Here is a 60,948-nt window from a genome sequence, read left to right as displayed (position 1 = left end):
ATTGCCTCTGGACTTTAAGCCAGCAAAGCCATCTTGGCCTGGGAAAAATGACCCGGTAGTGACCAATCAGTGTCCAAGGCCGAGGGCACACAGCCAGTCACAGACTGGGTATTTTTCAGACTCTGGATATTAGAGAAATTGAGAAACAGTGGTCAATGCCTGGATATAAAGCTGGGTGCTCCAGTTCCTTAGCCCCTGCCTGGAGGACTAGGGAGGGTGGTGACTGAAGGCCATGAGTCCTTGGGCTAAATCAGTAGCATGTATGTACAGCCAATGGGCCTTGGACTGCAGGGATGGGTATTAAGGGATGCCTTTCAATCAGCTGTTGGGGGTGGTGCTGAGTGTATGGCTTGGAGATCTCATATGGCTTTGGAGGACTTAAGAAGGGTAAAGATGAAAGCTATTATAATATTGCTCTCCCTCTACAGAACTAGAGTCCAGAACAAAATAGACAGTGACTTTCTCATGTCTCCCAAGAGGTTGAATACCTTGGGGCTCTTGAGAGGTGAGTGAATAAGGTACATAACCAGGTGTGCAACTTTGTAAAGAAGTAGTTTATTAAAACAAAAAGCCATAAAATATAGAGAAGGACTGCTGCTTAGAAAGTAAGTGATAGACTAACTAATGAACACTAAAAGAAATCAACATTTTCCCCCTCCATTCCATTTCAGGAAAGCAGAACATTTCTTAGTGATTTCTGCCACGTTCACACTCACGGGGAAAGAAAAGCAAAGGTCAGAACACACCTTTATGGCATAGTTGTTGGCCAGATATAAATTTGGGGTATCCAGAAGGCAGTGTTATGAACTGAATTCTTCCCCCGGAAGTCATAGGTTAAAGCCCTAATCCCCCAGTATTTGGATGTAGGGCTTATAAGGAGGTAATTAAGATTAAATGGTGTAATCAACAACAATAAAAAAGGATTAAATGGTAGCATAAAGCTGGGGCCCTAATCCAATAGGGCTGGTGGCCTTGTAAGAGTAACAGCCACCAGAGCTCACTCCCTCTCTCCAGCACATGTACAGAAGAAAGCCTATGTGAGGATGCAGCAAGAAGGCAGCCATCTGCAAGCCAAGAAGAGAGACTTCAATAGAAAATAACCCTGCTGACACCTTGATGTTGGACTTCCAGCTTCCAGAACTGAGAAAATAAATTTCTGTTGCTTAAGCCATCCAGCTTCTGGTTTTGTTATGGCAGCGTTAGCAAAAGAATAGTTTTGGTACTGAAAGTTATATCTAAGAATATGGAATGGCTTTGGAAATGGGTGACAGAGGCTGGAAGAGGTCTGAGGCACTTGTTATAAAAAGCCTGGATTGCCCTGAACAGACTGTTGGTAGGAATACAGACATTACACGTGATTATGGTGCAGTCTCAGATAGAAATGAGGAACATAATACTGGAAAGTGGAGGAAAGACAGTCCTTGTTATAAAGTGGTAAAGAACCTGGCTTGTGTTCCAGTATTTTGTGGAAAGTAGAAATTGTGACATGAGTGACAAATATTTAGCTGAGGAAATTTCTAAGCAAGGTGTTAAAGGTGCAACCTGGTTTCTCCTTCCTCCTTGTAGTAAAATGTGGGAGTACAGAGATAAATTGAAGGAAATGTTAAGCAAAATTTTGAGAACCAGAATTTAAGAGATTTGGAAAGTTCTCAGCCTATCCATGTTGTAAAAAATGAGAAAGCATGTTCTGGAAAGAATACTATGGTGTGGCTAGACAATGTTTAGGGGACTTCCTTGGTGGCACAGTGGTTAAGAATCTGCCTGCCAATGCACGGGTTCGAGCCCTGGTCCGGAAAGATCCCACATGCTGTGCAGCAACTAAGCCTGTGTGCCACAACTACTGAGCTTGCACTCTAGAGCCTGTGAGCCACAACTACTGAGCCCTCGTGGCACAACTACTGAAGCCCACATGCCACAACTACTGAAGCCCACATGCCTAGAGACCATGCTCCACAACAAGAGAAGCCACCTCAATGAGAAGCACGCACAACACAACGAAGAGTAGCCCCAGCTTGAGAAAGTGCGCACGCAGCAAAGAAGACTCAACACAGCCAAAAATAAATAAATAAATAAATAAAATAAATGAAGACAGAGAGCTAAGTTTGGAACCAATCAACCATCTCAGTAGAACTAAAGGTTACCTAGATGGGACAAAATGAAGGCAGGCTGTCAGATTTCTGGGATTCTACAAGAAGGGAGAATAGAGCTAACTATCTGACTACAAATACATTATCCATCAAGAAGAGGAAAGAATGACCCCAAAGGTGAAACAGAGACCAGCAGGTCTGCCATTTCCAAAACAGGCCGAGAGAATAAAAGTCTGAGGAGCCGTATGGTTCTTCCATGGTTTCAGTGGGCCATGTATCACCGCTGCCATCCCAGTGAGACCAGAAGGGTGGGGCTGTCACCCCAGTGGGACCAGAGGGCAGAGGACAGAGCCAAAGATTATTCTCAAGCCTTAAAAACTAACATAATTTGCCTTGCAAGGTTTTAAACTTGCTTGGGACCCAGGAATCCTTCTTTCCACTTTTAGAATGGAAATGTGAATTCTCTGCCTATCCCATCATTGTATTTTGGAAGAGAATAACTTGTCTGGTTCACACATTCACAGCTGGAAAGGAATTGTGCCAAAGGATGAAACGTACCTCTAGTCTCATCCACACTCAATTTAGAAGAGATTTAGGTGAGATTTTGAATTTAGAGTTGTTACTGGAATGGGTTAAGATGTTTGCAGCTGTTAAGATGGGGTGAATGTATTTTGTATGTGAAGAATGTGAATCTGGGGGGTCCCGAGGCCTGAGTTGTTAAGACTGAATTGTTCTCCCAAATTCATACATTGAAGCCATAACCTACAATGTGACTTTTAAAGGTAAATATTATGAGGTCATAGGGTGGAGCCCTAACCCAGTATGGCTGGTGTCCTCAAAAGAAGAGAGATACCAGGGAAGCACGCACACAGAAAAAAGGCCATTCAGGACTCAGCAAGAATGCAACCATCTGCAAGCCAAGGGGAGAGACTTCAGTAAAAACCAAACTGCCTACACATTGATCTTGGACTTCCAGTCTCAAGAACTTTGAAAAAACAAACTTCTTTAATCCACCACGTCTGTGGTATTTTGTTATGGCAGCCCTAGCAAATTAAAACACATTGCTAGCGCAAGAAGTAAACCATAAATCAACTGTCTTAAGATCACTGAAAGAATGCAACATTTTTTTCGACTGAATTTAAGGAAAGTAGAACATTTCCTAGTGATTTCTGCCATCTACACACTCATGGGGAAAAGAAAGGAAACGTCAAGAGAACAGCTCTTGTGGCAGGAGGTGATGGCCAGACTTGGTCCTCTTATGTCTGTGGAGGTGAGACTTCTGGCTAAAGCCACGACCGCACTCCCTGCACACATATGGCTTCTCTCCTGAATGGGTCCGCTGGTGTCTGATGAGGGCTGACTTGAAGCCAAAGCCACGTCCACACTCATCACACACACACGGCTTTTCTCCTGAGTATGTCCTCTGGTCAGAGATGAGGTGGGTCTTCCGACCAAGTCTTTGCTCACATACTCCGTACACATCAGCCTCCTCCCCTGAATGTGTCCTCTGGTGTCTGGTGAGGAGTGACTTGAAGCCAAAGGTACGTCCACACTCAGAGCACAGATAAGGCTTCTCCCCAGTATGCGTCCTCTGGTGTCTGATGAGGGTGACCTTCTGACCAAAACCACGCCCACACTCAGGGCACACATAAGGCTTCTCCCCTGTGTGTGTCCTCTGGTGGCCCATGAGGGAGACTTTCTGGCTAAAGCCACGCCCACACTCAGAGCACATGTAAGGCTTCTCCCCTGTGTGTGTCCTCTGGTGTCTGATGAGAGTGACCTTTTGGCGAAAGCTGTGCCCACACTCGGCACAAACATAAGGCTTCTCCCCTGAGTGTGTGACCTGATGACTGAGGAGCAGCGACTGCTGCCTGAAGCCACGCCCACACTCAAGGCACAAGAAGGGCCTCTCAGCTGAATGTGAGCTACGGTGTTGGAGGAGTGATGCCTTCTGGCAAAAGCCTCTTCCACACTCTGGACACACAAAAGGCTTCTCCTCCAAGTGTGTCCTCTGGTGCAGGATGAGGGCAATCTTCTGGCGAAAGCCTCGCCCGCACTCCTGACATACAAAGGGTCTCTCCCCAGAGTGTATCCTCTTATGGTTAGTTAGGGAGGATGTATACCTGAAGTGTCGCCCACACTCCCTACACATGTAGGGCTTCTCCCCTGAGTGTTTCCTCTGGTGTATGGTGAGGGAGGACTTCCGGCCAAAGCCTCGCCCACACTCCCTACAACTATAGGGCTTCTCCCCTGTGTGTGTCCTCTGGTGCTTGATGAGGTCTGACCGCTGGTAGAAGCTTCTGCCACATTCAGGGCACACATGAAGCTTCTGGAGGCTAAAGAGGCTTGACTTTGTGCTAAGTCCTAGTCTGTATTTTTCACACATGACTGCTCCAGATTCTGAGATGTCTGCCCCTGTCAACACTGCATCTGCCTCCTCAGGGATTATCCCCTGATCTATTCCTCCACCGCTGTTGCCTTCCCGGTCTACTGGCTGACCTTGAGATGGGCTGAAGAATGCCCTTGAAGTCCCGCTCAGCCGCAGACTCCCAAACACAGTGCAAGAGCCTTCTCTCTCTCCATCTTCTGCTTTATCACTCGAGCAGCTTGGAGCTTCTAGTAGGAAGTGGCTTCCTGCAGATGAACCTGGGAAGATCTGAGGGGGGTGACTGCAGAGCACATATTGATGGAGGAAATGTGGACTGGAAAAACTCACCGGGCAGGAGAGATGGGGCTGGAATTCTGTTCTTGGTTCTGCTGGAGAGAAAGTGTCGGTCAGAATCACCACAGGTACCTTGTGGATGGTAAAACTTGTCCAGCAGTCATTCCTCAGATGTTCCCACAACAAAGATTTCCTTCACAGACCTACCTTTCATCCCAGGATGACACATTAATGTATATCCTTTTACAACACATAAAACCCACACAATGAGCCAGCTCTAAATATCAGCCCAGCTTAAATAGTTTTAAGAAAGCATCACAGGCAGCTCTAGCCCTATAAATCGCTGCCATTAGAATTATACATCTGCCCCCAATACAATTATCTTACAAGCCACAGTCATTAACACTGATGTAAACAATATCTACAAATATATGCTTTTACTGAGAGTTAAACTGCATAACTTATTACAAATTTCTTTAGGGACATTTCCTACAAGAAAGGATGGAGTCAAAAAAGGGAGTCACTCCACCTAGAGGCCCCATGGTGGAGGCAACAGAGAGGACAGTTCAGAGACCTATGTGGGAAATGAACTGGAAGGTGTTTCCTCCATCCTAAACAAGTATTTCCTAGAGCATTATGCAGTGCATTCTCTATCTGGGAGTGTGAATTCAGCAGTAAACACAAAAACATAGTCTAGGCCTGCATCCCCTTAAAGGATTTTGACTCCTCCAAGACCTGCTTTTCTGCTTTTCACAGTGGTTTTTTTTAAACTGTTGTAAATGGAAAAATTTCCACCTAAAATAGCTCTAACAGATATCAAATTTGTATACCTTGCTCCACTACCTTGCTTCTATCCACCAGAAGCTGATGAAAAATACCATGAACCTTAAATAAACTCAGTATACCTGGCCTTTCCAGACCTACCTCTTTCTTCATCAATCAAAAAGTGAGATGTATTTTATGAACCGTCTGTAACACGGTGCAAACTACAGCCAACCATGTGTTCTGTAAATAAAGGTCTATTAGACCACAGCCACACTCTGTCTTCATGTTGTGTCTATGGCATCTTTCACATACAACAACAAAGGTGAGTAGTTGCAACACAGAACATAAAGGCTACAAAGACTAAAATATTTACTACCTGACCCTTTTACAGAAAACTACTCATTCCATCTGGTCTAAGAGGCTAGCTTTCAATACTAACAAGAAGAGCTACCATGAAACCCCTTCCTAACACTTAAAAACCCCTCAGCAAACTATTCACTAAATTTAGTTTGTTCTGTGTGTGTGTGTGCGTGTGTGCATGTGTGTGTGTTGCTAGACCTAGAAGCTCCTGTGAAATGGCCTTGATAATCACTCACAAGTGCTGACCCTGCTGGACTTTCACTGTGAAAGTCCCTTTCAGTCAGGGGTCCCACCATGGTTGGTCTCTAGTTCAGCTCACTGAACTATCAGTCAGTTTATTTTGTTAAGTTAGGCTGTCCACATTTTCAAAACTCGTGGCAGGTATGTACATTTCTGGCCTGCAGTTTCCAAGAAATACTTTGTTGTAATTCTAAAGTTCTGACAGCTGAGCTTTCAGTATTGCACTACTGTTTCCTTGTCTGTGATGGGGAGAGAAAAGCAGTCACTGCCTTCTCCTTGGCCTGTTTATACTCCCGCCTAGGCATAAAGTCTAAGGCCAGTGGTAAACAACACATCATTACAGGTGTGCTGTTCAGTGTCTTCTGTATAAAATATGGTGACTGATTTAAATAGTTAACGCTGCCCTTATGGGAACCATAGCCTCTAATATGACTACTCATTCATCATTTTTGTGCCTATCTAGTAATGTGGCAAAATTTAGCTAAAAGTGATTAAGAATTACAAAGTTGACTTTGGTTTAAACGTCCAGAAGTTCCTCAATAGAAGGAGAAATAAAAAATAAAATGTTACCAAGGTAATGCTTTTCAGTTAATCACAAAAATTTCCACAATGTAGAAAAAGTTAATCATTTTATAAATTCTTTTATAATCTACAGCTGCTCTCATGCCAATTGATTTTTCAGACAAGTACTTCAATAATTGTACATGAACTTAAACGTTCCAAAGGAAAAAGAAAATCCACGTCTAATGGCTCCTTAAAGAAATTTTGCCTTCTGCAGCTGCAGTTGTGAGGAAGGAAAGTATAGCAGTGAGTTAAACAAATGACCGTAGACAGTGGATTACAGCAGAAGAAAGAATGCTGTGCATTCACTGCTTTTAAACAATTTAAAGAATTTTAAGACTTGGTCCACAAATGTAGAAAGGGAATATTTTCAATATTAACCAGAATTAATCCCTGGAAATTAGACAACTTTCATAATATGCCATCTCCATGATTTTAAGAAAATATAAAAGAAATATTAGCATATGTGATGGTTAATTTTATGTATTAACTCCCCTGGTCACAGGTTGCCCAAACATTTAGTTAAACATTATTCTGGGTGTTTCTGTGAGGGTGTTTTTGGAAGACTTTAACATTTAAATGGAAAGACTGAGTAAAGCAGACAGACTGCCCTCCCTAATGTGGGTGGCCCTCATCCAATCAGTCAAAGGCCTGAATAGAGCAAAGGACTGATCCTCTCCCAAATAAGAGGGAATTCTTCCAGTCTAACTGCCTTCAAACTGGGACATGGGAGGGTGGGTGGTGGAGAGGAGATGGATGGGATTGGTTTTGTTTTTCCTGCTATCACACTTGAACTGAAACAGTAGTTCTTCCTGGATGTTGAGCCTGATAACCTCTGGACTGGAACTACACCATGGGCTCTCTTACGTCTTCATCTTGCTGACTGCAGATCTTGGGACTTCTCAGCCTCCACAGTTGCATGAGCCAATTCTTTATAATCTCATGTGTGTGTGTGTGTGTGTGTGTATGTGTGTGTGTGTGTGTGTACATACGTCCTATTGGTTCTGTTACTCAATAACCATAATACTGATTTTGTTACCAAGAAGTGGGTGCTGCTGTAACAAATACCTAAAATTGTGTAAGTGGCTTTGGAATGAGGTGATAGGTAGAGGCTGGAAGAGTTTGATGTACATACAAGAAAAAGCCTAGATTGACAAGAAGGGACTGTTGGTGGAAACATGGATGTTATATGTGATTTTGGTGAAGATTTAGAAAGAAAGGAAGAGAGCTAGAGAGAAAGCTTCCATCTTATTAGAGGATATATAAATATGAATAAATATTCTATAGTATGGATTTTCTAATGCTGTGCTTTTCATATGTAGAATAAATTCCACTTGGACATGGTATGTAATTCTTTTCAAACGTGGTTGGATTCAGTTTGGAATGTTTTTATCACTTGTGTAGGTTCATGGATCCACCACCAACTTAATTACTTTAATAAATGTACTATACTCAGATTTTGTCCCACCCTGTGTCAGTAGTATTTTTCAAGAATTCATTCATTTCATATAAGGGTTAAACTTGTTAGTATCAACTTGTTCATAATATCCCCTTAGTATCCTTTTAAAGTTTGAAGGATATGTAGTAATTTCCCTTTCATTCTTGAATTATTCATGTCTTCTTTTTCTTTTGATTAGTCTACATAGCAAAATATAATTTTGTTAATCTTTTCAGACGTTCAACATTTGGCTTAGCAAAATTTTCTGTTGTTAATAAAGTGTTATATTTCACAGATTTCTGCTCTTATTTTCATTATTCCCTTCCTTTCCCTCACTTTGCTCTTCTTTTTCTAGCTTCTTATTAAGTCACTGATCACAGACCTTTTCTAAAATAAGCACTTAAGGCTATAAATTTCCTTTAAACTCTGCTTTAGCTGCATCTCACAAATTTTTATTTTGCTGAGATGAATTTGAAAAGATCTTGGTAGTGGCTTGTAAGATTTGATACTGGTAAGATGTAATTTCTACCCCAAATTATCTATAGATACACTAAAATCTCAAACACTACCCAGGTTTTCTTTTTTTCTGTCTTTTTTTTTTTTTTTTTTTTTTTGCGGTACGCGGGCCTCACACTGTAGTCGCCTCTCCCTTTGCGGAGCACAGGCTCCGGACACGCAGGCTCAGCGGCCATGGCTCACGGGCACAGACTCTCCGCGGCATGTGGGATCTTCCCGGACCGGGGCACGAACCCATGTCCCCTGCATTGGCAAGCAGATTCTCAACCACTGCGCCACCAGGGAAGCCCCTTTCTGTCTTTTTTTTAATGAGAAACTGATCCTAAAATTTAAGTGGAAATGCAGAGGACCTAGACTATCCAAAGCAATCCTGAAAAAGAAAAACAAAAGGAGAAGGCTTATACTACCTGACTTCAAGACTTCCAGTGACCCTACAGTAATACAGACAGTGTGATTTGGTTTAATGATAGACACATTAATTGAAGGAATAGAACAGAGAGAGCATAAAAATAGAACCACACTTAGCCAGTGATTGGATTTTCAACAAAGCAATCCAATAAGGGAAAGACAAGACTTTTCAACAAATGATGCTAGAGCCACTGTGTATCCATATGAAAAAGAAAAATAAACCTTGATTCCTGCCTCATGCCATACACAAAAGTTAATTCAAGATGAACTGTAGACCTAAATATAAAAGCTAAAACTATACAGCAGTTAAAAGAAAATATAGATTATCTTCCTGACAGAGGAAAATTAGACTTCATCAATATTAACTGCTCATCAAAAGTTATTGTTAAGAAAATGAACAGAAAAGTTTCAGACTGAGAGGATGTTTGCAAAATGTACAAATGACAATGGACTGGTATCCAGGATTAATAAAGAACTCATAGAACTCAATTATAAAAAGAAAACAATGCAGAAAAATTGGAAAAAGATTTGAATGTATACCTCATAAAGTAAGGTATATGATACATATTAATGGTCAAAAAGCATACAGAAGGGCACTGTCATTAACTGTCAGCAAAATGGAAACCCCCATGAGACTCTACACATCCACCACCAGAGATAAAATGAAAACTGTCGGGGAAGATGTGAAGTGACAGGAACTCTCATGTGTTTGTTGTTCATGGAAGTGAGAAATTGTACAACCACTCTGGAAAAGTTCTAGTCGTTTCTTATAAAACTACACATACAGTAACCCTATGACTCAGTGTACTGAGTTGAATATTATCCCACCAAAATTAATATCAACCTGGAACATGTGAATGTGGCCTTATTTTGAAATAGTCTTTGCAGATGTAATCAAGTTAAGATGAGGTTATACTGGATTAGAATGAGCTTTAATTCAATGACTGGAATCCTTACAAGGGGAGGGTGATTTGGATACAGAGACATATAGAAGGAAGAAGCCTATGTATCCACAGAGGCAGAGATTAGAGCGATACAGCTACAAGCCAAGGAATACTAGGGATTGCCAGCAACCACCAGAAGCTAAGAGAGACAAAGAACAGACTCCATTTTAAAACCTCCAGAAGGAACCAGCCCCTCCAGTATGTTGATGTTGAACTGTGAAAGAATAAATTTCTTTGTTTTAAGCTTCTAAGTTTGTGGTAATTTATTACAGCAACCCTAGAAAACTAATATAACCCTAGGTATTTATCCAAAGGAAATGAAAACAAAGGTTTACCAAAAACAAACAAAAAATTCTTAGCACAGAATGTTAATAGCAACTTTTTAAAAATGATTAAAAACTGGAAGCCATCAAGGTGTCTATTAAGGAGAATGGATAAACAGTCATATATTCATATAATGGAATGCTATTTGATGTTAAAAACAGAACAGACTACTGATGTATGCAACAACATGGATGAAGTTTAAAAACTATACTGAGTGAAAGAAGCCTTACAGAAAAAAGGACATATTAAATGATTCCATTTATGCAAAATTGTACGGTGGGCCAAACTAATCTATGGTGGAATAAAATCAGAACAGTTGTACCTCTGAGGGGTAGGAGCAGGGGTTTACTGGGATGGGCCACAAGGGAACTATGTGGATAACAGTAATGATCTGTATTTTGATAAAGTTTGGGTTTTGGAGGTATATGCATTGTTTGAACTCACAGACTAGTATAGTTAAGATTTCGCATTTCCTTTTAAGTTAATTCCACCTTAAACAAATAAACAACTCTAGGTAATGATATGCATGCTACCCATTACTCCTGGGGCCAACCACCTTTCATGGGGCCCACTAAGCTGAGATGAGCTGCCAGAAGTTGGCCCTTTTAAAACTGCAGTGTCTGGAGATGCTCAAGTGGACACCCTGGACCTGAGTCCATGGGTCCCTTCCTGCCAACCACTCACATGAGCTAACCCAGGAGGAGACTCTGCCTTTCCTCTCAGCACTTGTTAGATCGTCTTTGCCAGAACCATTTGCTGGTCAGATCAGATCTTAAGACACACTCATATCTGCCAGCCACTTGGGGATAAAGATCGTCTGAGCAGAATGAGTAGATGCTAAGAACATGCCATGAAGACCTCACAAAATGACAGCAATAGCCACCCATGAACAGGGACTCATAAGCTTTTTACCTACCCATGGGGAGAACACAAGTCTCTTTCTAAGAAGAGTAAATCCTTGATACAGTGCACTTAACTCAGATATGCTCGGCTACTCAGTTCTTCCCAGAGAGGAACTGCTTGCACTAAACTACTTACTCTTACCAACTAAGGAGATACTGCTAGAAATTTATCAGAATGGCTAAAATAAAAAATAGTGCTGGGATTTCCCTGGTAGCGCAGAGGTTAAGGCTCCGCGCTCCCAATGCAAGGGGCCCAGGTTCGACCCCTGCTCAGGAAACCAGATCCCACATGCATGCCACAATTAAGAGTTTGCATGCTGCAACTAAGGAGCCCGTGAGCCGCAACTAAGGAGCCCACCTGCTGCAACTAAGACCCAGTGCAACCAAATAAATAAATGTTTTTTAAAAAATAGCGTTAACACCAAATCCTGGCAAGAATGCAGACAAACTGGACCACTCAAACACTGCTGGTGGGAATGTAAAATGGTTTAGCCATTCTGGAAATGAGTACGGTACTTTATTATAAAACTAAACATATTGATATATTTATATAAGCCAGAAACTTGCACTTAGGGGCATTTATGCCAGAAATGAAAACCTTACTTTCACACACAAACCTATACACAAATGTCCATAGCAGCTTTATTCATAATAGCCAAAAACTATACAGAACCCAGATGTCCTTCAATGGATGCATGGTTTAACAAACTGTGGTACATTCATACATTGGACTACTACTCAGCAATAAAAGGAATGGAATACTGATACATGCAACAATTTGGATGGATCTCAAAAGAAAATTATGCTGAATGAAAAAAAGTAATCCCCAAAGGTAACATATGATATGACTTCTTTCATATAACATTCTTGAAATGACAAAGTTATAGAGACAAAGAACAGATTAGTGGTTGCCAGAAGAAGAGAAGGGGAGGAGTGAGGGAGTTGGCTGTGACTATAAAAGGGTAGCAGAAGGGATCTTTGTGATGGAACTGTCCTGTATCTTTGAATATAGTGGTAGTTACATGAATGTACATGTATAAAATTTCATAGAACTAAATAAACATACACATACACAAAAGTGAAGGTCAAACTGGTAAAATCTGAATAAGGTCAGTGCATTGCATTACAGAAATACAAGGTTGGTTTAACAAGAAAAAAAAAACTGTAATTTACCAAATTAAAAGACTAAAAAAGAAAAACACACATGATCATCTCTAAAGATGCCCCCCAAAATTGGACAAAATCCAGCATCCATTCCCAATAAAAACTCATCAAACAAGGAACAGAAGGGAAGTTTGTCAAGCTGCTGAAAGGCAGCTATAAAACGTCCACTTAGGAGGAAAGCATTCCCCATAAGATCAGGAACAAGGAAAGGATATCTACTCTCACCACTTAAATTCATCATTGCACTGATTTTCTCGCTGTGCAGTGAGGCAAGAAAAAGAAATTAAAGACATAAAGAATGGAAAAAAGTCAACTATACCTTACTTACAAATAATTTAATCATCTATTTAGAAAATCCTATACAATCTACAAAACCTGCTAGGACTGAGAAGTAAGTTTTGCAAATTTACCAGATACAAGATCATTATACATAAATTAATTGTATTTCTATATACTATCAACAAACAACTGAAAACTGAAATTTTCAAGTACCTTAAATAGCATCAAAAATATGAAACACAGAGGGATAAATCTGACAAGATGCATAAGACCTGTGTACGAAAAACTACAAAACAATGCTGACAAAAATTAAGAAGTCCCATAAAAATAGAGAGATTGTGTTCACATACTGGATGACAGAGTATTATTTACATGTAAATTCTCCTCAAATTGATGTACAGTCAACTCAATCCCAATCAAAATCCCAGCAGGCTTTTTTTGTGAAAATCGCCAAGCTGATTCTAAAATTCATGTGGAAATGCAAAGAATCTAGCATAACTTGAAAAAAGAAAAAATGTTAGAGGATTTATACTAAGTTCCAGACTTATTATAAAGCTGCAGTAATCAAGACTACATAGTATTGGTACTTCCCTGGTGGCACAGTGGTTAAGAATCTGCCTACCAATGCAGGGGAGATGGGTGTAAGCCCCGGTCCAGGAAGATCCTGCATGCCACAGAGCAACTAAGCCTGTGCACCACAACTACTGAGCCTGCTCTCTAGAGAACGCAAGCCACAACTACTGAACCCACATGCTGCAACTACTGAAGCCTGCATGCCTAGAGCCTGTGCTCCACAACAAGAGAAGCCACTGCAATGAGAAGCCCACACACTGCCCCTACTTGCCGCAACTAGAGAAAGCCCGCACGCAGCAACAGAGACCCAATGCAGCCAAAAAATAAATAAAATAAATGAATAGGGCTTCCCTGGTGGCACAGTGGTTAAGAATCTGCCTGCCAATGCAGGGTACATGGGCTCAAGTCCTGGTCTGGGAAGATCTCACATACTGCGAAGCAACTAAGCCCATGCACCACAACTACTGAGCCTGTGCTCTACAGCCCATGAGCCACAACTACGGAAGCCCGTGTGCCCTAGAGCCCATGCTCTGCAACAAGAGAAGCCACCATAATGAGAAGCCTGCACACCACAATGAAGAGTAGCCCCCGCTCCCTGCAACTAGAGAAAGCCCACACGCTGCAACTAGAGAAAGCCCACACACAGCAACAAAGACCCAATGTGGCCAAAAAATAAATAATAAAATAAAATAAATTAATTAGAACAAATTAATTAATTAATTTTTAAAAAAGACTATGTGGTATTGACATCAAGATAGATAAAGAAAGGAGTGAAAAAGAGTGTGGACATAGACCCATACACAACTGATTTACCACTAAGCTGCACAGGAAATTCAGTAAAGAAAGGGTTGTCTTTTCAATAAATGGTGCTGGAAAATTGAATATTTGTATACAAAAAAAAAAAAAAGAAAGAAAATTTGTACTTAAATCCAGACCTGTTACCAAGTATAAAAATTTATTCAAGATATAGAAATAAATGTAAAGTAAAAATTATAAAACTTTTGGAAGAAAAAATATATGAAACTCTTTTTGGCCTTCATTTTGGGAAAGATTTCTTAAATATGTCACCAAAAGTGAAATTCATGAAAGAAAAAACTGAAACTTGGGCTTCACCAAAATTAAGAAATTCTCATCGAAAGACTCTATTAAGAGAATAGAAAGCAAGTCACAGAGAAAATACTTGTAAATCAAATATCTGATACTGGAGTTCTATACAGAATATATGAAGAACTTGCTGCAACATTCAATAATAAAAACATAAGAAACCAACTTTTCAAATGGCCCAAAGATTTGAGAAGACATTTCACCAAAGAAGATATACAGATAGCAAATAAGCACTTGAAAAGATTCTCAACATCACCAGTCATTAGAAAAATGTCAAGTAAAACCACATAAGATGCCACTACATAGCTATGAAAATGCTTAAAATTAAAATCATAATCCTAAGTGTTGACAAATATGTAGAGCATCCAGAATCCTCATATACTGCTGGTGGAAACGTGAAATAGTGCAGCCACCTTGTGAGTTTCATTAAAAGTTAAACATATCCTGTATCATCCAACCCAGCCACTCCAGTCCCAGGTATTTATGCAAAAGAAATAAAAGCGTATGTTCGGAGAAACAGAGAAGATGGCAGAAGAGTAAGATGCAGAGATCACCTTCCTCCTCACAGATACATCAGAAATACATCTACACGTGGAACTGCTCCTACAGAACACCCACTGAACGCTGGCAGAAGACCTCAGACCTCCCCAAAGGCAAGAAACTCCCCCACGTACCTGGGTAGGGCAAAAGAAAAAAGAATAAACAGAGACAAAAGAATAGGGACGGGACCTGCACCAGTGGGAGGGAGCTGTGAAGGAGGAAAGGTTTCCACACACTAGAAGCCCCTTCACAGGTGGAGACTGCAGGTGGCAGATGTGGAAGCTTGGAGCCATGGAGGAGAGCGCAGCAACAGGGTGCAGAGGGAAAAGCAGAGAGATTCCCACAGAGGATAGGTGCCGACAGGCACTCACCAGCCCGAGAGGCTTGTCTGCTCACCCGCCGGGACGGGTGGGGGCTGGGAGCTGAGGCTCGGGCTTCGGTTGGAAGCCGGGAGAGGACTGGGGTTGGCTACGTGAACACAGCCTGAAGGGGTTAGTGCATCACGGCTAGCCTGGAGGGAGTCCGGGAGAAGTCTGCAGCACTGCTTAAAGGAGCTCCAGAGATGGGCATGGAGCTGCCGAAGAGACAAGAGACTTTTTCTTGCCTCTTTGTTTCCTGGTGCGTGAGGAGAGGGCGCGCCGCTTAAAGGAGCTCCAGAAACGGGCGCCAGCCACGACTATCAGCGCGGACACCAGAGATGGGTATGAGACGCTAAGGCTGCTGATGCCGCCACTAAGAAGCCTGTGTGTGAGCACAGGCTACTCTCCACACCTCCCCTCCCGGGAGCCTGTGCAGCCCGCCACTGCCAGGATCCCGGGATCCAGGGACAACTTCCCCAGGAGAACGCACGGCGCGCCTCAGGCTGGTGCAACGTCACGCCAGCCTCTGCCGCCACAGGCTTGCCCCGCATCCATACTCCTCCCTCCCCCCGGCCTGAGTGAGCCAGAGACTCCGAATCAGCAGCTCCTTTAACCCCATCCTGTCTGAGCGAAGAGCAGATGCCCTCGGGCGACCTACGCGCAGAGGTGGGGTCAAGTCTAAAGCTGAACCCCAGCAGCTGTGCGAACAAAGAGGAGAGGGGGAGGTCTCTCCCAGCAGCCTCAGAAGCAGCAGAGTAAAGCTCCACAATCAACTTGAAGTGCCCTGCATCTGTGGAATACCTGAATAGACAGCAAATCATCCCAAGTTGAGGAGGTGGACTTTGTGAGTAAGATATATTATTTTTCCCCCTTTTCTCTTTTTGTGAGTGTGTATGTGTGTGCTTTTGTGTAAGATTTTGTCTGTATAGCTTTGCTTTCACCATTTATCCTAGGGTTCTGACCGTCCCGTTTTTCTTTCTTTTTTTTTTTTTTAATTTAAAAAATTTTTCTTCTTAATAATTATTTTTTATTTCAATAACCTTATTTGATCCTACTTTATCTTCCTTCCTTCTTTCTTTCCTTCCTTCCTTCCTTCTTTCTTTCTTTCTTCCTTCCTTCCTTTCTTTCTTTCCTTTCTATTTTTTTCCCCTTTTATTCTGAGCTGTGAGGATTAAAGGCTCTTGCTGCTCCAGCCAGGCGTCACGGCTGTGTCTCTGAGGTGGGAGAATCAACTTCAAGATACTGCTCCACAAGAGACCTCCCAGCTCCACATAATATCAAACAGCGAAAATCTCCCAGAGATCTCCATCTCAACACCAACACCCAGCTTCACTCAAGGATCAGCAACGAACAGTGATGGACACCCTATGCCCAACAAAGAGCAAGACAGGTCTACAGCCCCATCCATTAGCAGAGAGGCTGCCTAAAATCATAATAAGGCTACCAATATCCCCATACACACCACCAGATGTGGACCTGCCCACCAGAAAGACAAGATCCAGCCTCATCCACCAGAACACAGACACTAGTCCCCTCCACCAGGAAGCCTACTCAACCCACTGAACCAACCTTAGCCACTGGGGACAGACACCAAAAACAACAGGAACTACGAACCTGCAGCCTGCAAAAAGGAGACCCCAAACACAGTAAGATAAGCAAAATGAAAAGACAGAAAAACACACAACAGATGAAGGACAAGGTAAAAACCCATCAGACCTAACAAATGAAGAGGAAATAGGCAGTCTACCTGAAAAAGAATTCAGAATAATGATAGTAAAGATGATCCAAAATCTTAGAAATAGAATAGACAAAAGGCAAGAAACAGTTAACAAGGACCTAGAAGAACTAAAGAGGAAGCAACCAATGATGAACAACACAATAAATATAATCAAAAACACTCTAGATGGGATCAATAGCAGAATAACTGAGGTTGAAGAATGGATAAGTGACCTGGAAGATAAAATAGTGGAAATAACTACTGCAGAGCAGAATAAAGAAAACAGAATGAAAAGAACTGAGGACAGTTTCAGACACCTCTGGGACAACATTAAACGCACCAACATTCGAATTAAAGGGATCCCAGAGAGAAGAAGAGAAAAAGAAAGGGACTGAGAAAATATTGGAAGAGATTATAGTTGAAAACTTCCCTAATATGGGAAAGGAAATAGTTAATCAAGTCCAGGAAGCACAGAGAGTCCCATACAGGATAAATCCAAGGAGAAACACGCCAAGACACATATTAATCAAACTATCAAAAATTAAATACAAAGAAAACATATTAAAGGCAGCAAGGGAAAAACAACAAATAACACACAAGGGAATCCCCATAAGGTTAACAGCTGATCTTTCAGCAGAAACTGTGCAAGCCAGAAGGGAGTGGCAGGACATATTTAAAGTGATGAAGGGGGCTTCCCTGGTGGTGCAGTGGTTGGGAGTCCGCCTGCCGATGCAGGGGACGCGGGTTCGTGCCCCGGTCCGGGAGGATCCCACGTGCCGCGGAGCGGCTGGGCCCATGAGCCATGGCCGCTGAGCCTGTGCGTTCGGAGCCTGCGCTCCGCAATGGGAGAGGCTGCAACGGTGAGAGGCCCGCGTACCACAAAAAAAAAATAAAATAAAATAAAGTGATGAAGGAGAGAAACCTACAACCGAGATTACCCTATGCAGCAAAGATCTCATTCAGATTTGATGGAGAAATTAAAACCTTTACAGACACGCAAAAGCTGAGAGAGTTCAGCACCACCAAACCAGCTTTACAACAGATGCTAAAGGAACTTCTCTAGGCAAGAAACACAAGAGAAGGAAAAGACCTACAAGAACAAACCCCAAACAATTAAGTAAATGGTAAAAGGAACATACATATAGATAATTCCCTTAAATGTAAATGGATTAAATGCTCCCACCAAAAGACACAGACTGGCAGAATGGATACAAAAACAGGACCCATATATATGCTGTCTACAAGAGACCCACTTCATACCTAGGGACACATACAGACTGAAAGTGAGGGGAGGGAAAAAGATATTCCATGCAAATAGAAATCAGAAGAAAGCTGGAGTAGCAATTCTCATATCAGACAAAATAGACTTTAAAATAAAAACTATTACAAGAGACAAAGAAGGACACTACATAATGATCAAGGGATTGATTCATGAAGAAGATATAACAATTGTAAATATTTATGCACCCAACATAGGAGCACCTCAATACAAAAGGCAAATACTAACAGCCATAAAAGAGGAAATTGACAGTAACACAGTCATAGTAGGGGACTTTAACATCCCATTTTCACCAATGGACAGATCATCCAAAATGAAAATAAATAAGGAAACACAAGTTTTAAATGATACATTAAACAAGATGGACTTACTTGATATTTATAGGACATTCCATCCAAAAACAACAAGTACTCATGGAACATTCCCCAGGATAGATCATACCTTAAGTCACAAATCTAGCCTTGGTAAATTTAAGAAAATTGAAATCATATCAAGTATCTTTTCCTACCACAACGCTATGAGACTAGATATCAATTATAGGAAAAGATCTGTAAAAAATACAAACACATGGAGGCTAAACAATACACTACTCAATAAGTGGTGCTGGGAAAACTGGACAGGTACATGTAAAAGTATGAAATTAGAACAATCCCTAACACCATACACAAAAATAAACTCAAAATGGGTTAAAGACCTACATGTAAGGCCAGACACTATCAAACTCTTAGAGGAAAACATAGGCAGAACACTCTATGACATAAATCACAGCAAGATCCTTTTTGACCCACCTCCTAGAGAAATGGAAATAAAAACAAAAATAAACAAATGGGACCTAATGAAACTTCAATGCTTTTGCACAGTAAAGGATACCATAAACAAGACCTAAAGGCAACCCTCAGAATGGGAGAAAATATTTGCAAATGAAGCAACTGACAAAGGATTAATATCCAAAATTTACAAGCAACTCATGCAGCTCAATAACAAAAAAACAAACACCCCAATCCAAAATTGGGCAGAAGAACTAAATAGACATTTCTCCAAAGAAGATAGACAGATTGCCAACAAACACATGAAAGAATGCTCAACATCATTAATCATTAGAGAAATGCAAATCAAAACTACAATGAGATATCATCTCACACCGGTCAGAATGGCCATCATCAAAAAATCTAGAAACAATAAATGCTGGAGAGGGTGTGGAGAAAAGGGAACACTCTTGCACTGTTGATGGGAATGTAAATTGATACAGCCACTATGGAGAACGGTATGGAGGTTCCTTAAAAAACTACAAATAGAACTACCATATGACCCAGCAATCCCACTACTGGGCATATACCCTAAGAAAACCATAACTCAAAAAGAGTCATGTACTAAAATGTTCATTGCAGCTCTATTTACAATAGCCAGGACATGGAAGCAACCTAAGTGTTCATCAACAGATGAATGGATAAAGAAGATGTGGCACATATATACAATGGAATATTACTCAGCCATAAAAAGAAATGAAACTGAGTTATTTGTAGTGAGGTGGATGGACCTGCAGTCTGTCATACAGAGTGAAGTAAGTCAGAAGGAGAAAAACAAATACTGTATGCTAATACATATATATGGAATCTAAGAGAAAAAAATGTCATGAAGAGACTAGTGGTAGGACGGGAATAAAACAGACCTACTAGAGCATGGACTTGAGGATATGGGGAGGGGGAAGGGTAAGCTATGACAAAGTGAGAGAGTGGCACGTACATATATAAACTACAAAACGTAGGGTGGATAGCTAGTGGGAAGCAGCCGCATGGCACAGTGAGATCAGGTAGGTGGGATATCCCACCTAGAGAGGTGGGATAGGGAGGGTGGGAGGGAGGGAGATGCAAGAGGGAAGAGATATGGGAACATATGTATATGTATAGCTGATTCACTTTGTTGTAAGGCAGAAACTGGCACACCATTGTAAAGCAATTGTACTCCAATAAAAATGTTTAAAAAAAAAAAGCTTATGTTTACACAAAGACTTCATGAATGTTCATACAGGTTTTATTTGTATTCATCAAAACTGGAGACTACTCAAATTTCTTTTAACAGGTGAGTGGCTAAATAATTGTGATATCTATATTACTACTCAGCAATAAAAAGTAATGAGCTATTGATACACGCAACATTGTGGATGAAATTCAAAATAATTATGTTAAGTGAAAGAATCCGGTATGTATTCTATATGACTCAATTTATATGAATTCTAAAAATGCAAACAAATCTATGATGGAAAGCAGATCAGTGGCTGCCTGGGTATGGGAGGAAGGGGAGGACTGGGAGAGGCAGGAGATAGAGATTACAGTGAGGCACAAGGAAACTTTGGGGTGAAAGGTATGCTCAGGAAATGAATTATGGCAATGGTTTCATGGCCGTGTAGATGTCAAAACTTACCAAATTCTACACTTTAAATATATGTAGTTTATTATACTTTGATAATATACCTTATAATTATCCCTTAACTATTATACCATAATAATGTTTTTCTATTATACTATAATTATAGTTTATATAATAGTTTTTTTTAAAAACAAAAGCACTTAGTTTGCTGTAAAGTACAAGTAACAGATACATGGTTGTATTTAGAAGCAAATAAATAAATAAGTAACAAAACAAAAATAAAATGCCAGGAAGGTTGAAAATAAAAGAATGAAAAAAAAAAATCAGGCAGAAATTTATCCTTACCTCCCAACATTCACATAAAATTAATTCCACTTGGATTAAAGACATAAATGTTCCCAGAATGTGTATCGAATTTCTACAAGTCAGTGACAGAAATGGCCCAAATCAAAAGTAGAGAAATACCCTGAACAATCAAATCACAGAAAAGGAAACACCAATGGCCAATCAATACAGGAAGAGATGCTCATGCTTCCTGGAAAGCAAAACCCATATGAGATTTCACCACAAACCTAAAAGATGGGTGAAAAATGTGAGGATGTGGAACAAGAACTCACCACTGCTGCTGGGAGTATAAAATGGTGTTGAACAGCTTCAGAACACAATGCGGCAAAATCTAATCAGGTTGAGGCTACCCATGCCCATGAACCAGCCACTGTGCTCCTAGGTATGCATCTTGAGGGAAACTCTTGCATGTGTTTCCAAGGAGGTAGCAAGAATGTACAGCAACATTATTTCATAGCCAAAAACTGGAAGTAACTCAAATATCCAAAAGAAGGGACAAGATAATTCATCTGCATTAAAATATTCATATAACGGAATCATATATAACCGTTTTTAAAAGTATAAACTAAACATACACATTTTAATATGAATCTCACATAAAACTGGTGAAAAGACATGTTCCAGAAGGAGGTATACAATATGATACTATGTGCAGAGAAGTTTACAGACATGCAAAACAACTCTATATGGCTGAAAGACCTGGTGAATGGTTAAAAGGCTAAAGGCAATCATGGGCATGCTAATGCAGAAGTCAGATTCTCAGGGGTGGGAGGAGTGGGACACAACCAGGGGGTTGTCACCTAGTCTTATAATGGTCTATTTCTTAGGCTGCAGGGAAGGCAGATTGGCACTCATATAATTCTTCACACCCTGTTGTAATCTTAAATAACCCATCATCGAAGAAACACAGTAATGGGAACTTACGGGGTAGAACCGATGCACAAAAATGCTACCAGGTTACTGGACAGAATCTAGCAGGGTAGATGACTTAGTCTCAGAGGATAAGTGCTACGTTAAAGGTCAGGCCAACCAACAAAAGTTCAAGAATGGGGAGATCCTAGAAGTGCTGGACAAGGGACATCAAATGAGCGGAGTGTGGCTCTATGGGGGAGGAAAGAGGGGGCTGCCAGGGAAGCCCTCTCTGGGCTGAGTGGAATAGCATAGAAGGGAGGCCTGCAGAAGAGCTTTCTCCCCAGAAGCTCACAGATGCTCCTCTTTCCTCACCTGCTGAGCGCCTCACTGCCTTGTCTCCTTGTCTGCCTGGTGTTTCCCACTTACCTGGACAAAGGTCCAGAAGACTTTCACTCTCCTCTCTCCAGGGCTCGTCCCCTTGCTCCAGTTGTGTGATGAGTTTTGGTTTAGGAAAGGCAATTCCTACTCACAGGGGAAAAAAACCAAGGTGATCTTGGGGTAGTGACTTAAGAGGCTATCACAGAACTTGGACTCAGCCAGGGAATGCAATGACTAAGAGGGTAGGGAACCATGGCAGGGCGGGTGGAGGGGACAAAGTTTCTCTGAATGCTGAGAAAAGATGACTAAGGGGAGGGAGGAATCCTGGATCTAAAGGCAATATATGATTCTCCTCTGTGCTTGAGTAAATACAAATATTCACCCATTTGAAGCAAGATCACTTTGGAGGAGGGCCCAGCCTTGGAAGAGGCCTGGAAATGCAACATCATACCCCCCCAGCAACACACACACACATAACTTCACTATTTCCAACTCTATAGAATCCAGACATTCTCTGGGTGTAGGGAAAACATGTTTCTTTCTGAGCCCAAAGAATGGTGGCTGCTCCATAAAATCTTAAGATGCCCACAGGCAGAGTCTGAGACATGAGACAGGTCAACCTTACCCAGCGACACCATATGGCTGTAGTTCTCCAGCATTACATCCCGATACAGGGTCCTCTGAGCAGGACTCAGTAGCTTCCACTCCTTCTGGGTGAAGGCCACAGCCACATCCTTGAAGGCCATTAATGCCTGTAACATAAACACATCCCTGCTCACCCAGAAGCCACCCATGCCCACTAGTCAACTTAACCTAAGCCACTAACCAGAGTCACGGCAGCAATAAGGCTAGCATGGAGCACGCAGGTGAGATAGATAGATAGATCCTGCTTTCAACATGAACCCTTTTGCCATGTGTTCAAGACTACTAACCCGTCACAGGGAGATCAGCTCGGTGCTTTGTGACCACCTAGAGAGGCGGGATAGGGAGGGTGGGAGGGAGGGAGATGCAAGAGGGAAGAGATATGGGGACATATGTATATGTATAGCTGATTCACTTTGTTGTAAAGCAATAACTAACACACCATTGTAAAACAGTTATACTCCAATAAAGATGTTAAAAAACAAAAAAAGACTACTAACCCTCTTCCACATTGCTGGTGGCTCTATTCAGGGGTTCTCTATTCTATTGATCTTTATGTCTATGATGCTGTGAAAATCACAGTTTTGATTACTGTAGATATCATGTACGTCTTGAAATCAGGTAGAGTGATTCCTCCCCCTTTATTCTTCATTTTAAAGATATTTTACCTATTCTAGGGCATGTGCCTTTCCATATAAATTTAGAATAATCTCATCTATATCTACCAAAAAACCCTGCTGGAATTTTGACATTGACAAGATTTGCATTAAACTTGTATATCAATTTAGGAAGAAATGACATCTTTACCATGTTGACTCTTCAAATCTATGAACATGAGATGTCTCTCCATTTACTGAGATGTTCTTTGATGTCTTTCATCAGCATGTGTGGTTTTCAGCATACAAATCCTAAGTAGGTTTTGTTTAAAAACTGATACCTAAAAATTCCTTCATTTTTCTTTTTTTTAGTGATTTTAATGGTATTGTATTTTTATAGTTCAGTTAAAAATGATATAGATTTTGTTCATTGCTATGATATAAAAATAAATTGTCTGCATGCTTATCTTGAATCCTGCAACATGGCTGAACTCACTTATTAGTTCTAGGAGTTTTTTTTCTCCTAGATTCCTTAAGATTTCCTATATAGACAATCATGCATATAGGGACAGATTTATTTCTTTCCTTATAATCTATATGTATTTTATTTCCTGTCTTGCCTTACTATAGAACTTCTAGCACAAAAGTGAATAAGAGTGGTGGGAGCAGACATCCTTTCCTTGTTCTTGATATGAGTAGGGAAAACATAATGTCTCAAAGCATTAAGAATACTGTCCCACAAAGATACCACATCACACCCATTAGGATAGCTATTATCAAAGAAACAGAAAAAAACACGTTTTGGGAGGGAGTGGAGAAACTGGAACCTTTGTGCATTGCTGTGGAAAAAGTAAAATGGTATGGTTTCTGTGGAAAAGAGTTCAGCAGTTCCTCAAAAAGTTAAACATACAAAAAAAAAGTTAAACATATAATTTACCATATGATGAGCAATTTTAATCCTCAGTATATATACCCCAAAGAATCAAAAGCAAGAACTCAGATACTCATACACCAATGCCCATAACAGCATTATTCACAATAGCTCAAAGGTGGCAACAACCCAAATGCCCATCAACAGATAAATAGATAAGAAAATGTAGCACATATATACAAAAAACTGTATATTATTCAGCCTTAAAAAGGAAGGAAATTCTGATACATGCTACATCAGAGATTAGCCTTGAAAACATTATGCTAAGTGAAATAAGCCAGTCACAAAGGACAAATATTGTTTGATTCCACTTATAGCAGGTACCTGGAATAGGCAAATTCATAGAAACAAAGTAAAATAAATAGAGGTTACCAGGAGCTAGGGGGAGTGGGGAATGGGGAGTTATTATATAATGGATAGAGTTTCAGTCTAGGAAGATGAAAAAGTTCTGGAAATGACGAAAGGTGATGACTGCACCATTGTGTGAATGAACTTAATGCCAATGAACTGGGCATTTTAAAATGGAGAAAATTTTGTTATGTATATATATATATATATATTTTATATTTTAAAAAAAGAATAATGCTATTTATAGATGTTTTTGTAGATGTCCCTAATCAAGTAGAGGAGTTCCCCTATTTCTATTGTTCTAAGGTGTTTTTCTTCCCCCACAAATGGTTATTGAATTCTGCCAAATGCTTGTACTGAATCAACTGATATTAATATAATCATGTGGTCTTTCTCCTTTAGCCTGTTAATATGCAGATTACACCAATTGAGTTTCAAATATGAAACCAGTCTTGTGTCCCTGGAATAAATCACACTTGATAATGGTGTACAGTTATTTTTATATATTGTTGAATTCAATCTGCTAATAATTTAAGGATTTTCATGTCTATATTCATGAGAGAGGTTGACCTGTAGTTTTCATTTTTTCTATTATCCTTGTCTGGTTTTATTACCAGCATAATATCCATAAAGTGAATTAGAAAGTGTTCCCTCCTATTTTCTGAAACAAAAATCATGTAGCATTGGTGTTTAAGTCGGCAGAATTCCACAGTAAAGTCACCTGGGCCTATCAATTTCTCTTGTGGAGTTTTTAAATTATAAATTGGATTTTCTTAATAGTTATAACCCTGTTCAAATTATCTACTCCATATTGGTCAAGTTAAAGTACAACGGTATGTTTTTCAAGAAAATAAGTCCCGTTTCATCTAAGTTGTCAAATTTATGGGTGGATATTCTGTTGATGGCTACAGAGTATGTAGTAATACCCCTTGTTTCATTCCTGATACTGGTAATTTGTGTCTACCCTTTTTTTCTTAGTCTTGCTAAAGTTTAGTCAATTTTACTGTTTTCAAAGAATCAGCTCTTTATTTCACTGATTTTCTCTATTCTTTTTATTTTCAATTTCATTGATTTCTGCCTTTATCACTATTATTTCCTTCCATTTTGTTCCTCTGAGTTTACTTTGCTCTTATTCTTCTAGGTTCTTGAGGCAGAAGCCTAGATTATCGACTTGAGACTTCCTGTTTTCTAACATATACATATAATGCTACAGGATTTTCTCTCAAGACTGCTTTAGCTGCATCCTACATACTTTGATATCTTATATTTTTCTTTTCATTCACTTTCATGCAGGTTTTTATTTCCCTTGAGATGTCATTTTTGATGCCCAGATTATTTAGCAGTGTGTTATTTTCTAAGTGCTTAGAGATTTTTCTGTTAACTTTCTCTTATTGATGTTAAGTTTGATTCCATTGTGGTCAGATAACATACTTTGCATGATTTAAATTTTTTTAATTCATTAAGGTAAACAAATTTTTTTTGTTTCATGTGTTGTTTTGTGGCCCAGAATATATCTATCTTCATACAGTCATCCCTCAGTACCCACAGAGGATTGGTTCCAGAACCTCTCTTCAGATATCAAAATCCACAGATGCTCAACTCCTGTATATTAAATGGCATGATATTTGTATATAACCTACACACATCCTCCTGTATACTTTAAGTCATCTCTAGATTACTTATAATGCCTAATACAATGTAATGCCATGAAAATATAATGTAAATGCTATGTAAATAGTTGCTGGCACACAGCAAATTCAAATCTTGCTTTTTGGAACTTTCGGCAAATTTTTTTTTTTTAATTTTTGATCTGCAGTTGGTTGAATCTGCAGATGTGGAACTCATGGATATGGAGGGCTGACTGTAAGAATATGCATTTTGCTATCGTTAGGCGGAATGTTCTGTAAATGTTGATTAGATTCTGTTGGTTGATGGCATTGTTGAGCTCCTACTGATTTGGGGTCTAAATATTTTATACAACATTGAGAGAAGGGTGTTGAAGTCTCTAATTGTTGATTTGTCTATTTCTCCTTTCAGTTTTCTCTTCACATCTTTTGAAGCTCAGTTATTTGATGCATACACATTAAGGATCCCTATGTCTTGCTGGTGAATTGACCAATTTATCACCCTCTGTATCTGGTAATTTTCTTTGAAGTCTATCTTACCTGATATTAATATAGCCACTCTTGCTTTTCTTTGATTAATGTCTGCATGATGTATCTTTTTTTAATGATTCCTCTTCATTTGTGAAAACTATTTTCATTTCATAGGATTTGAGGTTTACAATTCTTTTCCTTCAGTGCCTGAAAAACATCACACCACTTTCCATCTAGCCTCTCATTTCTGATGAGAAATTCACTACCATTCTAACAGTTTTCTTCCTCTGTAAGAAATGTATTATTTTTCTCTACATGATTTCAAGATGTTTTCTTCATTTTTAGTGTTCAGGAGTTTCATTATAATGTATCCTGGAGTGGATTTCAGTGGGCTTATCATGTTTGGGATACACTCAGCTTTTTTAATCTGTAGGCTTACATCTCTTGCCAAATTTAGGAACTTTTCAGCCATTAATTATTCTAATACTTTTTCAACCCTGCCCTTCTTTGCTTCTTCTTCCAGAACTGCAGTAACACAAATGTTAGATATTTTGTTATACTCTCATAATTCTTGAGACTCTGTTCATCTTTTTCCCAGTATATTTCCTTCCTGTTGCACAGATTGGGTAATTTCTATTATTCCATCTTATAGTTCAATAATTTCTCTGTTATTGCCAATCTGCTCTTAAGCCCATCTTCTGAACTTTTTCTTTCAGGTACATATTTCTCAGTTATGAAATTTCCATATGCTTATTCGTTACATCTTCTATTTCTTTGCAGAGGCTTTCTAATTTTTCATTTTTCTCAAGTGTGTTCTTTTAGTTCTGGATATCCAGTTGTCCAAGCATCACATGTATAGACTGTTCTTTTTCAATTGAATAGTCTTGACATCCTTGTCAAAAATCAATTGATCATATGTAAGAGGGATATTTTTCTGGGCTCTCAGTCCTGTTCCACTGATCTATATGTTTATACTTATGGCAGTATAACACTATTTTGCCACTGTTTGTAGCTTGGAGCTAAGTACTGAAATCAAGCAGAGTGAGTCCTCCAACTTTCTTTTCCTTTTTCAAGATTGTTTTGACTATTCAGGGTCCTATGAGACTCCAAATGAATTTTAGGATAGGTTTTTCTATTTATATAAAACACGAATGGTACTTTGATAGGGACTGTATTGAATCCATAGATCACTTTGGATGTTACTGTCATCTTAGCAATATTGTCTTCCAATCCATAAGCATGGGAAGTCTTTCCATTTATTTAGGTCTCCTTTAATTTCAGCAATGTTTTGCACTTTTCAGTGAACAAGGCTTTTGCCTGCTTGGTTTATTACTGAATATTTTATTATTTTTGATGCTATTGTAAGTGGGATTTAAAAAAATATTTCCTGTTTGAATAGTTCTTTGAAAACGTACATAAATACAACTGACTTTTGTGTGTTGATTTTGTATCCTGAAACTTTGCTGAATTCATTTATTAGTTCTAACAATTTTTTTTGTGGATTCTAGGGTTGTATAGATTCGAGATAATGTCTGGAGGAAAGAAATAATTTTACTTCTTTTTGAATGTGGATGCCTTTTCTTTTTCTGCCTAATTATTCTGGCTAGAACTGCCAGTACTATGTTGAACAGAAATGGCAAAAGCTGATATCCTTATCTTGTACTGTTTTTCAGGGAAAAGCTTTCAGTCTTTCACCACAAAGAACATTAGTGTGGATTTTTCATATAAGGCCTTTATCATGTTGAAGAAGTTTTCATCTATTCCTAGTTTACTGAATGTTTTTACCATGAAAGAGTGCTGAATTTTGTCAAGTGCTTTTTCGTCATCAATTGAAATGATCATAGAGTTTTTAATCCTTCATTCTCTGAATGAAGTATATTACAGGATTTTAATATTTTGAAACATCATTGTAAATCTCACTTGGTCATGACTTACAACATTTTGGTGAGGATTTTTGCCCCTATATTCATAAGGGATATTAGCCCATAGTTTTCTTTTCTTGTAGTGTCTTTTTCTGAGACCTCTGTAGTCAGAGCAATGTGTCACAGAATGAGAAAGTGTCGTCTCCAGTATTTTGGAATAGTTTGAAAAAGATTTGTGTTAACTCTTCTTTATATATTTAGTAGAATTAACAAGTGAAGCCATCTCATTGTGAGCTTTTCTCTGTTGGGAGGTTTTCTTAATGACTGCTCCAATATCCTCACTAGTTATAAATCTATACATAATTTCTATTCTTTCCTGAGTCAATTGAGATAAACTGTGCATGTCTCAAAATTTGTCCATTTCACCTTGGGTAGCAAATTGTTGGCATGCAGCTGTTAATAGTATTCCCTTATAATCCTCTATATTTTAAAAAAATTGATAATAAAGTTTCCAGTTTCATTTCTGATTTCAGTAACCTGAGTCTTTTTTTTGTTAGTCAATTTAGATAAGGTTTGTCAATTTTGTTAATCTTTTTAAGGAACCAACTTTAGGTTGTGTTGATTTCTCTATCATTTTTCTATTCTCTATTTTGTCTTTGTTCTTTTATTATTTCCTGCCTTCTGCTAGCTTGAGTTTAGTTGGTGCTTCTTCTTCTAGTTACATAGGTTATACAGTTAGGTTATTAATTTGAGTTCTCCCTTAATACATGCATTTACAGCTATAAATTTCCCTCTAAGCACTATTTTCACCATATTCCATAAGTTTTGGTATGTCATGTTTTCATTTCCATTTGTCTCCCAAAGTATTTTCTACTTTGTGATTTTTCTTCTTGACATATTAGTTGTTTAAGAGTGTCCTACTTAGTTTCCACATATTTGTGAATTTTCCAAAGTTCTGTTATTCATTTCTAGTTTCATTCCATTGTGAACAGAAAAGTTACTTTGTAAGACTTCAATCACTGCAAACTTAAGACTTACCTGTGGCCTAACATATGGTCTATCCTGGAGAACATTCCATGTGCACTTGAGTGGAATATATATTTTGCTGTTGTTGGGTAGTGTGTTCTGTACATATGTTAGGTGAAACTGATTTACAGTGTAGTTCAAGTTCTATTATTTCCTTGTTGATCTCCTGTCTGGCTGCCCTATGCAGTATAGAAAGCTGGGTATTGAAGTCACCAACCATTATTGCAGACCTGTTTTTCTCTCAATTCTGTCCATTTTTACTCCATATATTTTGGGACTATATTGCTAGGTTATGTTTATATTTATAACTGCTATATATTATTTCTGTAGTGAACCTTTTATCAATATGTCTTTCTTCATTTTATTATCTTTTCCTAATTTAAAATCTGTTTTGACTCATGATACAGCCATCCCAACTCTCTTTTGATTACTATTTGTATGAAATATCTTTTTCCATCCTTTTACTTTCAACCTCTTTATGTCCATATTATCTAAAGTGAGTCTCTTGTAGGCAGTATATGTATAGATCTTGGGTTTTTTAAAAATCCAAGCTGCTAACCTAGCCCTTTTGATTGGGGAGTTTATTCCATTTATATTTAATGTGATTACTAAAAAGGATTTACTTTTGCCATTTAGCCTTTTGTTTTCTGTGTATATCTTTTGTTCCTCAGTTCCTCCATTACTGCCTTTTAAAATATTTATTGATTTTTTTTCTTGTATTTTTTTCACTTTTATCATTTCTTTCATTTTCTGTATATTTTAAAGTATTTTCTTAGCAGTTACCATGTTAACATGTTAAACCTGTAAAAATCTACTAACTTAGTTTCAATAGTATACAAACACTCTGCTCCTATACTTTTCCATCCCTCTCCCCTTATTTTGTAATTGTCCAAGATTACATCTTTATACAGTGTATGTCCATTAACATAGATGTATATTTTTTGTGTTTGCCTGAATTCATATAGAAAAAGCAGAAGTTATAAACCAAACAAAAAGCACAATAATACTGGCTTTTATACAAGCCTCTGTACTAGTGTTCTCTTTTCTTTCTTATGGTTTAGAGTTACTATCTAGTGTCCTTTTCAAATCAGCTTGAAGTTTTTGTTTTGTTTTGGTTTTGTTTCGGGGTTTTTGTAGAGCAGGTCTACTGTTAATGAGCTCACTCAGTTTTATCTGGTAACATTTTAATTTCTCCCTCATCCTTCAAAAATAATTTGCCAGATATAGAATTCTTAGTTGACAGTTTTTCTTCCAAGACTTAAAATGTGTTATCTCCCTGACTGGTGGCCTCCATGGTTTCTAATGAGAAATTGGCTGTTAATCTATTTGAGGGTCCCTTGTAGGTAACAACTTCTCACTTGTTGCTTTCAAAATTCTGTCTCTGGGTTTTCACAATTTGGTGTGGATCTGAGTTTATCCTACTTGGAGTCTGTTGAGTGTCAGGGATGTATAGATTTATTCTTTTATCAAATTTGGGAAGTTTCTGGATATCATTTCTTGAAATTTTCTCTCTCCCCTTTCCTTCTGCAATTCCCATTATGTGTATGTAAAGTAAACCTGATGGTATCACACAGGTCTTTCAAGCTCTGTTCATCTTTCATTCATCTTTTCTTTCTGTTCCTCACAATGAGTAACCTCAGTTGAAATATTTCCAAGTGCACAGACTTAATTTTACCTGTTTAAATATGCTGTTGAACCCCTATAATGAAATTTTCCCTTCAGTTATTGTACTTTGCAGCTCCAAGATTCCTATATGGTTCCTTTCTATAATTTCTCTTTATTGATAATCTTATTTGTTCAAACATTGTTGACCTAGTTCCTTTCATTCCATGTCCATGGTTTCCTTTAGCTCTTTATGCATATTTAAGATAGTTGATTTAAAGTCTTTGTGCTGGGGCTTCCTCATGGATAGTTGGTATGCAGGCAGTTTAAAACGCCACAGTACTCTCCTGCCACAAACTAAGGAGCTTCTTTCTTCACCAAATCTTCCAGTTTTGACTAGATTCCAAAGTTTTACAAAAGTTAATTCTGACGGTTTCTGGCAGCCCATTAGTTGCTTTTGAGCAGGTACGATCGTGGATTTCCCTTACTCTGTCATTTTTCATATCACAAAGGTTTTTTTAATTGTATGATTTCATTTATATGAAATATCCACAACAGGTAAAACCATAGAGACACAAGAAGGTTAGTGGTTGTCAGTATCTGGGAAGAGGAGCAAATAGGGAGTGATTGCTTAATGATAAAAATGCTGGAACTAGATAGAGGTGATGGTTGCACAACACTGTGAATGTACTAAATGCCACTGAATTGTACAGATTAAAATGGCTAACTTTATGTTATGTGAATTTCACATCAACAAAAACTTTTAAAGTCACTTTTAAGGAGACGTGTTTCCAAGGGCACTTTCCATATCCTAGTACATGGCCCAGACTAATACTTTCAATAAATTGGAAAGAGATTATTCACAGGGCTCTCATGATCTTACATACACTGAGTATCATCAGAATCTTCCTCATGTTCCTTACACTTCCTGGTGTCAACACTCTGATGTGGAGTCAGGCTCCATATGGGCTTAGCACATTGAAGCTTCCTACATGTCACTTGTATCTATGGCCTTTCTCCCTCTATCAGTCTTCTTGACACTGAACAAATCTAGAGTCTCACATTCACTGTGTTTAAGGGTTCTCTCCACCCCTCTGAATTTTTACTTGTGTACTCTCTGATGCTTGTTGTGAATTTTGACTAAATGTTTTTTCACACTCATAACATTTGTGGGGTGCTATGGACTAAATTGTGTCCTCTCAAAATTCATGTTGACCTCTTATTCTCAATGTGTCTATATTTGGAGATATGGCATGTAAGGGATAAGGTTAAATGAGGTCAGAAAGGTAGAGGGTTGGTACCTTATAAGAGACCAGAGTTTACTCTATTTATGATGTTGCTATGTGAGCACACAGCAAGAAGGCAGCAGTATGAAAGCCAGGAAGAGAGCCCTCACCAGGAACCAAATCAGCCAGTACCCTAATTTTAACTTCCCAGCTTTGAAAACTGTGAGAAATAAATTTCTGTTATTTAAGTCACCAGTCAATGGTATTTTGTTATGGCAGCCCTAGCAGACTAATACAGATTTTGGTACTGACAGTGGGGTGCTGCTGTAACAAATTCCTAAAACTGTGGACATGGCTTTGAAATTGTATGATGGGTAGAGATTGGAAGAATTTTGTGGTGCATGCTAGAAAGATCTGAGATTAATATGAAGGGACTGTTGGTAGGAATACAAATATTAAAGGTGATTTTTATGAGGGCTCAGAAAGAGAAGAGCTGAAAAGAAAAGTTCCATCTTCTTAGAGAATACATAAATAATCATGAAAAAAATGACGGCAGAAATACAGATGTTAAAGGACATTCTGGTGATGTCTCAGATGGAAATGAGGAACAGGTTACTGGAAACTGGAGGAAAGGTGATCCTTGCTATAAAGTGGCAAAGAACTTGAGTGACTGTGTTCTAGTGTTCTGTGGAAGGTTGAACTTGTGAGTGATGAGACTGGATATTTAACCAAGATTTCAAAGCAGTGTTAAGAAGTGGCTTGGTTCCTCCTGACTACTTATGGTAAAATGTGAAAGAAGAGAGATGAATTGAAGAAGGAATTGTTAAGTAAAAATGAACCCATACTGAAGATTGGAAAATTCTTAACTTATCTACATTGTAAAAAAAGAGAGAGAAAACATGTTCTGAGGAGAACACTGAGGGCATGTCTGAACAATTTGATAAGGTAATTAGTATGGGTGTGAACCATAAATTTAATCAGCCATCTCAGCAGAAGCCAGGAAGAGATGGAAGTATACCCACAGAAACACTGCAGCTGGGACTAAAGTAGGCATAGAAAATGGAATGAAACAGGAAGAGTGTGAATATGCATATCCTTAAAGGAAAGAGAGGCTATTAGTAAGTTGTCAGGGCTGCTAATCCCACCACAGGCCCAGGGGGCAAGGCTGCCACTCCTTGCTTATAGCAGGGCCCTCTCAGAAAGCCACAGAGGCAGGGTCACCCCTCTGGGCCAAAGGGGTACTGCCAATCCAGTGGGCCTGGAGAGTAGAACATCAAACCAGAGGGTTATTCTCCAGCCTTAGGATCTAATACAATTTCCCTTGCTAGGTTTGGACTTATTTAGAAACCTTCACCCTATCTTCCTTCTGATTTCTCACTTTTAGAATGGGAATGTGTATCTTACTCCTGCCCATCATTTTATTTTGCAAGTATATAACTTGCCTGGTTTCACAGGTTCACAACTGGAGAGGAATTTTACCTTAGGGAAATGGTACCTTTACTCATGTCTCACCTGTATCTGATTTAGATATTTAGATGAGACTCTGGGCTTTAAAGTTGATGCTGGTATGAGTTAAGATCTGGGGGGCTGTTAAGATGAAATATATGTTCATGTCAGAAGGACATGAATTTTGAAGGGCTGGGGGTGGAATGCCATGGACTGAATTATGTCCCACAAAATTATGTTGAAGCCTTAACCCCAATTTGGTTGTATTTAGAGATGGGGCCTCTAAGGAAGTATTGAGGCTAAGTGAGGTCATAAGCGTGGCACCCTGATCCAACAGGAATGGTGCCTCATAAGAGGAAGAGATACCAGAACTCTGTCTCTGCCATATGAACACACAGCAAGAAGCCAGCCATCTACAAGCCAGGAAGAATCCTCACCAGGAACTGAATTGGTTACACCTGGATCTTCGATTTTCCAGCCCCCAGAACTGTGAGAAAATAAAATTTCTGTTGTTTAGGTCACCTAGTGTGTGATACTCTTTTATGGCAGCCCAAGCAGTCTAATACAGAGGGTTTCTCTCCAGTATAAACTTCCTGATGCTGAATAAGATTTGCAATTTGACAAAAGGCTTGCCCACACTTATCACATCCATAGAGTTTCTCACCAGTGGGGATTCTGTGGTGGTAATGATGGTAGAAGCTCTGGCTGAAGCACTCCCTATAGATACTACATTTGTATGGCTTTTTTCCCATGCTGTAACTTCTTTGGTGCTGGCCAAGTTGTGAGTTCAAACAGAAGCCCCTCCCACATTTACCACATCTGTAGGGCTTCTCTCTGAAGTAGATTCTTTGGTGTTGGGTTAGATATAAGCTACAGATAAAGGATTTCCCACACACCTTACACTCATAGGGCTTCTCCCTATGAGTTTGTAAGTTTGCCTATGTGGAACAAGGTATGAGTTCTAACTAAAGGCTATCTATCTCACACTTAACAGATTTTTAAGTTTCTCTCCCAAATGGATGCTCTGGTGCTGAAAGAGATTTGAGATGGATTTAAATCCTTTCTTTTCCTATACTGTTACATCCATAGGGTTTCTCTCCAGTGTGAAATCTCTAATGCCGAAGATTAGAATTTTGACTGAAGCTTTAAAAATATTCAGTACACTTGTAAAGTTTCTCTCCAGTATGAATCCTCTGATACTGAGTAAGTTTTGAGCTTTCAATGAAGCATTTACTTCCATTATCACACACATAGGGTTTCTCACCACAATGAATTTTCTGATGTTGCCCGAGTTCATAATTGAATCTGACGCCTCTGCCATAAATGACACAATTGTGGGTTCTTCTTCCTGAAGTATCACTCTCCTTGTAGGAAAGTCTGAGTTTAGACTGATGTTGTTCCTACACTCATCAAATCCCTTGGTTCTTGTTCCTGCAGAATTTAGGGAGGCATGGTCACTTGCCAGAAATACAAGAGAATTCCTCAGGGAGGGTTCTTGGAAGAATCTAACCTGAGCCAATGTTACAAGCTTTCCCCAAACCAGGCTCCCAAGGACCATGCCTCAAGACCATCCCCAGTACCAAGAAGGAACCATTATCTGAGATTTCTTCTTTCACAAAATAAGATGGTTTGTCTCCATCTTTATTGAAGAATTGCCTGTTTTGATTTAGGTTGTATACATGAATTTTCTCCTATTCAACATTAGTCCACGGAAGGCAGAACCTATGATGTTTCTGTCCTGAAGTTCTTTCTCATTAGGCAAAGGAGATCTGGCTTTTGGGAGCAATGTGCCTGATACCAAAGTAATTCAGATAAAGTCCAGAGTGGCTCATCAGCCAATTGGCAAGCTAGCACTGTGACCACATGTAGCTGCCTCTATCCCAGTCTAAGAAAGCAAGCAGGTGATGGCTCTGGGGTGTTCATTCCAGTCACTTCCCAACTGCTAATCCTTGTAAGTTCATCATCAAATCACAGACCATGAGCTTCCCCAACAAGGAACAGAAAGTCAAGTGAGAGAAGGAATATGGGGGCCCAATAAGCAATACTCTGTCTTCCTCTCAGTCCTTCTGGGGACACTGCATGGGTCTCCAAGTTGGATGCCAGGGGTGGGGCTAGCACAGAGACCCTAGCTCCAGAAGTAGTGGAGGACACTGCTAGAGGGCTGGCAAGGGAGAACCCAGGTTAGCCTCCCACAAGCTTTGATATGTTGTATTTCCATCATCACTCTGTTCTCATTTCTCTTACAATTTCTTCTTTGATGTAAGGATTAGTAAAGAGTGTGTTGTTTAATTTCCAATATTTTAAATTTATCTTATTGTTGACTTCTAATACAATTCTCTTAAGAGTCATAGAATATACTTTGTATTCTTTAAATCTTTTTAAATTTATTAAGACTTCCTTTATAGACCCCCCCATGTAGTATGTCTTGGTGAGCATACCCAATGTACTTGAAAATAATGTGTATTCTACAGTTGTAGGGTGCAGTGTTCTATAATTATCAACCAGGATAACACAGTTGCTAGTTTTCTTCAGATCATCCATGTCTTCACTAATTTTACCTAGTTGTTCTATCAATTACTCAAAGGGGGGTCTTTTTCTCCCTTTAATTCTGACAATTATTTTGAAGCTTTATTATTTTGAACAGTTATATACACACATAACTCTTATGTCCTCCTGATGAAGTGACTCCTTTATCATTCCGAAATGGTCTTCTTTCCCTTTGTCTTGAAGTTGATTTTATCTGATAGCTGATAGTGAGTGCTATGTTTTCCTTTCCTCACTGGGCATAGTTAATGTAGAGACTTTAAAGTCCTTGTCTGATAATTTCATCCACAGGGTGAATTATGGTATGTAAACTATATATTAAAAAAATTAAAATTTAAAAGATAAGTAAGATTCAGAATAGTTGAGGAAAAAGCAGAGGGCTAAGAATCAAGATGAGGCATGTAGGGAGGAAGGGAATACAGATGCCATGAGCAGGAGAGGGAGAAAGCCTATGATATGGGTAGGGTAAAACATCTGGCAGGAGGGAAAGGTAAGCTAGTGGTAGAATAGAGAGCAGAGGTGTTAGAGCATCTTGTGGATGGTTTTGAAAGCAGACAAAAGAACACAGATACTCTACTATAGAGTTGTAGCCCATATGATTTAAAACACTCACGTCTCTTCACTTGGCCATATTTTGTGGTAAGTCCAAAATTCATTTCATGAACAAAATTTCCTACAGAAATAGGTTCTCAAACATTGAGAACAGGTTAAATTTCTAATGACTGAGAAACAGTGGGATGGAATAGTGAAAATCTGTGAATGTTTTTAACCTGTAGAGTCATTGATTTCAATATGAATGTTTGTGGTTTCTTCGCTTTAAAGGTATGAGAGTGGGGTAGTCACTAGTTTTAATACACTACAATTTTATCATTAAAATCAGTCAGATGCACACAGACCAAAAATATTAATTAAATTCAAGTGATAGGGATAATTGAAATGTCCATCAATAGACAAATGAATAAACAAAATGTCTCATAGCCATACAATGGAATACTATTCAACCTTAAAGCAGGTTGAATAGTATGAAATGAAATATTACTTAATTAATGAAATATTACTGATTTGAGCTACAAGGCGGATGAATGTTGAAAATATTATGCTAAGTGAAAGAAAACAGACACAAAAGACCACATATTATATGAGTCCATTTCTATGAAACATCCAGAAGAACCAAATCTATAAAAATAGATTAGTGGTTGTCAAGAGCTGGGGGAGGGGAGAATGGGGAGTGACTCCTAATGCGTGCAGGGTTTCTTTGGGGTGGGGGTGGGTCTGAAAACATTATGGAATTAGATAGTGGTGAATGTTGCACAATTTTGTGAATATATTAAAATCTACTGAATTGTACTCTTTAAAATGGCAAATTTTATTGGAAATGAATTATATGTCAATGAAAACTTTTCAAAATATTTAATTCCAGTGATAAGTAAACCCCTAAAAAAGTTGGACATCTTATAAGAATGGAGGCTGTGCTATAGGTAACACTGTCTGTAAACCATCAAAGGCTCCTGCACACAGCAGACATTCATAAAACTTTTTTGAGATTAAATAAAAGAGTGCTAATTTCCTTCTAGTTAATAGCCTCTAGGTACAACCCCCTTCTACGTCACAACTCTAATGCATATTCCAATTTCTCCTCTCAGGTAAAAGCCCTTAGGAAAAAATGCCTAAATGTCATGATATATATATATATATATATATATAGGTCAGAATATTATATGTAATTCAGAAGTGACATATAACAAAGTACCTGAAAATGCAATTTAAAGAACACTAAAATATATAATTTCTATGCCTCAAATGACAAATATAAAAACAAACAAACCCCTTTGTTCTTCTGTGCTTTCAAAGTAAGTTAAGATTGGGTCCATCTACGAAACAGCTATGTTATAAGTGTCTTACAATTGCAGGTATGGAAACTTCATCTTAAAAAACAAACCTACTCAGATGCTCGTGCCCTGGAATCAATTTTTCATGAATGAATAAAAGAAAAAAATGTATACTGAGAGATGTTGGTCATAGATAGGATAAGGTTCAGGGTGTGCTAAGGATCCCACAGGAAGTGGCAGAATAGAGACAGGAAAAGTAATGTTCCATTTTGGCCAAGAATGCTTCTCTATTAACATCAGAAATGGTAAAGTGAAACATACAAAAGAAAAGCACCCCCCCACCCCGGGAACATTCTGAATTGCATGCACTACATAAACATTTTCTCTCAAAGGTATAAAAGATTTGACAACTGAGGGACATACAGCCCTCAACGATATCTGATAACATCAAAACCAATCATTTTTAACTGATACAGTAACAGACAAATATCCACTATATGAGCTCTGTATTAAGATCAAGTTCAGATCTTACAAAAAAATTCTACACTTGTCATATTTTTAGGACAGGTAAAGCAAAACTTAATTAGCCCAACTGACACTATTTTTGGTAATTTATATAATCAGCATAAGCATCCCACCTGGCATCTGTTTAGGTGGTCAGTAAACGTTAACTCCATTTGATTACATCAAGTTCACAATATGCCTAGTCTCAGGGATTAGAAAATCTTCCCTTCAGGACATACATTCATTCGATTACTATTTATGGCAAATTCCTTCTCAGAATCCTTCAAAACCGAGCTTGTTCCAGGTTCAAGTCCACACTCCTCAGCCTGGCTTTCAGGATTCTGGCTGAACTACTTCCATCCAGGCTCAAAGCAGGTGAAAGCAAAGCCTTCGGGGGCAAGGCAAGTAATGAATGAATCAGGCACCTCAGCCGTGGGGTTAAGGGGCACAAGGGGGTGTGACTACACCTTGGAGATGCCGTTTGGCTCCAGCTACTTGTCATACACACCAAGAGTGTGGACTCAGGACTTAGGTGTAATCTTCCAATTTTTAAGTGTGGAAAACCCAAATATAAAGCATGGGGTCAGCCAAACTAAATCTACCCATGAATCACCAGCAGACAGCAGATCATCATCCTCACCTCTAAAGAGAAAAAGGAAGTGACGAAAGGCCACTGACTGCTCCAAGCTTCCCATATGATGAGGGACAGCCTGCGGGTCACCTGCTCTCTGAGACGTGCTAGGCTTCCAGCCACATTCCCACAGGAATGCATTCCCTCAGCTCTTCAACTTGCCAAATCTGTCAGGGGCAACTCAGGCAGCTCCTTCCTTAAAAGCCTTCCTTCACTTTTTTAGGCCTTGGGAATCACTGGGCACATAAGCATGATTGTGTTTTAACTGTGTTGATAACACTTTACTACTTGATGAATGCATAGGTCATGAATGGAGCAGAGGAGTCTGAGAAAAGGCTCCAGGTAAGACGAACCACACCTCCAAGATCAGGGCTAGGTACCAACAAGGCAGGTCCAAGACAAGAAAAGGCAATGGGTCCATCCTGCTAGAGCTAGGAAGAAATTTCAGGACTCACCTCATCCCTGGTTGTCAGGAGCCCTGGGGCCATATTCTTGGTCTGCTGAGTGCTCTTCCTAGAGAAGAGTCAAGTTGCAGAGGCAGAGCTGGGGAAAGAGAAGAGAAGTGAGGGGGTGCTTGGGAGAAGTACCCTTCTATCCAGCCTCCCAGTTCAGCAGAGGCAAGAAGGAGGTAAGGAAGGCAGGTTGCAGAGGGCATCAGAACCATCCATTCTTAACCAGTGTCCTGTAAATAAGGCTCCCAGAGCTGGGCCAGCAGCAGGTTTAGTCCCAATCTCCAGTTGGGAAATGAAGTCCACAGCCCCAGCAGCTGGATTAGACTCTATTAAGTCACTGTGTGGACTCTATTAAGAGGAAAGGGCCTCATAGTGCCCACAGGTGAACATTCGCGTTGAGAAATAAAGTGACCTGTCATAGTGAAAATAGAAGCTCCCCATCCACATCAGCCCTGAGGCCAAAGGACAAGGCCTAGGAAATTCAAAACAGAAAGACTACTACAGCTAAGGACAGAATGTAGATTTGGGGGTGGGGGGACTTGAAGCACAGTAGAAGCCATAACCTGGCTGCACCTTCCCCTTCACTTATATTCCCAAGATTTGAAATGTGACTTGAAATTTAAGAATGGGCAGTCATAAAATACCCTAGATCTTCAACAAGTTAATTTCATGACAAAATTTTTAAGAGGAGAGATTGTCCTTAATGCAAATCCTTAAGAGATACACCATTCTTCAGATGTCATCTATTAGCCTTGGCTGACTAGTCTGCACAAATGAACTGAAAAACATTTTGGGGACTATGAAGGCCAATTCAAATGTACTGCGTATTAGATTATGTTAGATAATTATTGTGAATATTGTTAGGTACGATCATGATATTCTGGATATAGAGAAAAACAAGTCATTATTAAGAAATGATGTGGGCCTCCCTGGTGGCGCAGTGGTTGAGAGTCCGCCTGCCGATGCAGCGAACGCGGGTTCGTGCCCCGGTCCAGGAGGATCCCACATGCTGCGGAGCGGTTGGGCCCGTGGGCCATGGCCGCTGAGCCTGAGCGTCCGGAGCCTGTGCTCCGCGACGGGAGAGGCCACGACAGTGAGAGGCCCATGTACCACCAAAAAAAAAAAAAAAAAAAAAAAAAAAAAAGAAATGATGCTGTGGACTTGAGGATATGGGGAGGGGGAAGGGTAAGCTGTGACGATGTGAGAGAGTGGCAGGGACATATACACACTACCAAATGTAAATTAGATAGCTAGTGGGAAGCTGCCGCATAGCACAGGGAGTTCACCTCTGTGCTTTGTGACCACCTAGAGGGGTGGGATAGGGAGGGTGATGCAAGAGGGAAGAGATATGGGAACATATGTATATGTATAACTGATTCACTTTGTTGTAAAGGAGAAACTAACACACTATTGTAAAACACTTATACTCAAATAAAGATGTAAAAAAAAAAAATGATGCTGAAGTACTGAGGGCGAACTGACATAATTTGCAATTTTTTAAAAATATGAAGGTTTCAACAAGTTAATAGCATAAAGAGAGGTCTTATGGAATAAAAGGAAGACTTAAGTGACACCGCAATCAAATAAAATGTGTGGACCTTGTTTAGACATTTTGGAGGCAATCAAGGAAATATGAACATTGATAAGATATTAGATATCATTAAAGAATCAATATTAATTTTGTTAGGATTAGGCTAAAAATGGGCTGTGCTGATACTCTGCAAATAATTGTGTCTATGTTTAAATAAAAAGTGCAAAATCTATAACTAACATAATATTTAATGCTGAGAAACTATATGCTATCCACTAAGATCAAAAACAAGGCAAGAATGTCACCTTTCACCACTCCTATTCAACACCATGCTGGAATTCCAAGCTAATGTAAGAAGATAAGAAAGGGAAATAAAAGGTATACTGATTGGGAATGAAGAAATAAAACTGTCTTTGTCTGCAGATGACCTGATTGTCTATGCAGAAAATCCCAAAGAATCAACAAGAAATTTCTAGAGCAAGTGATATATCAAAGCTGCAGGATACAAGGTTAATATACAAAAATCAACTGCTTTCCTATACCAGCCATGAACAGATGGATTTTGAAATCAACAACACAACATTAGCACCCAGAAAAATGAAATACTTAGGTATAAATCTTTTAAAATTTTTCATATAAGATCTATATGAGGAAAACTACAAAACTCTGCTGAAAAGAATCAAAGATCTAATAAAATGGATAGTCCATATTATGGATAGGGAGACCTGATATTGTTAAGATGTCAGTTCTTCCCAACTTGATCTATACATTCAATCCATTAAAATCCCAGCAAGTTACTTTGACGATATCAACAAACTGGTTCTAAAGTTTATACGGAAAGGCAAGGGTCAACAAGAGCCAACACAATACTGAAGAACAACAAAGTCAGAAGACTGACGTGACCAGATTTTGCAACTTACTATAAAGCTACAGGAATTAAGAAAGTGTGGTATTGGCAAAAAATAAATTTAAAAAAATAGACAAATGGATCAGTGGAACAGAATAGAGGGCATAGAAATAGACTCACATAAATAAAGTCAACTGAGCAAGGAAAATTTAATGGAGAAAGGACTATCTTTTCAATAAATGGCAGTACTGGAACAATTGAACATCCACATAAACAGATCTTATACCTTCCACAAAATTTAACTCAAAATGGATAGCAGGGACTTCCCTGGTGGCACAGTGGTTAAGAATCCTCCTGCCAATGCAGGAGACACAAGTTCAAGCCCTGGTCTAGGAAGATCCCACATGTCGCGGAGCAACTAAGCCCTTGTGCCACAACTACTGAGCCTGCGCTCTACAGCCCACAAGCCACAACTACTGAGCCTGCGTGCCACAACTACTAAAGCCTGTGTGCCTAGAGCCTGTGCTCCAGAACAAGAGAAGCTACCACCATAAGAAGCCTGAGCACCACAATGAAGATCCAACACAGCCATTAATTAATTAATTAATTAATTTTTAAAAAAATTGATAGCAGAGCTAAAGATAAAATATGAAACTATAAAACTCCTAGAAAATAACATGGGAGAAAACTTAGGTGACCAGGGACTTGGCAGTGTCTCTTCAGATATAACACCAAAAACACAACCAATGAAAGAAAAATATTGATAAGGTGGATTCTGTTAGGATAAAAAGAACTTTTGTTCTGCAAAAGATACTGGCAAGAAAATAAAAAGTCAAGTCATAGACTGGAAAAAATACATGAAGGAAAAAAATGACAGAGTGGAAAAGAGAAACAATCATAATCACAGTTAAAAAAACTTGATACACCTCTCAGTAAATGAAAAAGCAAACTAACAGTAAAGAAGAAAAACAGAAGGTTTAAAAAATACTATCAGGCAGTATTGATCAAATTGACATTTATAGAATGCTAATCCCTGCAAGTGTAGAAGGGGCACAAAGAATATTAACCAAGGAAAATGAAATTCCAAGGCATATAAAACAAGTCACCAATTTCAAAGGACTGAAACTTAAAAAGAGTATGTTCTTTGCCCAAGATGGAATTAAAGTAGGAATCAGTAAAGAAACACTTGTCTAAAGGAGATATGGATGAAAGAAAAAATTCCACAGGACATTTAGAAATACTTTTAACTGAATGACTCTAATAAATACAACATATCAAAACATATGACAACTAACCAAATTTGTGATATAGATCTATTACAGGTGTATTGTGTCCCCTATGAAATTCATATGTGAATTCATAACCTCCAGTACCTTAGAATGTGATTGTACTTTTAGATAGGTCTTCAAAGAGGTAATTAGGTTAAAATGGCATTATTAGGGTGGGCCCTAATCCAATGTAACTGGTGTCCTTATAAGAGGAAATTTGAACACAGACAGGTCCAGGGGGAAGCCCATGTAAACAGGGAGAAGACAGCCAGCTACAAGCCAAAGAAGGGCCTCAGAAGAAACCAACACTGCCAACAGCCTGATCTTTAACTTCTAGCCTCCAGAATTGAGAGAAAATCAATCTCTGTCGTTTAAGCCACCCAGTCCGTGGTGCTTTATTATGGCAATTCTAGCAACAAACACAGCAGCTAAGGCAGTTCTTAAAGGGAAACTTATAGCTTTAAATGAATACACCAGAAAAGTTTTAATTTAAAAAAACAACTCCAGCTCCCACCTTAAGATGCTAGGAAATGAAAAGGAAAAAGAAGAAGAAAAAAATAAAGAGGAAAAAATATCAACGAAATATAAATGAAACTCCAAAGAAAATTAAAAAGCCAAAGATTGATTATTTGCAAATACTAAAATTGCTAAACCCCAGGCCTGAAACTATAAAACTCCTAGAAGGAAACATAGGGGAAAAGTTTCATGACATTGGAATAGGCAATAATTTCTTGGATATAACACGAAAAGCACAAGCAACAAAAGCAAAAATAGACAAATGAGACTACATTAAACTTAAAAACTTCTGTGCAGCAAGGGGAACAAACAACAAAGTGAAAAGGCAATTTATGGAATGAGAGAAAATAGATGCAAACCATGTATCAGATAAAGAGTTACTATCCCAAATATATAAAAAACTCCAGCTCACTAACAAAAAACATATATCCAGACTAAAAAATGGACTAAGGACTTAAATAAACAGCATATGGCCAACAGCATATGAAAAGACACTAAGCATTACAAATTATCAGGGAAATACAAATCAATACCACAATGATAGCACCTCTACCCATTAAAATGGCCACTATTTAAAAAACTGAAAACAACACACACACAGACAAAATAAGTTTTGGTGAGGATGTGGAGAAACTGAAACCCTAGTGCACTGTATAGACACCGTGGAAAACACTATGAAGGCTCTTTGACTTGAATGGAATTGAATAAGAAATCAGTAACAATAAATTATCTAAGAAAATCCCAAATGGCTGGACATTAATTAGAGATTGGGCAGAAAAAAAACTGGATTATCAAACATAGATAACTCTCTTGATGATTTCCATTATAAAGGAGAACACGAAATGAGGTAATAACTGAAGGAAGAAATCATGAGCCTTCTCTGCTCAAAACCCTACAGTGGGTCCCAATGACCACAAAAAAAGTCCACACCTATTATCTTGGCACCCACGGTCTACCCCAATAATAGCCTAACCCCCTTTTCCACTTGAGTTTCCATCATTCCTCCTACAAACCTTTCCAAGCAGAAAGGACAACCCCTCATATCCTCACAGTTGGGTGCCAATCAGTGACCCATGAGGAGCAGACAAGGTGCCCGTCCCTCAAAGCACCATCTCAAAACCAGTGGGACAAACACGATGTACCATGCAAGCCCTGGAGTCCTCATGTATAAGGTGCTCTGGGACTAAACGGAGCAATAGGAGTAATTCTGCCAGAGAACACTCAGAAATCTTTGCACTGGAGAAACATCTGAGCTACTTAGATTACAAGAGGGAATTTGTGAAGCATAAAGGCATGAAGGAAGAGGTTGGTTCAAGATGGCAGAATAGAAGGACATGCTCTCACTCCCTCTTGTAAGAGCACTGGAATCACAACTAACTGCTGAACAATCATTGACAGGAAGACACTGGGACTCACCAAAAAAGATACCCCACATCCAAAGACAAGGAGAAGCCACAATGAGACGGTAGGAGAGGCACAATCACAATAAAATCAAATCCCATAACTTCTGGGTGGGTGACTCACAAACTGGAGAACACTTATGCCACAGAAGTTCACCCACTGGAGTGAAGGTTCTGAGCCCCACGCCAGGTTTCCCAAGCTGGGGGTCCAGCAACGGGAGGAGGAATTCCTAGAGAATCAGACTTTGAAGGCTAGTGGGATTTGATTGCAGGACTTTGACAGGACTGGGGGAAACAGAAAGTCCACTCTTAGAGGGCACACACAAAGTAGTGTGCACATTGGGACTGAGGGGAAGGAGCAGTGACCCCATAGGAGACTGAACCAGACCTACCTGCTAATGTTGGAGGGTCTCCTGCAGAGGCAGGCAGTGGCTGTGTCTCACCGTGAGGACAAGGACACTGGCAGCAGAAGTTCTCCGAAGTACTGCTTGGCATGAGCCCTCCCAGAGTCTGCTATTAGCCCCACTAAAGAGCCCATGTAGGCTCCAGGGTTGGGTCGCCTCAGGCCAAACAACCAACAGGGAGGGAACCCAGCCCCACCCATCATTAGACAAGTGGATTAAAGTTTTACTGAGCTCCGCCCACCAGAGCAACAGCCTGTTCTACCCACCACAAGTCCCTCCCATCAGGAAACTTTCACAAGCCTCTTAGATAGCCTCATCCACCAGAGGGCAGACAGCAGAAGCAAGAACTACAATCCTGCAGCCTGTGGAACAAAAACCACATTCACAGAAAGATAGACAAGATGAAAAGGCAGAGGGCTATGTACCAGATGAAGGAACAAGATAAAACCCCAGAAAAACAACTAAATGAAGTGGAGATAGGCAACCTTCCAGAAAAAGAATTCAAAATAATGAGAGTGAAGATTTAATTGATATTTATAGGATATTCCACCCAAAAACTGCAGATTATACTTTCTTCTCAAGTGCACACGGAACATTCTCCAGGACAGATCACATCTTGGGTCACAAATCAAGCATCAGTAAATTTAAGAAAACTGAAATCATATCATGCATCTTTTCCGACCACAACACTATGAGATTAAAAATCAATTACAGGGAAAAAAACATAAAAAACACAAACACATGGAGGCTAAACAATACGTTACTAAATAACCAAGAGATCACTGAGGAAATAAAAAAATACCTATAGACAAATGACAATGAAAAACATGACAATCCAAAATCTATGGGATGTAGCAAAAGCAGTTCTAAGAGGGAAGTTTTTAGCAATACAAGCCTACCTCAAGAAACAAGAAAAATCTCAATAAACATTCTAACCTTATACCTAAAGGAACTAGAGAAAGAACAAACAAAACCCAAAGTTAGTAGAAGGAAAGAAATCATAAAGGTCAGAGCAGAAATAAATAGAAACAAAGTAAACAATAGCAAAGATCAATAAAACTAAAAGCTGGTTCTTTGAGAAGAGAAACAAAATTCATAAACCATTGGCCAGACTCTTCAAGAACAAGAAGATGACTCAAATCAATAAAATTAGAAAAGAAAAAGGAGAAGTTACAACAGACACCACAGAAATACAAAGCATCCTAAGAGACTACTACAAGCAATTCTCTGCCAATGAAATAGACAACCTGGAAGAAATGGACAAATTCTTAGAAAAGCACAACATTCCGAGACTGAACCAGGAAGAATTAGAAAATGTGAAAAGACCAATCACAAGTAATGAAATTGAAACTGTCATTAAAAATCTTCCAACAAACAAAATGCAGGACCAGATGGCTTCACAGGTGAATTCTATCAAACATTTAGAGACGAGCTAACACCCATCCTTCTCAAACACTTCCAAAAACTTGCAGAGGAAGGAACATTCCCAAACTCATCCTATGAGGCCACCATCACCCTGATACCAAAATGAGACAAAGACATTACAAAAAAAGAAAATTACAGACCAATAACACTGATGAATATAGATGCAAAAATCCTCAACAAAATACTAGGAAACAGAATCCAACAACACATTAAAAGGATCATACACCAAAATCAAGTGGGATTTATCCCAGGGATGTAAGGATACTTTGATATATGCAAATCAATCAATGTGATACACCATATTAATAAACTGAAGAAGAAAAACCATATGATCGTCTCAATAGATGCAGAAAAAGCTTTTGACAAAATTCAACACCCATTTATGATAAAAACTCTCCAGAAAGTGGGCATAGAGGGAACCTACCTCAACATACTAAAGCCCATATATGACAAACCCACAGCAAACATCATTCTCAATGGTGAAAAACTGAAAAAATTTCCTCTAAGATCAGGAACAAGACAAGGATGTCCACTCTCACCACTATTATTCAACATAGTTTTGGAAGTCCTAGCCACAGCAATCAGAGAAGAAAAAGAAATAAAAGGAATACAAATTGGAAAAGAAGTAAAACTGTAACAGTTTGTAGAAGTCAGGATACTATACATAAAGAATCCTACAGATGCCACCAGAAAACAACTAGAGCTAATCAATGAATTTGGTAAAGTTTCAGGATACAAAATTAATGCATAGAAATCTCCTGCATTCCTATACACTAATGATGAAAAATCTGAAAGAGAAATTAAGGAAACACTCCCATTTACCACTGCAACAAAAAGAATAAAATACTTAGGAATAAACCTACCTAGGGAGACAAAAGACCTGTATGCAGAAAACTATAAGACACTGATGAAAGAAAATAAAGATGATACAAACAGATGGAGAGATATACCATGTTCTTGGATTGGAAGAATCAATATTGTGAAAATGACTATACTACCCAAAGCAATCTACAGATTCAATGCAATCCCTATCAAATTACCAATGGCATTTTTTACAGAAATAGAACAAAAAATCTTAAAATTTGTATGGAGACACAAAAGACCCTGAATAGCCAAAGCACTCTTGAGGGAAAAAAAGGAGCTGGAGGAATCAGACTCCCTGACTTCAGGCTATACTACAAAGCTACAGTCATCAAGACAATATGGTACTGGCACAGAAACAGAAATATAGATCAATGGAACAGGATAGAAAGCCCAGAGATAAACTCATGCACCAATGGTCAACTAATCTATGAAAAAGGAGGGAAGGATATACAATGGAGAAAAGACAGTCTCTTCAATAAGTGGTGCTGGGAAAACTGAACAGCTACATGTAAAAGAATGAAATTAGAACACTCTCTAACACCTTACACAAAAATAAACTCAAAATGGATTAAAGACCTAAATGTAATACCGGGACACTATAAAACTCTTAGAGGAAAACATAGGAAGAACGCTCTTTGACATAAATCACAGAAAGATATTTTTTGACTCACCTCCTAGAGTGATGGAAATAAAAACAAAAATAAACAAATGGGACCTAATTAAACTTAAAAGCTTTTGAAAAGCAAAAGAAACTACAAACAAGACGAAAAGACAACCCTCAGAATGGAAGAAAATATTTGCAAATGAATCAATGGACAAAGGATTTATCTCCAAACCATATAAACAGCTCATGCAGCTCAATATTTAAAAAAAAAAACAACCCAATCCAAAAATGGGCAGAAGGCCTAAATAGACATTTCTCCAAGGAAGATATACAGATGTCCAAGAAGCACATGAAAAGCTGCTCAACATCACTAATTATTAGAGAAATACAAATCAAATCTACAGTGAGGTATCACCTCACACCAGTTAGAATGGGCATCATCAGAAAATCTACAAACAGCAAATGCTGGAGAGGGTGCGGAGAAAAGGGTACCCTCCTGTACTGTTGGTGGAAATGTAAATTGATACAGCCACTATGGAGAACAGTATGGTGGTTACTTAAAAAACTAAAAATAGAATTACCATATGACCCAGCAATTCCACTACTTGGCATATACCTAGAGAAAACCATAATTCAAAAAGACACATGTACCCCAATGTTCATTGCAGCAGTATTTACGATAGCCAGGTCATGGTCATGGAAGCAACCTAAGTGTCCATAGACAGATGAATGGATAAAGAAGATGTGGTACATATATACAATGGAATATTACTCAGCCATAAAAAGGAATGAAATTGGGTCATTTGTAGGGACGTGGATGGATCTAGAGACTGTCATACAGAGTGAAGTAAGTCAGAAAGAGAAAAACAAATATCGTATATTAACACATATATGTGGAACCTAGAAAAATGTTACAGATGAACCAGTTTGCAGGGCAGAAATTGAGACACAGATGTAGAGAACAAATGTATGGACACCAAGGGGGGAAAGTGGCAGGGGTGGTGGTGGTGATGGTATGAATTGGGAGACTGGGATTGACATATATACACTAATATGTTTAAAATGGATAACTACTATGAACCTGTTGTATAAAAAATTAAAAAAATTAAATTTAAAAAATAAAAAAAATAAAGGCATGAAGGAATACAACTGCATGGAATAGAATATATTCCCATGTGACTGTAAGACAGAGTCCAATCAGAGTGAAGAGTAAAGGATAATTCTGGAAAGGTGGGTTGGGGGGGCAATTCAGAATTGATAATAATCATCACCACAACTCACTTTTCCCTGAGCACTCACTGTGCACCAGGCACCCTAACCACTTCAGAAGCACAGGCACATTTCCACCTCACAACAACCCTGACATTGCTATCAGCCCCATTTTACAGATAAGAAAAATCGAGGCACATAGAACAGAGGCAATATCCAAGGTCACAGAGTCAATAGATGGTGGAGCCTAAAAGTCCAACTTCAGAGCCCAAAGGGAGGGTCCTTTTTTAACAGACAAACTAGAACACGGGGAAAGACAAATTATGCTGAGCTAACACAAAGGTGAGGGGAGAGGAGAAAGGGAAGAAGAATTGACAGGATTTAACAGCTCATCAGATTAGTGAGAAAATCTGTAAAACACAAGGATGCAAGAAGAACGCTGAGGTCAAGGAGTAAGTGCCCAGAGGTGGACTGCTGTTAACAAAGATCAGCAAGGCAAGAGTGGGTACAAAGAAAGGGGAAGGTGGGGGGGGGGGGGGTTCCCTGGTGGCGCAGTGGTTGAGAGTCCGCCTGCCGATGCAGGGGACACAGGTTTGTGCCCTGGTCCAGAAAGATCCCACATGCCGTGAAGCGGCTAGGCCCGTGAGCCATGGCCATTGAGCCTGTGCATCTGGAGCCTGTGCTCTGCAACGGGAGAGGCCACAACAGTGAGAGGCCAGCGTACCACAAAAAAAAAAAAAAAAAAAAAAAAAACGGGGAAGGGGGGATTCAGAAGACAGAATTCCAAATATTTCCCTGTTCATGCCTCTTAACTGGGTTAAGAGAGTAGTGTTTGAACTGTAGCAAGGCATTTTGAGACAAATGGGGTAACTGAACACAGGCTGAATATTAGATGACATTAAGGAATTATGGTTAATTTTGTTGGGTGTGCCATTTGGTATAAAGGTTGTTTTCTTTAAACTCCTTATTCAAAAACGATGCACACTGAAGTATTTACAGGTAAAATACCTGGGATTTGCTGCAAAATACTACAACAGAGAAAACTAAAAGAAAGAGAAGAGCAGAATGTTAACAACTGCTGAAGCTAAGTGAGGAGTACAAAGATGCTCTTTCAGTATTCTCACTACTTTTGGCTCCATTTGTAAAATTTTCATAATAAATTTTAAATGTAATAACTCCATGTCCTTCTATACCCCCAAAAAACGAAAGGAGAAAAAACTTTATGGGGATGGGGGTGGGGGGGGGTGGTATGTGGATTTCAAACACTGGTCTGATTCCAGCCTTCTGCTGGTGTCATTAATGTCACCATTACTGTTAGGGGCTGAGACCAATGATCAGGAGAAAATGAACATATATTTTATCTTTATCAGCATTAGATGTATGAGACAAATGTGAAAAATAGAGCAGCTCTTTTTAAATTTTCATTAAAACTTTGAAAGTTTTAATAGCTCCAAAGTAAAAGTTACTTAATCCTCTACTACACCATTTCCCTCTCTAGAAAATGAGAATTCAACTACCTAATGTGCAAGGTGACTGAGAAAATAAAATATGGCAGTGAATAGAAAGCACACTGCCGACACAGGACTACTGCTAACAAAACAGTACTTTTCACCATCATTGTTTTGGCAGCACTCTAAGGCCCTGAGAATACAACAGTGGAATGTATATGGAGAGCAACAATGCAGGACAATGCAGGAGCAACTCCGGAGAAGATGGAAAGCCCTGAATGAGGGCACAGGAATGTGCCCCTTCAAGAACAAGCCTGGCTTCCTGGGAAACCACCTGCAGCTGTGCCCCAAAAGGATTATGACTTTGGCATAAGATATCAAGGGCACATCCTCCATTATGACCAAAGACAAGAACACAACAAGGAAGTGGTACCCATCTGAGGCAGGGCTGCCAGGCCCCTAGGAGTTCTCTCCTCCCTAACTGGCAGTCCCCTCTGGATGTGAGGGAGCAGAGTGCTCCAGGGCAAACTTGGTACCACAGAAGTGGTTCTGGCCTCAGGATTCTCTCCCAGCATAAACAGCAGGCTGGAAACCCCCAAGCCTGCAGTTGGGGAGCACTTCACTAAAGTAAGTTATCAGAACCAGGTATGGAAGGGAAGGACAATACACGGGACAGAATTGGCATATGGGTATTAGAATAAGTCTTCTCTCATGTCATGCTGATATCCAGCATGACATTAATCTTCTATGTGCCTATGGGGGTTACTGAACGTTATTGAAATGAACGTCGTATTAGCATGTACCACACACCCGTTTTACCCTTTCCACACTCCCAACAGCCCCAGGAGGTTCAGTACCTTGCTCAACGTGACTATGAGAAAGAGGCTGACCTGGATTTGAACTCTCCCTATGGAGGGCGGGGCTCCCACAGCAGGTCTGGGATAGGCCCCGAGGGAAAGGCAATGCCCAAAGAGACACACACTTAAGGTTGCAGATTTGGGGGAGAAAGGATAGGGCTCTCATTCATAAGTGGTGAATCTGAGCGATGGATCCAGGGGACCTCACGGCTACTTCTGTGTATATTTACAATGTTTTCATAATGCAAAATTTTAAATAAAACTTAAGTCTGGACGTATTACCACCCACTCCTCTCTCCCATCCCCAGTAATTCAGGGAGTCAGCCACCAGCCCCCTGGGGGTTGAGGAAAGTTCCCTGCCCCGTGGGCTGCACTCCACTTGCTCCACCCCACGCTCCTGGAAGAGCCCCAGCGCCGGAGGAGCCAGACAACTTCTGGAGTCGCAGATCTGGGCACAAGGACGCCCCACGCAAACCCGGGGATGTCTGACTCCCACTAGGCCCTTCCAACTCCCCCAGGAGCCTGCGGGCCCTGACGCCGCTGACCCAAGTCGTCCTCCCCACACCAATCAAGGCAAGTCTGGGTGTTTGCCCCAGGCCAGTCCTTCCCCCAAAATCCGGGACATCGGGGCCAAGCGGCGCCTCCATCACCATGGTTGGCACCACCCAGCCGCGCTCCCCAATTAAGACCCAGGAAGGATGCCCGAGCCGCGCGCCCCAGCAGTGGAGACGTCTGCTCCGGGCGAGGGGTACTTATGTCCCCCAAATCACCTGCACCAGTCCAGACCCCTCCGGGACAGAACGCTGGCTCCTCAGCACCGCCGGACAGCGCGAGACCCGAGACCCCCCAGCCCACAACCCCTACTAGGCGGACGACCCCGTCCGGAAAACAATCAAACCTCAAGGAACCCGCGGACAGGGTGGACCAACCCCGCCTGCCCTCGCCAAGTTTTCCCAACCCTCTATCCCCTGGAGTTAGCGGCCATGGGCGGGATTGCTCACCACGAGCGTAAAAAGATGGTCACAATGTCCAGAAACACTACAGCGCGAAGCGGAAGTGCGATACCCACAATACCTCTGGGCGGGACTACAATACCCAAAATGCCCCGGAGCGCGACGCAGCACTATCCAGGCGGCTCCGAAGCTCAAGACCGTACTCGCCAGATCACCGGTGGGCGCGGGACTACATTACCCACAATGCACCGGGGCGCGGGCACATTTCCCCACTGGACCCGGTTGTTCAGCTCCAGTACGCCTCCTTTCTGCTCCGTTGGAACCCGCGCTCAATATCCATAATTACAGCCACTTGGGCTCTGGGAGAAATTGTGGAAAATTAGATAAGTAAAGTCTAGTAAAGTGACTTTCAGGTACATTAGAAGGGTGGTTCAGGTGAGCACTAAAATCTTTCTTTTTTAACTTGTGGGGTTCTCTTAGTTTTTAGTCACCTAGATGTGTCCTTGTCCTCCATACTGCAGATTCACCCTAGTGATTTTATATTTAAATAACAGCGCGTAATGAATGAACTTCTAAAATATTCCAAAGGTTCTGGCATTTTTCTTTTTTAAAGAGGAAAGATTCTGAAGTTTATTAAAAATAATAACAATAATTAGAAGAAAAAATGAGGAAAAACTAAGCATGAAGACATTTAAAGCTACAGTAACTAAAATTAAAATTATTTTACTAATACAAAAATAGCTGATTAGATGTAACAGAATAGGAAGCTTAGAAACATTTCAAAGTATTAATAAACTAGGCTTCCCTGGTGATGCAGTGGTTAAGAATCTGTCTGCCAATGCAGGGGACACAGGTTCGAATCCTGGTCTGGGAAGATCCCACATGCCGCAGAGCAACTAAGCCTGTGTGCCACAACTACTGAACCTGTGCTCTAGGCCCCGTGTGCCACAACTACTGAGTCCACGTGCCACAGCTACTGAAGCCCATGTGCCTAGAGCCCGTTCTCCGCAACAAGAGAAGCCACCACAATGAGAAGCCAGTGCACAGCAAAGAAGAGTATCTCCCGCTTGCCACAACTCGAGAAAGCCTGCGTGCAGCAACGAAGACCCAACGCAGCCAAAATAAATTTATATAAAAAAGTATTAATAGGACTTCCCTGGTGGCGCAGTGGTTGAGAGTCCGCCTGACAATGCAGGGGACTCGGGTTCGTGCCCTGGTCCAGGAAGATCCCACATGCCGCGGAGCGGCTGGGCCCGTGAGCCATGGTCGCTGAGCCTGCGCGTCTGGAGCCTGTGCTCCGCAACCGGAGAGGCCACAACAGTGAGAGGCCCGCGCACCGCAAAAAGAAAAAAAAAAAAAAAAAGTATTAATAAACAGAAATACTCTTTTTCTAGGAATTTGACGAAAGTGTTTTCAAATTACTTCCTATTTACTCAAAATGAAGTAATGAGAACCAGATTTAACCTCTTGCCTAAATCAACTTTAAAAAAACAAAATATATTAAATGACAGGTTTGAAGACATTGGACATAAGACAAGAGCAATGAACCCTGAGAAGTAGGTAAGAAACCAGATGAGACTTTGAACATCACTGGATGGAGAGAAATTTCAGGTCACAGGACAGAGAAGGGAAATCCAAGTGGAGGGTCCTCTTCCTCAATTGTCAGTTGAGTGCCAACTAATGTGCACCTGTGCAACCCCCCCAGGAAAGAAACTGAAAAAGATTAGAGAGAAATACCGTGAGCTCACATAGGGCCAGGAATAGTGCCTGTTCCTGCCAGACAGAGTGGAAAGCTTCATAATTCACATGGTGTGGAGTAAAGAATTCTCACAAGAATTTTGCCTCAATGACAGGCAAAATTAGGCCTAAATGCCTGATTGAGAGAATCTTTATGTTAAATTTAGGGGAGAAGTATGTCAAATATGTTTCAGAAATCTTAAAAGTCACTTTCATTTTTACATGAATCGTGTATGCAGAAATATACATATTCTTATATAAAATTATTTTGAAGAAACTAGATTCAATGTTTCCCATAAAGTGAGCAGTACATTTAATAAAATTCACTTAAAATAGCATTTGCATATATTTCAACACCTCAAAGTAATTCTAATATATATCTGGATGACTATATTGATGATATTTATCAAAAAATGGTGATAAATAATAAAACCCAGTTTGCTCTATTATTAACATTTTAATATAAAATATAATAATCAGTGTGACAATAATGCAAGTCAGCTGAATGGAACTAAAGGGAAAGTCAAAATGGAAGAGAGAGAGTGAGGAAAATTGAGAAAGATGGAAAGCTTCAGTTTGGAAAGCTTGAGAAAAAAAATAGTTATTTGGTGAAATTAAGCAAGCTCACAAAACAAATATAAAAATAAATCAGAGATCTAACATGAAATATAAGTGATTTTGAAAACCATCTTGTGGTACGGAAGGCCTCTGCATTCATTACACTGAAGCAGAGACCATCAAGAAAAGAATGCCTCATTACAACAGTGTCAGGACAAGTATGCTCATGCTCTTGTGGCTATCTCTCTCATCTTTCTGGGCTGAAATCCCGCTGAAGTGACTGAGTCTGCTATTGAGAGAGAAAAGGGACATTTCTATAAACATTATTCGTGGCTTAAGCTTTGAAACCACAGAAGAAAGCTTGAGGAACTACTATGAGCCCTGGGGAAAACTTACAGACTGTGGTAATGAGAGACCCTGCAAGCAAAACTCAAGAGTATTTAGTTTTGTAACTTTTTCATCCATAGCTAAGGTTGATGCTGCCATGGCTGCAAAATCTCATTCAATTGATGGAAAAGTGATTGAGCCAAAATGTGCCATAGCCAGAGAGGAATCTGGAAAACCTGGCACTCATGTAACTGAAAAGCTGTTTGTTGGTGGAACTAAAGAAGATACCAAAGAACATTAGCTTAGAGATTACTGCAAGGACTTTGGAAAAGTTGATGTCATTTGAGATAATTACTGATAGGTAGAGTGGAAAGAAAGGAGGCATTGGCAGTCGAAAGAAAAGAAGCATTGAGTTTATTACTTTTTTTGAGGGGGGGTGCTCTGTGCGGCACATGGGATCCCTGATCAGGGATTGAACCCACATCCCCCGCTTTGAAAGGGCAGAGTCTTAACCACTTGACCACAAGGGAAGTTCTGGGTTTACTACTTTTGATAACCATGATCATGTGGATTAAACTACTGCAGCAATACCATACCATCAGTGGTCAGAAGTAAGAAAGGCTTTATCTAGACAAGAAACACAGGAAGTCCAAAGTTCTAGGGGTGGCAGAGGAGACTTTGAGGGATTCGTGCAGAGGCAGTGAATTTTGGGACCAGGATCATGAGGCAAGTTTAGAGTAGGATCTGATGGATATGGAAGAGGACATGGATTTGGGGATAGCTATAATGGGTATGGAGGAAGATCTGGAGGTGGCAATTTTAGAGGTAGCACAGGTTATGAAGGAGGAAGATGAAGATATAATAGTGGAGGACCTGGATCTGGCAGCCGGAGGTAGGTAGTGGGGAGGCTACAGAGGTGATTATGACAACTATGCAGGAAAAAATTATGGAAGTGGAAATTAGAATGTTTTTAGAAATTATAATTAGCAACCTTATATCTATGGTCCAATGAAGAGTGGAAATTTTGGTGGCAGTAGGAACATAAGAGAAACTTACGGTGGAGGAAACTATGGTCCAAGAGGCAGTGGCACAGTAAGGGATATGAGGCAGGAACCAACACTGAACTTCTTCCCATTTGCCATCGGCTTTACTGTGTAACTTGCAGAGGACAAGAGCCCAGAAGTAATAACAGGTTCAGGTTATCAAAATAAGAATGTTTAGAACACTTATTATATCACACATGCATAAATATAGAATGATATGGTAGAAGACACTATAGCAGATATGGGGAGCTGTTTTTGGATGGACTGGATTATTTAATAGCATTACCTTTCTATGAAGGAAGGACTGTAAAAAAATGCCTTTGAGATAGTTTTTTTTTTAAAACATCTTTATTGGAGTATAATAGCTTTACAATGTTGGGTTAGTTTCTGCTGTATAAAAAAGTGAATCAGCTGTATGTATACATATATCCCCATATCCCCTCGATTGTGCGCCTCCCTCCCACCCTCCCTATCCCGCCCCTCTAGGTGGTAACAAAGCACTAAGCTGGACTCCTTGTGCTATGCAGCTGCTTCCCACTAGCTACCTGTTTTACATTTGGTAGTGTATATATGTGAGTGCTACTCTCTCACTTTTTCCCAGCGTACCCTTCCCACCCCGTGTCCTCAAGTCCATTCTCTATATCTGTGTTATTATTCTGGTTCTGGCTGTAAATTCATCAGAACCATTTTCTTTTTTTCTGGATTCCATACATACGTGTTAGCATACAATATTTGTTTTTCTCTTTCTGGCTTACTTCACTCTGTATGACAGACTCTAGGTCCATCCATCTCACTACAGATAACTCAATTTCATTTCTTTTTTATACCTGAGTAACACTCCATTGTGTATATGTGCCACATCTTCTCGATGGATTCAGCTGTTGATGGACACTTAGGTTGCTTCCATGTCCTGGCTATTGTAAATAGTGCTGCAATGAACATTGTGGTACATGTCTCTTTTTTAATTACAGTTTTCTCACGGTACGTGCCCAGTAGTGGGATTGCTTGGTCATAGGGTAGTTCTAATTTTAGGTTTTTAAGGAACCTCCATACTGTTCTCCATAGTGGCTGTATCAATTTACATTCCCATCAACATAGCAGGACGGTTCCCTTTTCTCCACACCCTCTCCAGCATTTATTGTTTCTAGATTTTTTGATGATGGGCATTCTGACCCATGTGAGGTACCTCATTGTGGTTTTGATTTGCATTTCTCTAATGATTAGTGATGTTGAGCATCCTTTTATGTGTTTGTCGGCAATCTGTATATCTTCTTTGGAGAAATGTCTATTTAGGTTTTCTGCCCATATTTGCATTGGGTTGTTTGGTTTTTTTATGTTGAGCTGCATGAGCTGCTTGTATATTTTGAAGATTAATCCTTTGTGAGTTGCGTCATTTGCAAATATTTCCCCCCATTCTGAGGGTTGTCTTTTCATCTTGTTTATGGTTTCCTTTGCTGTGCATAAGCTTTTAAGTTTCATTGGGTCCCATTTGTTTATTTTTGTTTTTATTTCCATTTCTCTAGGAGGTGGGTCAGAAAGGATCTTGCTGTGATTTATGTAAAAGAGTGTTCTGCCTATGTTTTCCTCCTAGAGTTTTATAGTGTCTGGCCTTAAATTTAGGTCTTTAATCCATTTTGAGTTTATTTTTGTATATGATGTTAGAGGAAATGTTCTAATTTCATTCTTTTACATGTAGCTGTCCCGTTTCCCCAGCACCACTTATTGAAGAAGCTGTCTTTTCTCCATTGTATATTCTTGCCTCTTTTTTCAAAGATAAGGTGACCATATATGTATGGGTTTATCTCTGGGCTTTCTATCCTGTTCCACTGATCTAATATTTCTGTTTTTGTGCCATTACCATACTGTCTTGATTACTGTAGTTTTGTAGTATAGTTTGAAGTCAGGAAGCCTGATTCCTCCAGCTCCATTTTTCTTTCTCCAGATTGCTTTGGCTATTTGGGGTCTTTTGTGTTTCCATACAAATTGCAAAAATTTTTGTTCTAGTTCTGTGAAAAATGCCATTGGTAGTTCATAGGGATTGCATTGAATCTGTAGACTGCTTTGGGTAGTAGAGTCATTTTCCAATATTGATTCTTCCAATCCAAGAACATGGTATATCTCTCCATTTGTTTGTATCATCTGATTTCTTTCATCAGAGTCTTACAGTGTTCTGCATACAGGTCTTTTGTCTCCTTAGCTAGGTTTATTCCTAGGTATTTTATTCTTTTTGTTGCAGTGGTAAATGGGAGTGTTTCCTTCATTCCTCTTTCAGATTTTTCATCAGTAGTGTATAGGAATGCAAGAGATTTCAGTGCATTAATTTTTTATCCTGCTACATTACCAAATTCATTGATTAGCTCTGGTAGCTTCCTGGTAGCATCTTTAGGATACTCTATGTATAATATCATGTCATCTGCTAACAGTGACAGTTTTACTTTTTCCCGATTTGTATTCCTTTTATTTCTTTTTCTTCTCTGATTTCTGTGGCTAAAACTTGCAAAACTATGTTGAATAATGGTGGTGAGAGTGGGCAACCTTGTCTTGTTCCTGATCTTAGAGGAAATGCTTTCAGTTTTTCACCATTGATAATGATGTTGGCTGTGAGTTTGTCATATATGGCCTTTATTATGTTGAGGTAGGTTCCCTGTATGCCCACTTTCTGGAGAGTTTTTATCATAAATGGGTGTTGCATTTTGTCAAAAGTTTTTTCTGCATGTATTGAAATTATCATATGGTTTTTCTTCTTCAATGTGTTAATATGGTGTATCACATTGATTGATTTGCATATATTGAAGAATCCTTGCATTCCTGGGATAAACCCAACTTGATCATGGTGTATGATCTTTTTAATGTGTTGTTAGATTTTGTTCACCAGTATTTTGTTGAGGATTTTTGAAGCTATGTTCATCAGCCATATTGTCCTATGGTTTTCTTTTTTTGTGACATCTTTGTCTGGCTTTGATATCAGGGTGATGGTGGCTTTGTAGAATGAGTTTGGGAATGTTCCACTCTCTGCTATATTTTGGAAGAGTTTGAGAAGGATAGGTGTTAGCTCTTCTCTAAATGTTTGATAGAATTCACCTGTGAAGTCATCTGGTCCTGTGTTTTTGTTTTTTTGGAAGGTTTTTAATCACTGTCGCAATTTCAGTGCTTGTGATTGGTCTGTTCATATTTTCTAATTCTTCCTGGTTCAGTCGTGGAAGGTTGTACATTTCTAAGAATTTGTCCATTTCGTCCAGATTGCCCATTTTATTGGCATAGTGTTGCCCATAGTAATCTCTCATGATCCTTTGTATTTCTGCATTGTCAGTTGTTACTTCTCCTTTTTCATTTCTAATTCTGTAGATTTGAGTCTTCTCCTTTTTTTTCTTGATGAGTGTGGCTAATGGTTTATGAATTTTGTTTATGATTTTAGTTTTATTGATCTTTGCTATTGTTTCCATCATTTTTCTTTCATTTGTTTCTGATCTGATGTTATGATTTCTTTCCTTCCGTTAACTTTGAGGGGTTTTTGTTCTTCTTTCTCTAACTGGTTTAGGTGGAAGATTAGGTTGTTTATTTCAGATATTTCTGGCTCTTGGGGTAGGACTGTATTGCTATAAACTTCACTCTTAGATCTGCTTTTGCTGAATCCCATAGGTTTTGGGTTGTGTTTTCAATATCATTTATATCAAAGTATTTTTTGACTTCCTCTTTGATTTCTTCACTGACCCTTGGTTATTTACTAACATATTGTTCAGGCTCCATGTGGTTGTATTTTTTTACAGTTTTTTTCCTGTAATTGATATCTAGTCTCATAGCATTGTTGTCAGAAATTTTCAATTTTCTTAAGTTTACCAAAGCTTGACTTGTGAGCCAAGATACGATGTATCCTGGACAATATTCCATGAGCACATGAGAAGAAACTGTACTCTGTTGTTTTTGGGTGGAATGTCCTATAAATATCAGTTAAGTCCATCTGGTCTAATGTATCATTTAAAGCTAGTGTTTATTTATTTTCATTTTGGATGATCTATCCATTGGTGAAAGTGGGATGTTAAAATCCCCTACTATGATTG

The 60,948-nt window shown here is 39.5% G+C and overlaps 1 protein-coding gene and 1 pseudogene across 2 annotated transcripts; one reads left to right on the top strand and one right to left on the bottom strand.

The window, feature by feature from the left end:
• Window positions 1-525: 525 nt before the first annotated feature.
• On the bottom strand, window positions 526-53,344 carry ZNF169 (zinc finger protein 169). Of its 2 annotated transcripts, none has more exons than XM_067041163.1 (5): window positions 53,274-53,344; window positions 39,903-39,990; window positions 22,790-22,916; window positions 22,213-22,308; window positions 526-4,841 (listed from the first exon to the last, which is right to left on the bottom strand). In XM_067041163.1, the coding sequence occupies exons 2-5, from the start codon at window positions 39,933-39,935 to the stop codon at window positions 3,295-3,297; spliced, it is 1,803 nt and encodes a 600-aa protein (XP_066897264.1). In that variant the 5' UTR covers window positions 39,936-39,990; window positions 53,274-53,344; the 3' UTR covers window positions 526-3,294. The 2 variants fall into 2 exon arrangements, with proteins under 2 accessions (XP_066897264.1, XP_058927742.1); XM_059071759.2 differs by having other exon boundaries at window positions 3,233-4,844.
• Window positions 53,256-57,005, top strand: LOC131760785 (heterogeneous nuclear ribonucleoproteins A2/B1 pseudogene; annotated as a pseudogene).
• Window positions 57,006-60,948: the final 3,943 nt, after the last annotated feature.

Source organism: Kogia breviceps, chromosome 8, assembly GCF_026419965.1.
Source record: "Kogia breviceps isolate mKogBre1 chromosome 8, mKogBre1 haplotype 1, whole genome shotgun sequence".
NCBI lineage: Eukaryota > Metazoa > Chordata > Mammalia > Artiodactyla > Physeteridae > Kogia > Kogia breviceps.
This window is presented reverse-complemented; position numbering and strand designations above follow the sequence as displayed.

Coding starts and splice junctions, on each gene's coding strand:
- ZNF169 (XM_059071759.2), bottom strand. CDS start 39,935: ATGGCCCCAGGGCTCCTGACAACCAGGGATGAG. Junction 22,309..22,789: donor CAGCCATATGGTGTCGCTGG/GTAAGGTTGACC, acceptor CCCTGTGAGTAG/GAATTGCCTTTCCTAAACCA. Junction 4,845..22,212: donor TCTTCTGGACCTTTGTCCAG/GTAAGTGGGAAA, acceptor CTTTCTCTCCAG/CAGAACCAAGAACAGAATTC.